The sequence below is a fragment of the Rhipicephalus microplus genome, unplaced genomic scaffold (assembly GCF_043290135.1).
Source record: "Rhipicephalus microplus isolate Deutch F79 unplaced genomic scaffold, USDA_Rmic scaffold_22, whole genome shotgun sequence".
In the NCBI taxonomy this organism is placed as follows: domain Eukaryota; kingdom Metazoa; phylum Arthropoda; class Arachnida; order Ixodida; family Ixodidae; genus Rhipicephalus; species Rhipicephalus microplus.
This window is the reverse complement of record NW_027464595.1, coordinates 2,696,947-2,769,035: the sequence shown is the minus strand read 5'-3', so window position 1 is coordinate 2,769,035 and position 72,089 is coordinate 2,696,947.

Genomic DNA, 72,089 nt, shown 5'->3' with positions numbered 1-72,089 from the left:
GTCAAACTCCTCCTCCTTCCCACCCAGAAAAAAGGGAAAGGGGCCCAGTTCGTTGCATGCCGAAGGAGAAACACACACAACACATTGCACAGCTAACACAGTGCGATTACTGAGAATCTAATGCGCAGAGATGACTAATCAAGGAGGCATCACTGCCGGGCAGGCCGCGGTGCGCGGGAAATGATGAGTGGAAAGGCCCTTGGATTGCGAGAAACGTCCCCGAAGTTGGTGCTCCAGCGCTCGGCTCATTGTCAAGTGAATTTCAACGACCAAAGCAACACAATGGTGACCACTCGTTCTAGGCAGCTTACACAGCAAAAGAGCTCCTTCAGGGTAATCTGCCGGTCGTTTGGTCCAAAGGGCTTTTGGTGAGGCGAGCCGAAGGCCTTGAAGAATTCGCATTATACTATACTGCTGTGTGGTCACTGATTCTGGACACCATAGGAAGTGCTGCAAAGCCGCAACCCTTGCACACGTCCAAGCGTGCCAAGACATGGGGGCCGATCATAACAGTATTAAGGACTGAAAAACACAACTGAAATAACATGAGTGACTACTCAGTACCACATTATACGAATATACAATTAGAAGAAACATGAAAAAGCGACGCTTAGTATTTGGCCCTTTTTGGCTATGCTTTTTTTTAACGATTCTTAGTACATCAGTCGCCGCAGTAACATGGCCTGTTGTTATAAATATACTGCTGTAGTTAAAGATGCAAGTAGTGGAGCTCGCATATCAGCTATGTGGATGGGTGAAGGTGTAAATGTTACGGCATTTAAAGGTACAGTACGGCCGTTTATCAATTTTCGTACAGTAAATGTTTTTGCTTGTTACAGAAAAAATACACCAAGCTAATTTCATACGGTTACATCGGTACCTTGCGCATATGTTATCGATTGTTTCCGCAACCAAAGGTCCACGTTGCGCTTCCTGACTCCTGCGCTCCGCTCAACGTTAGTGTTTTCCAAATGACCGAAACTATGACAAACTCTGCACCAAGCATATTGGACCGGCTGAGAACCGCATGGCGCGTGCACACTAGTCTAATTACGCGGATGGCTGTTTCTATCCCTCTGCGGCCACGAATGCGGCACGGACAGTCTAGTGTTAGTAATCAGCCGAAATATTGACCAGGCAAACTAAGAAGCCAGGGAACAAACGGCTTTCATGAAATTTCATGACCTGTTTCACAGCTTTGAATGACTCTGGCCCTTTGTAAAGCATTTCGTTCATCTTACAATTCTTTTTTTAGTGGCAACGAAAATAATGATCAAGATGATCGTCAATATAATCAAATCAGATGGCTGTGAACCATGACCTTTGAAAAGTAATTAAAAGCGTCATGTAGTGTATTTCATGATGCCACATTACATGAACAAACTCAGAATGAACAAATAAACGGCGAAATGAATTTTCAGGCACGTTTTGCACTCGGACGGCTACCATGAAGTTGTTATATTGCTTTCCTGCCGTTATATATATATCAGTCACTGATGAATGACAACAACTCGTGGAGCGGATTGTCTCCACGGGTTGTCATCATTGACCGTGGACGGCACCTTATCGCCGATGTGGTGCGACTCAGCGGCTTCTTTTATCGCCACTTCACTCCTTACCATCCGCAAACTAACGGTCTGACTGAGAGAACGAATCGAACCCTTACGAATATGCTATTGATGTACGTTGGTGCTGACCACAGGAACTGCGACGCCGTCTTACCGTTTGTCACTAACTCATATAACACCGCCAAGCATGAAGTTAGGCGACATTCGACCATTTTCTTGCTTTACGCACAAAACCCGCGGAGTATTCTGGATACACCATTACCATGCTCGCATCACGAAGATCTGTCCATCGCTAAGACGTCGTGTCGTGCTTAAGAAGTACGTCAACTAGCACGCCTTCGAACATTGTCTTCTCAAAAACAAAGCAAAAATTGTTACGATGCCAATCATATCCCCGTAGAGTTTTCTCCTGGCGACTACGTTTGGCTGTGGACTCCTGTTCGTAGAAAAGGATTGTACCGGAACTTTCTAGCAAACTATTCTGGCGCATTCGTGTTAGTCGCTCGTCTCAGTGACGTGAATTACGTTGTCACCCGAGTTACAGCCAATAACCGGCGTTCGTGCGTTACGCAAATTGTTCACGTATCATGCCCCAAACAGTGCCACCATAGGCATATATGACTCGCTCGGCGAGCTTCGTCTGCCCCCGGGGAAAATGCAAAGAAGATGCGTCAGCGTACGGGATGCGGAAGAAGAAGAGTAGTGGAGCTGGCCCTTAGACTGTGGGGATGGGTGAACCCAACGCCATTTCATCTCACCCTTTAGATAAGCACACTCACTCGTAAAAATGTATATATATATATATATATATATATATATATATATATATATATATATATATATATATATATATATATATATATATATATATATATATATATATATATATATATATATAAGGGAAAGAAGTGTATACCTAAGGGCTCGTTTTTCCGTGTTTTTAACACAATAATAATGAGATGTAACAGACAGTAATGCCAAGGAATGTACAGGGGAAGTTATTAACATTAATGGAATGTAAATAAGAAGAAAGAAAAGTGGATGAAAAAATTACCAACTGTAAGCTTACAGTTGGTAATTTTTTCATCCACTTTTCTTTCTTCTTATTTACATTCCATTAATGTTAATAACTTCCCCTGTACATTCCTTGGCATTACTGTCTGTTATATCTCACTATATATATATATATATATATATATATATATATATATATATATATATATATATATATATATATATATATATATATATATAACTGAGTAGTGGACGAACGGAAGTACCACATTATACGAATATGCAATTAGAAGAAACGTAAAAAAGTGATGCTCAGAATTTGGCTCTTTCTAGGTAATCTGTCGGTCATTCGGTCCAAAGGGCTTTTGGCGAGGCGAGCCGAAGGCCATGAAGAATCTGCATTATACTATTCTGCTGTGCAGTCACTGATTCTGTACACCATAGGAAGTGCTGCGAAGCCGGAACCCTTCCACACGTTTAAGCGCGCCAAGATATCGGGGCCAACCACACAGTGCCACTCAAGGTAACTCAGGGGACGAATTGCAACTCATGATTACGGAGTTAGACAAGGAGAGCAGAAAGGTGGGTCTTAAAATTAATCTTCAGAAAACGAAAGTAATGTACAACAACCTCGGAAAAGAGCAGCGCTTCGATATAGGTAATAGTGCCCTTCAAGTTGTAAAAGACTATGTCTACTTAGGGCAGATAATAACCGCGGAGCCAAACGACGAGATTGAAGTAACTAGAAGAATAAGAATGGGGTGGAGCACATTTGGCAAGCACTCTCAAATTATGACAGGTAGATTGCCACTATCCCTCAAGAGGAAGGTATATAACAGCTGTATCTTGCCGGTACTTAGCTACGGAGCAGAAACCTGGAGACTTAAAAAGCGGGTTCAGCTTAAATTGAGGACGACGCAGCGAGCAATGGAAAGAAAAATGGTAGGTGTAACCTTAGGAGACAAGAAGAGAGCAGAGTGGATAGGGAACAAACGGGGGTGGAGGATATCATAGCTGAAATCAAGAAGAGGAAATGGACATGGGCCGGGCATGTAGCGCGTAGACAGGATAACCGCTGGTCATTAAGGGTAACTGACTGGATTCCCAGAGTAGGCAAGTGGGTTAGGGGGAGACAGAAGGTTATGTGGGCAGATGATATTAAGAAGTTTGCGGGTATAAATTGGCAGCAGCAAGTACAGGACCGGGTTATCTGGAGGAACATGGGAGAGGCCTTTGTCATGCAGTGGATGTAGTCAGGCTGAATATATATATATATATATATATATATATATATATATATATATATATATATATATATATATATATATATATATATATATATATATAAACCCTGACGAAGACCGGTCCACCGGTGGAAACCGTTGGTAATAAAATTAAGACAACTGCTAAGTTGTGTTTCTTCTCTCTCTCTCTCTCTCTCTCTATATATATATATATATATATATATATATATATTTATTTATATATATATATATATATATATATATATATATATATATATATATAAATATATATATATATATATATATATATATATATATATATATATATATATATATATAATGGCGTGCCGCGCCCGAAACAAAGAACGAAGACGATGTGCGCGCCAACAGCTCGCGAAAAGGGGGACTGAAGAAGACGACGTGCTTTTGTTTTGCTCGCCTGCTCTTGGCTCCTGCATAAAAACACACGCCGTTGGTTTTCGGACTCAACATCTCGGTGCACTGCTTACGTTGAACCGCGACACTGGTGGAGGTGCTGGGTAGCAAGCCTGCCGATGTTCAACACCCCATCGGGAAGCCGTTCATCAAGTCCCGACACGCAGCCACCTGTTACGACACCAGTGCACCGCTTCAGTCGGCGGTTGCTAGGCCTATCTCCTGAGCTGACCTCCTTCGACGAACATTCTACAAGGCATTACGTACCTCTACCAATAGCCTCCGCTAGCCAGCCACAGTTGGTCTAAGGGATACAAGGCAGCCTCGTTTCCAATCAAGCCCAGGTAACACTTCTTCAGCCGCTTGTGCCTGATCGCTTCAGTGGTGCCCCACATGAAGATGTTGAAGATTGGCTTGAGCATTGTGAACGCGTTGCCGACATCAACCAGTGGAATGCTCAACAGAAGCTCGCCCGCACGTACTTCACTCTCGATGACGGCGCTCACACGTGGCTTGAGAATCGAGAAGGCCGTATATCCACATGGGATGAGTCTCGTCAGCAGCTGATTGACACCTTTGCTAGCGTCGACCGTCGAGAGCGGGCTCAGCAGTTCCTCGAGTTAAGGCTTCAAAAACCTAACGAAACTGCGGCAATGTTTGCCGAAGACGTGACGCGCCTCTGTCGTCGGGCTGATCCCAACATGTCCGAGGAGAAGAAGTTGCGCTACCTTATGCGCGGCGTGAAAGAACAACTGTTCGCTGGACTTGTGCGCAAGGCCCCAACTACCGTGGTCGATTTTATAAGAGAAGCCACTGCCATTGAGCGTGCTCTGCACCAAAGATCGAGGCAATATGATCGCTCGTCCACTACCACCCCAATCAACGCCGCTTCAGTGACTCTGGACAATCAGGGCTCCCTACGTGACCTGATCAGAGATATTGTCCGAGAAGAAATTCAGAAGCTTTGGACCCCTCCAGTGGATACACCAGTGACCGCCGTTGCCGCAGTCGTTCGTGACGAACTTAGACACGCTTTTTCAGCAGCTGATCTCGGCCGCGATCAGCGTCAACTGAGTTACGCCGACGTTGTCTGCCGTCCACCACCCGTCCCACCTATTACATCATACTACCAGCCACCTACAGCCGCACCTTCGTCGCAACCATTGCAGGAGGCTTTCAGACGTCGGCCCATGTCTCCGATGTCTCCACGCCACCTGCCACCACTTTCCGCGCCTTACTCACCACCACGAGAGGACATAAGACGCCCACATTTTCGTAAAACGGACGCTTGGCGCACCGTCGATCGGCGCCCTCTCTGCTTGAACTGTGGTGGTGCCGGCCATATAGCTCGCTATTGTTGGCACCGCGACACATCGCTTTGCCCGTCTCGGCCAGGGTACGGCGGTCGCCGTGCCAACGACGACTACATTGTTCGCCATGACGACACTGGTTTTCGAGGACCTTCAACAACGTGGTCTCTCTATCACGAGTCGCCTCCTAATCGCCAGCCCAATTCCGCCCACAGGTCACGCTCTCCATCCCCTGCTCAGACATCGTCACCGAACCAACGTACTTTTGCTGACCTTCGGGGAACAAGGTCGCCCAGCCCTTACCGGGGAAACTAAAGGCGGTGACCTCTCGGGGTAAGGTCGCAGCCCAACCACAAGACGATAAAAAGTCCCCAGTACTGCCGCTACAGAACGACTCGACGCCGACGAATATTAACAACGACGAAATTGTGAGCACCGACCTCAATGTAATTATTGATGGAGAGCAAGTGACGGCCTTAGTGGATACGGGCGCTGATTTTTCCGTAATAAGTCACAAGCTGGCTGATCATCTTAGAAAAGTAAAAACACCATGGACAGGACCACATATAAGAACAGCGGGTGGTCAATTGCTGCTCCCCACTGAAAGATGCACAGCAAGAATCAGCATAGGAGATTCTTCTTTCGTTGCGACTTTTATTGTTCTCCGAGAGTGCTGCAAAGATTTAATTATAGGAATGGACTTTCTCAGGGAGCATGACGCAATAATCAACATGCCGGACCGCGTGGTTTCATTTTACGAGAGTGCTCGTCTGACTGATCCTACATCACCAGAGCACAAATCCTTTCGTCTCAAAGACCACAATATAGTCGTGCCGCCTTGATCATGTATCCTCGTTTCAGTAGCATGTGACGTACCGTTCGACGGTGAAGGAGTCACTGACCAACTAACCTCGCTGCTTTTCACACACGGGATTTCCGTAGCAAGAGGAATAGTGAATGTCACCGTCGGCCGAACGAACTTGCTGTTGACCAATTTCACCTCCGGGCGACGGCACCTTCTAAAAGGCTGAACGTTGGCACATTTCGACGAGATCGCAGATGTTTGTGACTGCTTTTCAGCACTCGAAGCAACACTTGCGCAAGAACCACGTGACCTAGCAGCTAACCTTGACGTCAGCCCTACTTTAACTCAGCAACAGCGGGAATGCCTGCTTGTGCTGGTAGACGAGTTTCACGACTGTTTTGCGTCGACCTCGAAAATTGGCCGGACGTCCTTGACCAAGCACCGAATCATCACAGAGGACATGGCTAGACCAATCCATCAAAATCCGTACCGTGTGGCTTCCAAAGAACGAGAAGCGATAGAACAGCAGATAACCAAAATGCTTGAAGACGACGTCATTCAACCGTCGAAAAGCCCCTGGGCATCACCTGTTGTTCTAGTGAAAAGGAAGGACGGCATCCTGCGTTTCTGTGTGGACTATCGAAAGCTAAATCAGGTTACAAAAAAGGACGTGTACCCGCTTCCCCGCATAGATGATTCGATTGACAGGCCCCGAAACGCACGTTACTTCTCTTCCATGGACTTAAAGAGCGGATATTGGCAAATTGAAGTGGACCCCAGGGATCGTGAAAAAACCGCTTTCGTGACGCCAGACGGACTGTACGAATTAAAGGTTCTACCATTGGGCTTGTGCTCTGCGCCTGCTACTTTCCAGCGTCTCATGGATAGCGTTCTTTCTGGGCTTAAATGGAGAACCTGCCTAGTATATCTTGACGACGTCATTGTGTTTTCTACAACGTTTGACGAACACCTTGAACGATTGCAAATGCTCTTGCTGGCCATACGAGCCTCAGGCCTGACGCTCAAGCCGGAGAAATGTCACTTCTGCTTTGAGGAACTACAGTTTCTTGGCCATGTCTTCAGTTACGCAGGAGTTCATCCAGACCCCGAAAAAGTTGCCGCCGTCGCACAGTTTCAACACCATCAGATAAAAAGGCAGTGAGGCGTTTTCTGTGTCTCTGTGCATATTATCGGTGGTTCATTCCAGATTTTGCACGCATAGCGTCAACTTTAACTCGTCTCACGAGGGATGACGTTGCATTTGTTTGGGGCGACGAACAGGAAGATGCTTTCAATGACTTGCGGCAGCGTCTACAGACGACCCCCGTGCTTGCCCATTTTGATGACACAGCCCCTACAGTGCTCCATGCTGACGCCAGCAATGTTGGCCTCGGAGCTGTGCTTCTGCAGCGCCAGGACGACGAGAAAAGAGTGATCGCTTACGCAACCAGAACTTTTTCATGCACAGAAGCAAATTACTTGACCACTGAAAAGGAATGCCTCGCCGTGGTGTGGGCAGTTATGAAATTTCGCCCATACCTGTACGGCCGCCCATTCGAGGTTATCAGTGACCACCATTCGTTGTGTTGGTTGACAAGTCTGAAAGATCCTTCCAGGCGATTGGCACGCTGGAGCCTTAGACTACAGGAGTTTGATATAACAATGGTGTATAAGTCGGGAAAACGACACACGGACGCCGACTGCCTATCTCGATCACCAATAGAGTCGGATGCTGCTTTTGATGAAGAGACAGCGTTCTTCGGAATCCTCGACATGTCAACCATCGCAGATCACCAGCATGACGATCCTGAGCTACTTGGCTTGATTAATTATTTAGAAGGACGAAGCCCCCAAAGCCTTTACAAGAGGACTATCGTCGTTCTGTCTGCGAAACAATGTCCTTTACAAAATGAACTTCTCGTCAGACGGGTCCACCTACCTGCTTGTCGTCCCTACCACTCTTCGTTCTGAGGTGTTGCAAGCGTGCCACAACGAGGTAACATCTGGACATTTAGGCTACACGCGCACACTGAGCAGAGTTCGAGGGAGATATTACTGGCCTAGACTCACCACTGCCGTGAAGCATCATGTTCGGACCTGCCTCGATTGCCAGCGGCGCAAGTCACCTCCAACGAAACGAGCCGGTTTGCTACACCCTGTCCAGATCCCGACAACGCTATTTGACCAGATCGAAATGGACCTTTTGGGCCCACTTCTCACCTCTACTGTTGGTAACCGCTGGGTTATAGTTGCGACCGACTACCCTACTCGCTACGCCGAGACAAAAGCCATCCAGAGAGGCACAGCAGAGGAGGTAGCCCGGTTCTTCATAGAGAACATTGTGCTGAGACACGGTGCACCATCGATCGTTATAATAGATCGCGGAACCGCATTCACGGCCGCGCTTTTAGATCATGTGTTGGTGCTCAGTGGTACTATTCATCACAAGTCGACAGCTTACCACCCACTAACCAACGGGTTGACCGAGCGACTTAACAAAACTCTGGAAGACATGTTTTCAATGTATGTGGACATCGAACACAAAAACTGGGACGAGATTCTCCCTTACATAACGTTCGCATACAATACTGCGAAACAAAAAACCACTCGGATGACCACATTCAGCCTTGTTCACGGACGAGAAGTAAGAACGATGTTAGACGCGATGCTGCCGCACGAATGCGATGACAACGAAACGACTGCTGACGCGTTTACTCAACGCGCAGAGGAAGCCAGGCAGCTCGCACGTCTGCGAATATACCAACAGCAAGAGTGCGACGCAGGCCGCTATAACCAACGTCATACACCTGTAACGTACGAAACCGGCGACAGGGTATGGATGTGGACGCCTGTACGAAGACGGGGACTATCCGGAAAATTGCTCAGAAGGTAGTTCGGACCTTATCGAGTGCTGCAACGACTAAGTGACGTTACCTATGAAGTCGTCCCGGATAGCCCAAACTGTTCAGGGCGTCGCCAGCACTGACCTGAGCTTGTGCACGTAATGCGCATTAAGCCATACGTTAGCGAGTGACTCTGCGAGGCTCCATCGCTTCTACAAAGTGACTTCATGCGCGAATTACTGTCTCAGCTATAGCATCGGGGCGATGCTCTTTTAAGGAGAGGCAAATGCTGCGCTCGAAAAAAAGAACGAAGACGATGTGCGCGCCAACAGCTCGTGAAAAGGGGGACTGAAGAGGATGACAGGCTTTTGTTTTGCTCGCCTGCTCTTGGCTCCTGCATAAAAACACACGCCGTTGGTTCGGGACTCAACGTCTCGGTGCACTGCTTACGTTGAACCGCGACAATATATATATATATATATATATATATATATATATATATATATATATATATATATATATATATATATATATATATATATCTGTGTGTGTGTGTAATTTAAGATATTGCTTTCGTTAATTTTTTTAAATGGCTACCGCTCAGCTATCACTTCAGCCTTTACGTTACAGTATTTGGACAGTGACAATGTCAGCTTGCTTATAAGGGAGGATTTCCGGTCAGCCATCTAATCGGTGTAGTGACTACAGTGAAGGTACCTGAAAGTTGTGAGTTCGATTACGGCTTCAGCGATCGAACTTCGGCGCCACCCCCTCCCCTTCCAGAAAAATGTTCTGGAGCAGACTGTTGCACTGCTTATGCCCACTTTTACAAAACGCTGACCTCGTTATAAGCATGCTTGCTGCAGCCGAACTCTGCTCAATAGAGCTGGCGGAGAAAAAGTGAATGCAGTGGCACACATGGCGCCCATCAATGGCGTCAGAGATGTCATACATCCGGAAGCTCGTTATCCAACCGCCCAAAGAGACGGTTGGAGGGAGATCTTGTGGAAGTGGGAAGTAGGGTGAACGGGGAAGCACTGTATCGACACGGCACGCATGCAAAGCCACCTGTGGCTTACCATCCGCCCTCGTTAGTGAGTGCAGCTTTATCCACAATGGAGCTCTCGGAAAAGCGCGCGGGCCTTTCAGCAGTCGCCCTAATTAGGTGGGGCTCACGCAGCATAACGTGGCAGCACTTTGGCAATGCCGATGCATGGTGAAGCACGACGCTATTCGCACCGTTGAAGGACATTTGCGTGTTTCGAGGGCTGCACCTTCGTGGCTCCTTCGCCACTGTCAGCGTGGTGTCGCAAGCAAAATGGTTACATCAGGAACATTCTTGCGTAGATATACAGAAAACATTCAACATGAGTTATCTCTTCAAGGAATCGCGCGAATTCATCTGCCGGAACATAGCAGGTCATGCGGTTGTCATCCCATTTTTGGGAGAACCACCATCATCTTCAAGCATCCTAACCAGCTAACAAGAGAAATCGCTGAGGCATATCATATAAAGATTAGGGGGGGGGGGGCAAGTGCGTTAGTGAACCATCCGTCACACTGCATGAAAAAGAGTCAAGTTATTTAGGCCAATCTTGTTTATTGCCATGAGTGTGATAACGCTACCTCGGTGCACCTCGTATTCTGCGCATGTTGCAATGTAGCCTGCCAGTACCTATATATACACTTTTTCACCCCGTTTTTTTTCCAATAAACAACAGTTGTGAGTCAGCGCCGTCTTTTCTTTCTCTTTCACTCCTTCCCTGTCCTGTATTTTTTCTGGTGTTGCGCTGTAAGTAAGTTCACGATGCATTCAACCACTTCTGTAAGGACATGACGTGCTTTCGTGTTTTACCGATATTTCTGATGAAGGTATCGCTCAGGTTTTACTAGCTTGCTTTTTTTGCGGCTCTCATCCCTCCTGCCGCGTACGGTACTTCTAATCGCTCTCCCTTAAGGCGCAAATGCGTCCATCATTGCTTTCAAGAGGGCGCACTAGATGGCGCGCCGCTGCTCAGGCAACACATCTCAGGGACATGGAACAACCTCCTAACAATGTAGACTACGCGTGGGAATATTGTAATAGAACAGAAGGCAGCAAAAAGGGGGGCGGTATTGGGGCATTCATTCATAAAAGTACAGAGTGGCAAAGGGTCAAGCAGGAGTGCAAGGAACATTTATGACTAAAAGGGAAAGTGGCAGGGCAAATGACACTCCTTGGTTTCGCGTACTTGTGGACGGGAGCAAAGGCCAGAGAGGAAAACCAGGCGATGGTAGAGTGTATATCAAAGGACATTCAGGAGTTAGGATGAGAGTGCGAGATAATTATACTAGGAGATATGAATGCACACATATAAGATATAGAAGGGTATACCGACTCAACAGGCAAAATGATCATGGATATGTGTTAAAGGCTTGATTTGATCATTTGCAACAGTACCGAGAAGTGTGAAGGGCAAATAACATGGGCAGTAGGAAGGCTGCAGTCGACGATATATTACGCACTGATGTCACATAGTATGTATGATAAGCTCAGGAGAATGCACATAGATGAAGGTGGCTCCAGAAGTCTGGGTAGTGACCACAAACGTATCAAGCTAAGTTTCGGAAGAACAGTGAAAGTGGGAAGAAGACAAGATGAGCAACTACAGGAAAAATTTTATTCAGAAAGGCAAATTGAAATAGCCACTAAGCAAAGTGAGAAAGTAATCACTGAGGATAATAAAACAGTGTGGACACACACAAATCTAATTAAATCGTTTGAGCTAGAGCTTGCTAAGGCACGTGACAAGTCACCTCGGAAAAGAAGACACAAACACAAAAGTTTGTCGGATAAGGAAGTTAAGAGAGCCATAGCAAAACGTCAGGAAGCCTTTAGGGAACACAGACATTCTAAGCAGCGGGGTGAACCGACAGATGATGTTTATAAAGACGGGAAATCTTTCGAAGCTGTAGAAGGGAAGCATCCCTTCTGATCAATAAAAAGATTAGAAGAAAGGGGGCTCAGTAGCTGGCAGAAGTACACAAAAAGGATAGAAAGGCAGCTGCAAAATATTGGAACCATATAAACTGCCTAAGAAATGAGACAAGCCTAGAGCAGAGGTTTATATCTACAGCTTAAGGTGCTAGGCTAGAAGGGGACGAAGCTATTGAATATATAAGAACAAGGGTGACAGAAAAATTTCAACAAAGAAGTGCTTTATGCACCACAACAAACAAAGATGAATCAAGTGGCGCAATGGCTCCATTTTCACAACAAGAGTGGAAAAGGGCTGAGAAAAGGGTTCCTAGTAGTACATCAACAGGCCCAGATGGCATTCCAATTATGCTGATAAAGACATTAGGTCCGAAGTCTAAGCAGGCTTTGAGAGAGGCATTGAGCAAAATAATAATCGATGGAGAAGTTCCTAATGGATGGATACTTAGCAGCATGAGCATGATCTATAAAGGAAAGGGGGACAAAGCTGACATAAACAACTACCGCCCTATAACACTGACATCAGTGGTCTACAGGCTGGCGATGCAGATTATAAAAGAAAGACTGCAGGCATGAATAGAGGATGAGGGGGTGCTGGGGGAACTGCAGAATGGGTTTCGGAAACACAAGTGGTTGGAAGACAATCTGTTCTTACTGACGCAGTGCATCGAAATAGCAGAAAAGGAACACAGGCCCCTGTGGCTAGCATGTTTGGATATCAAGGGAGCGTACGATAGCGTGGTTCAAGAGGAATTGTGGAGAATACTGGACACACTAGGCGTGGAAGATGTAGTCACTAATCTTTTAAAGGATGTCTGTAAAGGTAAGAAGGTATTTATAAAGTATGAAAAACAGGTATCCAAGCCTACAGAGGTAAAACGGGGGCTTAGGCAGGGGTGTCTCCTGTCATCCTTATTATTCATGATTTACCTACAAGAATTAGAGGCCAAATTAGAGGGAAGTGGACTGGGCTTCAACCTCTCTTTCGTCAAACAAGGAAAACTTATTGATCAGGCACTACCTGCATTGATGTACGCAGATGATATAGTGCTAACGGCCGACAACAAGGAAGATTTGCAGAGATTGGTGGACATCTGCGTTAATGAGGGAGATAGGTTAGATTTCAGATTCAGTAAGGAAAAAATCAGCAGTTATAATTTTTAATGACAGTGAAGGTAGTGAGCTTAGAATACAGGACGTCACGCTAGAGATAACAGATAAATACAAATATCTGGGCGTATACATAAGCAACGGGGCTGAGTACCTAAGGGAACACGAAATAAACGTGTCGACTAAAGGTAACAGGAATACAGCGGTAATGAAAAACAGGGTGCTGTGGAATTACAATAGGTATGATGTTGTGAGGGGAATATGGAAAGGGGTCATGGTTCCAGGTCTGACGTTTTGCAGTGCGCTCTTGTGCATGAGATCAGAAGTTCAAGCAAGATTAGAAATCAAGCAACGTTGAATAGCTGGGCTTGCCTTAGGAGCTCACGGGAATACACGAAATCAGGGAGTACAAGGTGATATGGGATGGACGTCATTTGAGGGCAGAGGAGCTAGCAGCAAGATAAAATTTGAGAAGCGATTGAGAGAAATTGGGGAGGAGCGTTGGGCTAGGAAGGTATTCAACTACTTGTACATGAAGAATGTCGATACAAAATGGTGGAAGCGAACCAGAAAATTGACTGGTAAATACTTGGGAAACAGCAGGGGGTCAAACCAAAAGGAATTATCAGTTAAGAAGAAGGTGAAGGAAGCGGAGACCAATATGTGGAGAATTGGCATGATTAATAAGTCCGGACTAGAGATCTATCAAACTTTGAAGCAGGAAATTGCCAAGGAAAGAATCTATGAGAATACTCGGGGAAGTTCTCTACTGTTTGAGGCCAGGACGGGAGTATTGCGAACCAAGATATATCGGGCCAAATACGAAGGGGTAGACATGGTATGCAGTGCGTGTGGAGAGGAAGAAGAAACTGCGGAACACTTGATAATGTTCTGTAAAGGGCTTCACCCTATATATAGTTCAAGCAGATTGCCCAGAATTTTTCATAACACTGGGGCTTAGGGACAGTGAGGGCAAAATAGACTTTAAGCGGGTAGAATTAACTAGAAGGAGGTTATCTGATTGGTGGCTAAAGCCAAGGCACGAGTGAAAATTAAACCCTTCCCTGCAAAGTACGAATTCTCAACCTCACTATTTAAGGGAAAAAAAATAAATCTAGTTATTTGTTCATTAAGTATTATGGCTTGGTGGCGCTAGCGGCCGCCCGATCTAAAGGGTAGAGGCATATACATCCACCCATCCCATCCATCCAGCGGACTTTTTTCAGGCCGTGCTATAGTTTGATAAGTGACCACTAGAGGGTCGTGCCTATATAACGCCCTCACTCTTGACGCCTTATCAGTCCGTGAGTCGGTCCGCAGTCTGCTTCCATGAACGCCTAAGGGCTCGCTATGCGGCTGCAGCGTGGGATCGCTGTGAGGACGCCGCCGAGAGAGCTGGTGAGACCGAAGTGAGACACCAGCGCCGGTAGCAAGCCCAAGCCGGCACCAGCACCGAAGGAATGACAGTGGCGACGGCTCGCGCAGCCGAAGCAGCACGGGCTCTTCGACCCGTGTAACGTCTTTGTACGATGTTCGAGCGCATGTACGGAGGATTTAGAATTTACCGGATAGAACCTCGGGAGCAGGCTCCTTCATCATCATTCAATTTATGGATATTCCATGATCGTTAAGGGGCTAAGCTTTGAGGGTGAGTCTTGTTGTCCGCCATGCTCAATAAAAGCGAAAGCAGAAGTGAATGCCTGCGCAACAAAAAACGAAAACATCTGGGCAAAAAACTGATTTTATATATACACCAAGCAAGTACATGACAGCACAATATATACGCGATCATCTGCGCCGTCCATTTGTGCATTCGTTTATAGGCCCATCCGCCATTGAGCGCATTTCTCCGTCCATCCGTCCGTGAATTTGTCCATCCCTCTGTCCATACGCGCACACGTCCTTCCTTTCATCCTTTACATTAGTCGGCGACTTCAACGTAGACGTTATGGACCTATAGCTTTGCCCAATCATCATCATTCATTTCGTGGAGATGTGTAAATTTATTTTTCCTCTTTCGAAACCAGATTGAAGAACTATCTCCAAGGACATGTTAGTAAATCAGATGGTAGACATCATCATCATCATCATCATCACCATCACCATCATCATCATCATAATCATCATCGTCGTCATCGTCGTGAGCATCATCATCAGCCTGACTACGTCCACTGCAGGACAAAGGCTTCTCGCATGTTCCGCCAGTCAACTCGGTCCTGTGATTACTGCTGCCAATTCATACCCGGAAACTTCTTAATCTCACCTGTCCACCTAACCTTCTGCCTCCTCCTAACCCTATTTAGGTTGTTTAAAAAATAATAAACTTGTCTAGTACTACCCCCTAATCCGCTTACCTTCTCTAGAAATTCAGTTTGTTACCCTTAATGATCAGTGGTTATCCTGTCTACATGCTACATGCCCAGTCCATGTCCATTTCCTCTTCTTGATTTGAACTATGATATCTTTAGCCTCGGTTTGTTACCTAATCCACCCTGCTCTATTCCTGTCTCTTAAGGTTACACCTACCATTTTCCTTTCCATTGCTCGCTGCGTCATCCCCATTTAGGCTGAAGCCTCTTTGTAAGTCTCGAGGTTTCTACTCCATAGCTAAGTACCGGCAAAATACAGATGTTATATACCTTCCTCTTGAGGGATAGTGGCAATCTACCTGTCATAATTTGAGAGTGCTTGTCAAATGTGTTTCACCCCATTCTTATTCTTTTACTTACTTTAGTCTCGTGGTTCGGCTGCGCGGTTATTACCTGTCCTAAGTAGACACAGTCTTTTACAACTTCCAGTGCATTATTGCCTATCTAGAAGCGCTGTTATTTTCCGAGGTTGTTGTAGATTATTTTCGTTTTTGCAGGATAATTTTAGGACCTACTTTTCTGCTCTTCTTGTCTAACTACGTAATCATGAGTTGCGATTCGTTCCCTGAGTTACTCAGCAATGCAACGTCATCAATGAAGCGCCGGTTAATGAGGCACTCTCCATGAACTCTTATGCCTAACTTTTTTTTCAGATGTCTAGAATGGGAGCAGTTAGGCAGATGGCAGATGTGACTACTCAAAAAAGAAAGTTGGTGGGTTGATCGCGGGTTTGTATCACATGACTCGAAATATTTCTGTTTTGTCAATGGGCAGGTTATTTTTTCTTCCGAAAAACTGGCATGAATTTTTTTGTGGTTTCGGGCAAAAAAAAAAAGAGAATGGTATATTTTGTGTCTCTTCTGATGACATAACGAGCGAAAAACAAAAAAAGTTGAAAAGACAAATCTGTTGACTTTGTGTTTGAATTCCCAGAGAGCAGTGGCCGGCCTAAATTGTTTTAAACAGGATTTCCGTTCAGTACACTGGCAGCGGATTATACGGGAATGTTGTTTGATAATTGTATCGTGTCTGCGATTGACTAGTAATGCCGCACAAGTTGTTATCGCTTAATTAGTTAACAATAGTGAATAATTTTATATAAAACAAAAAAATATAGCATACTTTCATAGATGGTGTTTGCCGATAATGTTTGCCGCATGCCAGAGACAGCGAGTAAGGATAAAAAACATGCCAGAATTTTGTACGAAACTGCAAACATGTTCGCTATTGTCGTTTTTATGCCCGTTATGAGTGCTGCAAAGCTGGCTATCTATTCAGCCACGTGTTTGATACTTTTAGTTGTTTTCTCATCGTAGTGACCACGCTTAACCTGCATGCGCTATAGTTGCGGTAAACTTTTAGAGTAATGTTTGGAGCAACCGGCCTTTTGAGGCTCGTCCGGCTACGAAAGCTAGCACGGTACAAGCCATTCGCTAAAAACAGCACTGTAGAGTTTCACAGAATTTCTCTTTGTTTGCAGCTTTTTTATTGCTTTTTATTGCTTTTTTTTCGTTTCTGCGAGGAACTGAACTGAAGAACGAAATGTTGTCTCTGTACGTGACCGTGTAGCCTTGCCCGACAACGACACTGTTTTTATGTTTTTTTTACTCGCTATCATTCCCTTCAAATCGTTTTTTGCTCCTATGGAAACGGTGCACCCACTTTCAGTAATTGATGTCCCGCTTCTCGAAATAATCTGAAGGTGTCCGAAACTTTTAAAGAAGGCAATGTTATTGAATCAGCATCACCTGCGTCAATAGGTTGCGCGTGTGGAGCTGTGCGCGGTCGGCTAGAATTTTCAACGCGGCTTTGAAACCCTGGGCGCTCGCCCGGTTGAGCGTTACCTGGACGCGTGCAAATCGTCGTGTGGAGGCGCACTCACTTCGAGCTGAAGCCAGCAAGCTACACGAGAAGGCGTGTTGGAACCACGGAGGCTACAATGACGAACTTGACGCCACGTTGCCTGATGTTACGATCATCGCAAAGACGGTGTGCGTCACTCCTGTTGCCGAGAATTCGGTAGAGTGCAAGTGAACTTCCTTGAGTACTAGGACAGAGACATTAATGTAACAGGACGCACACTTTTATGTCGACTTTCTATTACTTTAACGACGCATCATCCAGATGTTCTCTTGTATCTTCGTCCTTCATAAGTGTCTTGCAGTTTATGAGGCTGTCTGAAGTTCGTCCTATCACCTGGGCCCGTTGAGTAAGCCCCTCACACATCACAGAAACGTAGTTTTCTGCCAACATTTGTTGGTGCGATTATTGCTTTTTACACTGTGTCGCATGTTGACGATTTCGCCTGGGGAACCTTACCTGAGACGGAAGTGGTTTTCTTCTCGAAGCACCGATGACCACCTGCATCTACTAGCTGAAGTATGGGACAGGTTATGCCATGCCCACGAATCATACCAGAAATTTTTGAATTGCGCAGTTTTTTAGGGGAGGGGGGAGGCTGATCTTAATACAAAAATGTGCTCAGTGATGACGATATATCTGAAAGTGTTTGCAATGAATAACGGTGTCGACGAGAGTGACGCAAATAACAAAAAATGCATGAAAAACTCATAAGTTCACGTGATGTTTTCCATGCCTTTGAGTTTGAGTTTGAGCTTGTTCAACCACGTGACAAGTATACGAAAAATACATTGTATACGTGGTTTGGTGCGAAGGGAAAAAAAGCTGCGTTTCACAGCTTGACTGGCCCCTTCACGCAGAAAAAATCTAAACTATAAATTTACAAAAATTACATCATTAGCACTTTGACATCATTAGCACTTTCCACAGCACCCTCGACGATGATAAAGAAATGTAAACCTTATGAAGCTGTGAGGCTCGAGCCATAAAGCTTATTCAAAGCAACGTGAAACAGAGCATTATATTAAGCGTCTTCTTCAATAAGGGAAATATGATGTTGTGTCACCTTATGCGGTGAGAAAGAGTAATATGCAAAGCACAAAGTTTGTTCGCTGAAGTTTAAAAAAAGGAGAACCATACTTCTACCCAGAGGGGCTTTGTGGTCGGTGCGGTGGTTTCCTCTTCCCTGGCACTTTTAATAAATGTCTCATGGCAAAAAACAGGACACAGGCTAGTCGAAAAATAGGAAAAAATACAGTAAGGAATGTTCATGGAGAACATCTCAAGACTGGGCGATCCAGTAAATTTTTTTGAGTGGAGAAAGCCATGCTGGCTGTTGCCTTAGCACGCGAAATCGTGAGTGGCTTCATCCACGTCTGAGACATGATGAACGAGCTCCGCCAAAGAAGCGGAAGTTGAGCAAGTGGATAGTCATCATTCTTGTACCTTGTGCAGAATGTTGTCTTCACTTTGCGGAAAGAAAAATGTAAAGTGAAGTGCGAAGCGACATAGTATTGTAAAGAAAACAGCTGAAACGGAAAAATAGAGAAACAAACAGAATACCCCAGTGAAACTTTCAACCAAACATTTCGGTGCATTTTTCTTCATCAAAGAACGTTTCTCACGTCGCTTCCATTTCGCCAAGCATGATGAGAAGCTTTACAACAAAACCGTATGCTATTCTAGGAACAATGTTGAAATAAATTTGTTTTGGTGGCCGGCACCATCATGTCAGGTTTTACTCATACAAACCAGAAAATATTTTACCTTGTATATTTGAAGGTTATAATCAATATAAAGAATAAGCTTCTAAGTTTAGTCTGTGGTTTTCGAGAGAAGAGATTTGAAGTCCTACTTCCTGCCTCATCCACTTATCCCCTAACTCCCTTCCCTCTTAAAAACAAACAAACAAAAAAACAGATGAATGCCCATAGCGAAATTCAAATTTCTACACGGGCATATTCAAAAAGTCTATGTTGCAGTTTCATACTCATTAATGATATGCTAAGCTTTCTTAATGAGAACTAACATACAGTAATACCATGGACAGTATAGGTGATGGTATTAGAGGTATTTGTATTGCAAATGTCCAGAAAGAAAAATGGACGAAAAAGTAACTTCCCGCCAGAAAGATCCGAAGCTGCAACCTTCGAATAGCGCGTCGGATGCTCTAATACCTAGCTGCGGTGGCGCTCAACCCCTCGTCCACTTTATATGTTATTTATTTGCATTTAAATAGGATCACGTATCGTCTGACGTCAAACAGGGAACAAAGAGTGTTCCACACTTGCCATAGTGGCAACAGATGACGATTACTGACGCTTCTACACCTAAATGCACATACATGGTGTATAAAGACAACGGTAGGGATTACCGCCACCGTAGCTCAGTGGTAGAGCATGGACGCGTTATTCGAGGTAAAAAATTCACATCCTTTAGGTGGCAAGTTATCTTGTGCAGTTTTATTTCTCCACATTTACATTACAATCACCTCTATCAAAACCCGCGATACTTTCTCTGGTATTATTGTATGTTAATTCTCGTTAGAGTTGTGCCTATTGTAGAAAGACGAAACCCTAAATTAACACCATACTTAGATTTGGGTCAGTCACAGTGCCTGCTCCTGTTTTTAAGGTTTATTTTTGTTATTGCAATAACACTCGCTTTCATCAAGCAGAAAAACGTGGTTTATTTGTCAGATGTCGCGTCATAAGGCTGCTGACACCCACATCCTACTAGCCCAATTCACTTTCTCTGGCCAGGGTTTCATGAAGTCTTCCTCAAGAAGGAAGCATTCTCACTGCGCCTCTGTTTTGCTGATGTCTTGTTTACAGCTCCACTATTTTTTTTGCGTCATGCTTTATTTAAAGGGAGATTGTCCGTTTTATTATTGCGCATTGTGTTTTTCGGATGCTGTTTCAGTGGTGTTAATTCTGATCCATTTCTGATCCCATTCAACTGCCCAGGAACGCCTTATCGAGATCCCAAAGGAAGACGTTCATTTCGGCTTGTATATGTAGAACTAATTTTCAATCTTATATACGACCGCCACGTGACTCCTCTGCCCGTGCGTTCATTAGGTATCCACTTGGCTTGCCATGGCAGTAGTGTCTCGTGATGTCTACTGCTGACATTTTCCGAGGATTGCTAATGCGTACTAGTGAATGTGTTACAACGCCCAACAAACAAGGACACAGTACTATTTTCTAATTGCCACGCTTGTTAAAACAATAATTTCTGCATCGATTTCATCCGAAAACTCAACAACGTTCAAGTATTTATGTAATGCGGTGATGATGCCCTTAAATAAAAACATATCGCCAAACCAAAACAGGAGAGAGAAGAAAATAAGGCAGCATAGTCCTAGGGTTGCCAAACTTAAAGAAAGTGTGCAGCTGGGAAGACTTTTTTATTCCTAATTGGTTTTCTCTTCATTTCCTCCTCTCTCTCTTGTCTTTTACGCTTTTTTTTGCGGAGCTCTGCCATTATTTATTTCTAGTTGTCTTTCTCTCTCACTTTAGTCGCTTGCTTCATATAGTTTTTATTTTTGGCTTGTGTTGTCCCTACCCATGGTGTTATTGACCGCACCTAATGTACTTGTCAAGACACTCGAAAGACAAGAGGAAGAAGACTTCTCTTTGGCGCGAGCACACGCTGAATCTGCTTCAGCCAACTATGGTGCATATGGTTTCGCCTGCGTTACGCCAAGCGACTATAGCAGCGTACAACAGCACATGACAGCCCGGCATCAAAAAGTGTCCCGCAAGTCAAAAGACGATGAACCTTGCTGCGTGTCACGAGTGTTATTGTTTTGAGAACATCCAGCTGGTGCCTTTTTTCTTCGACATTCTATTTCACGGTTTTGTTCACATTATATTTTACTTTGCAATGCACTATCTGGCATTCATGTTTTAAAGATCCTTAAAGCAGAGTTATTTCTTGTCCCCTTCCCCTAATCCCCTAGTGTACACTGGCCAACCGGATGTATTTCTGGTTAAGCTTCCTGCCTTCTTTTGTTGCTTCCTTCCCCCCTCCTTATTTATTGAACGCATTTTCAGCAGCTCCAATAAAAAAATCCAGTTAGGAACATGTTTTTCAAGGACCCCTTAGTATGTTTGCGCTAAAAAGTTGTATACTCGGTAGGAGAGAGCTTTCAGTAACATGCAGACCAACCACGGTAGTCTAGCGACTAACCCCCGTATTCACAAACGCTCCCGGACTCAACTTTCACCCTTCACTTAACAGAGTTGAGCACTGCGCCACAGCTCGGCTCAAAAATGACGTTGTGCTACTCAAGAATCGCAGCAGATTATCGCTTGCATGCAGTGACTTGCCGTGCCAAGAAAAGGCGCTCCCATAGGCTTTCTCAAGTGAAAGTGAAGCGTTGAGCGAAGGGACGTTCTAGAATACGGGGGCAAGGCACTCGGCTGCTGAACTGCAGGTTGCCGGATAAAATCCCGACTGGCCGCATTTACAATGGAGGCGAAAGTGCTTCAGGCCCCTGTGCTTAGATTTACCTGCACGCTAACTATAGCCCCAGGTGGTCAACATTTCTAGAGTCCTAAAATACAGCGTCTCCTATCATCATATGGTCGTTTCGGCGCGCTAAACTTCAACAATTATTATCATAAACGTAACATCTCCTCTCTTTAGTTAACACTTTAGGATGGGAAGATCAGTTAGTCCCTGTTTGCTTTTTAGTTACGCTGAAGCGTCGCAAAGCATTCGTCTGCTCACCCTGTTACCATCTGTTGTCTGTATACATATTTATAAGGAAGGGTGATCATAAGCTTCGAAACGTAATTCTTGTGTATTGCTTTATTATAAGACTTGATCGTCCCCATACATTCTTGATATTTTAGCTGCTACTGCTCCAGCAATGCTGTTTGCAAATGTTATCACTGTCAAGTGCTAGAAACAACATAACACATATTTTTGTCCCTGGTTTGAGAATGCGCGAAACTGTATTGTTTTTATAATAAATCATTCCTTAACAAGGCCTTATCTGATGAGCCTGTGTTAGGTCCTTTGCTTGACTCCAATAGTGCAGCAGTGGGTGTAAAGCGGTTTTAACCTTTCTAAAAGCTACTGAACGGAACGCATTGCTTCAGCCCTTGGCAGGCCTGCATACTCATTTTCATAGTTTACGATCATCATTCATAACTCTTTGAACACATTCCCCTTACCCTTATAAAAATGACTGTTGATTTACGTTGTCGGACTGTGATCGAATAATTGACTCCATTGATCATCAATGGCTCCTCAATACTCATTGACTTGCTTCAATACTTTGTCGACAATATTTCCGTTGAGGATTTGCAATAAAAATGTTATTGACTCATTTTTGTTGAAATACTATTGAGGAAGTAATTTCGTAAACAATATTTCTGTTGAGCATATTGTAATAAAAATTTTCTTGTCTCATTTATATAAAAAAACCATTGGCGAAATTTTTCGTGAACAATATTTCTGTTGAGCACTTTGCAATAAAATTTTTATTTTCTCATTTCTATAAAAAACCATGGACGAAATATTTCGTAAGCTATGTTTCATAAGAAAAATTGAGCCGTGCCCCCATTCATGTTCTCCAGCGCGCGCACGTGAACGGGGGAAGGGGGGGGCGAAGAAAAAGAAAACAGAGGCGAGAACCACGGAAGCTCAGAAGTTTCGTGTTCGCGGTGCGGCCGCTCGATAGTGCATGCTTGACAGTACTGAAACACTGGCCTATATGTTGATGCTCGCATTCTACAAAACAAATTGAACTCATGATTTTAGGAAAGCATGGCAAGAAAGAAACAAACGGAAGGCAGCGAGACAGAGAAAGATCAAAATGGAAAATTGGTTGGTTGATGTTCGATTAGTGGTTGCGTAATTTTATGATGAACTTCAACATGAAGTATACAGAAGTCAGGTGCAGAAGTCAGCAAGAGAGCGCATGCCACCAACATTTGCTCACTCCTTTGAATATTAAGTACAGTTCTCATATTCCAGCATGGATTTGTAACAAAGAACTACGACCAAGTCAGCCAATGTACTGCGGTGGAGATAGAGTACTAGCTGTAAAAATCCTAATTTTCTAAATAAGTAGTGTATGCAGTAACAATAAAGAATTTGAGGTTCGTTCTGCACCATTTCTTGACCCCAACTGCACGCGGACGTTCGCGAAGAGATGCGAAGAAGCATTATTTATTTGGAGGGATACCGACCTGTCCGTCGCTAATTTGTGTACGTCATACTTGACCTTGGCGCGCGTTTCGGCATTCACTTGAACAGCGGTGTAATGCTGTATAAAGATAAGAGTAGCCGCTCCCCATAAATAAGATCAGTTAAAAGACCTAAAATGAGTAAAACCATTTTATATCGCGAAATAACGCACATAAATTTTATTTGCAGAAAAGAGTAATCGTCAAAATCTTAAAAAGGTGCTGCTGCCCCAGCGTGCAGCTCACGGCAGTTCGCACGTATGAAATGTAAATGTTAGAGTAGGCACGCTAAAATGTCCATGCAACGTATACGTGCGAAAGCGCATTGTATTCAAACAGCTGAGAATAGGCCGCTGGCACTGACACGCGTATACCTCGTGACACGCGGCACAAATAAGCGAAATTGCTTACAGCACACGTACGTGCGAAAAAAAAACATACGTAGGTTTCAGCAACCGAATACAGCGTCATCGCACTGGTATCCGCGAATTTCGGTGAGCGAAACACCATTGATTCACGGGGAAGCACTAAAACGACGCAGGAACACACGTTAATCGTTCTTGCAAAACGGTGCACCACGAACCTCAGTCGTAGCCGAAAGCGCTCACCGTTGTTGTCTCGAGTTCATGAAGCCCTACAAACTATTCGCTGATCAAATGCATGCGCAAACAAATGCGTATGGCACAAATAATGGTCTAAATTTCACCGACGATTTGCAAAAAGCCGTTTGGTAGATATATGCCCCGCAAAAAGACTCACCGTCACGCGGTGGCGCTATGGTGCAATCAATAAGACATCTGCTTCCCGTGCATGCGGTCCAAAGTTTGATTCCAGTATTGGGGTGGTGTAAAGATGCAGGTGATTGTAATAGCAATGGTTTTCTAATTAGCTATAGTCATAATGTCTACCGCGTTATTGGCCAAAAGGCGCTGTCAAGTGCGCAAATTAATTGTTCTGTTTTCGCAATAATGAATCATTGATGGCTTTCAATTGAACGTCATTGACCAATTTTCAATGCTTGTTAAGCATTGTAATATTTCAATTGATCCACAGCGTAATCTTCATCGCCATTTAATTTTCTCTCAATAATAAATCGATATCGAGTTCATTGACGGCTTTCAATTGAAAGTCATGGGCTATTTTTGAATACTGGTCAACAAAATCCTCAACGGTATTTCAATTGAACAGGCATGTATTTTCAGTCCCCTCTGTTGTCATTGCTCAATAACTTCTTTTTGTTTTTTTCAATAAGAATTTTTGTAAGGGTAGTCTATGTACAGTGGCAGATCAGAGTACACCATCGCCCAGGCTGATAACTCATCCTTTTGGTAAATAAACATCTCTTTCTCGGTTTGTATCTCTAGGCATGGTCAGACTTCGAAACGTTTATGTGTTCTTATTGAGGGGAAGGCCCTGTCTAAACGAAGCCACAAGTACGATTCGAGACCCACAAGTACGAAGACTAGGCAAATTCATGTACTGCCCATAATTCACATGAAAACTGAACAATTGCAGCCCCAGAGTCCCCTCTAGTTATTATGAAGAAACTCTGTGCCCAAAGCAATGTCTTGTGAGTCTCAATGAGCGCAAGCTGAAGCTTGGTTAACGGTAACGTCATCAGTGAAACGTATATTCGACTGCAAATAAAGCGCTTGTTCGTAATCTATGCCTGCCTTGTCTTGTGCCAGCTTAGTTCTTGCTTTGAATAAAACATTTGTGAACTCGGGGTACATTTTTTATAGAAAACTGCCTAATAGCACACGAGAGCCTTTGGGCGCAATCACAGTGCAAGTTGTATAGGGTCTCGCCTAGAGGGCCACTAATACTTTGGCAAGTAGACATACTCTGACACTGACGAAACAATTCATATCTCAAATAAAGAAGCAAATGAATGTGAAAATAAGAGCTTTGATGGTGTGTTTGTGAAATAATCATTAGCGAGAAATGATACCGCCTAACGAGATCAGTGTTATATCAGTATCGTTTACAGCTTATAAAATATGAGTTGTCACTTCCTAACAGCTGGTACACGATGCGTTCGATTCGTGAGGCTGGTGATGAAAAATGCATTTCAAGAACGACAACAATTATGTTTGCGGAAATTAAGCATCACCCTCTTCTTTTAACATGTGATTTAAAATTTGAAACGGCTTAAATAGTGACTGAGAGATAGAGCAGATGTTAATTTTTTGTTGTTGCTAGGGCGCTCATATAGCGGCGATTGCCGAGACGACAAAGATGCAAAGTAATAATTGTGAAGAAGTTCTAAAGGACGTCCAACGCTGTCGGTTCAGAAAAAAATTTCTGAGCGCTTCATAAATATTGTTTGTCCTTCTAGTACACTTAATGAACAATGATGTTTCGCGGTCGTAACTTATTGCATATATATTTTTAATTTTTAGGGGTGAGGCTCCTAAAGGCATGGGTCTGTCCATATATGACAGTGACCGGTTTGTAACTTCCTAGTTGTATGACTCACTTAGTAAGAGGCGCTAGTGTGAGTGACAGACAGACAGACAGACAGACAGACAGACAGACAGACAGACAGACAGACAGACAGACAGACAGACAGACCATGGGTCTGTCCATGTATGTCTGTGACCGGTTTGTAACTACCTAGTTGTATGACTCACTCAGCAAGAGGCAAAAGTGTGAGTGACAGACAGACAGACAGACAGACAGACAGACAGACAGACAGACAGACAGACAGACAGACAGATAGATAGATAGATAGATAGATAGATAGATAGATAGATAGATAGATAGATAGATAGATAGATAGATAGATAGACGGATGGACGGATGGACAGACAGACAGACAGACAGATGTATGAACTAATACATGGACGCATGGACAGACGCACAGAAAGACGGACGGACTTATGGACATACTAACGCACGAACGGATGCATGGACTTCATTGCCAATGACTGCATCGTGCAGCACATGCTTTCCAATTACGCACTCCTATGCATCCATATGCAAGCTACCACAATCAGAGGGGCATGCATTGACTTGGTGTTTGCAAACTTACTACTGCAGCCGGTAAAAGTACCTCTCTCGCTTCACTTCACAGACCATAAAGCCGTAATAATAAAGAGAACTCGCAATCCACCCACCATGACAAGAAACAAATGAAAAGAACAAACAAAGAAACGAAACAATAAACGAACAATAGCAAAATAAAAGTCGATTTGTATATATAGAGAGAGAACCCAAGGAGACAGGCAGGGAGGTTAACCAGGGCTGAGCCCAGGTAGGCCACCCTGCACTGGGGAAGAAAGAGGGGAAGGAAAGTTAAAGAGGAGGAGAGAAAAGGTCACCGACTGGGCTGACGCGTAAAAGTTTCACCATAACAAACGATGAAACAGGCTGGCGTCTTTGAGAAAATGCAACAGTGTTATCGTTGCCTTTCGGGAATTGGATGGGCAGTGCCATGGTGCCAATACTTTCTCGACAGTGAAATCACTTCTGTCCAGTTAATTTAAAACACTGCTCAGATGAAGCCTCTCGTTTGTGTATGCCGGGCAATCACATAAGATTTGTTCAATAGTCTCATCGACGGCGCAGTCGTTGAATATTTACGCACAGTCTTACGTCTTTCTAATAATGTAATGGGCTAACTTTTCACGGCAGAGCTACTGTTTACCGATGATCCCCCCCCCCCCCGGTCGCGCTTCTTCGACTCATCATTCAGTCTTGGATATGGCAATACCTTTTTATAAATAATGTATTTTTTCTTTGTCTCCACATTCCACACTATGTGGGCTTATATAACGACACGCTGTATCTTTATATTATCTCAGTTCCATACACAGGTGAGTGTCATTTGTGGTAGCTATTATAAACTTCGTTGATTGATTGATTGATATGTGAAGTTTAACGTCCCAAAACTGCCATATGATTATGAGAGACGCCGTAGTCGAGGCCTCCCGAAATTTGAGTACCTGAGGTTCTTTAACGTGCACCCAAATCTGAGCTTACGGGCCTACAGTTACGCCTCCATCGGAAATGCAGCCACCGCAGCCGAGATTTGATCGCGCGGTCTGCGGGTCAGCAGCCGAGTACCTTAGCCACTAGACCACCGCGGCGGGGCTAAATTTGGTTGGTGTGATAAATAAAGCTCTGTTGAAGTCCCAAGTCCGTTCTAAAGAAATCTGGGTAAAGCGAAATGGGTGAAAAAAGTGGGGCCTCTGTACGGCCATGACCAATAACTTCCGCGAATTAGCAATACTAAGACACAATAAAAACAAGGAATGTATGAGGGATATTATTTTTACTCATTAACCTAGATTAGTAATAATGATGGAAATGTAAAGTTATTTGCATCATAATTACTTGAGTGTAGTTAAAGACCACAAATAATGCCTGGTAAATGTTTCTTGGGTTCACTGTCTTTTCCTTTTCTCAAGATGTGAATTTTACAAAATGATCCCTTTATTTTCTTTCGTTTGTGCATGTAATTGGCATGTCGCGGTAGCCTTCATGATTTAACCTAGTTATGCAAAAATTAATTTGTCAGCTGACAGCCCACAAAAAACTCGCGTACGACGTGAGGCGAGCCGGCAAGAACAAGTGGCTGCGGCTTTTCTCGGCCAAGCACGTTTATGCAAATGAAAACTCGTTGCACTTGGTAATGTTTATTTACCGTTGCAGCTGAAGTACAACTTTCCAACTACTACTACTACTAGTACTACTACTAGTACTATTACTACTACTACTACTACTACTGCTAATAATAATAATAATAATTATAATGATGATAATATATTCCTTATGATTCATCAAGCATAGGATGAGGGAGACAGGGAGAAAAAGCCGACGAGCAGCTTGACTAGCTCTGACTCCCCCAAAAATGTACTTCGGCGCATTTACAGCAGACTGTGGTGTTAATCGAACTTACTGTACCTCGAGAACAGTAGCATTGTTCTATAGTGAAAGCTGTTATAGATCACAACTCGGGTCACGTGCAGTTGTCCGCCGCATTCTACACCAGTGTCCGTAACCACATCCCCCGAAATTAGAAAAAAAAAAAACATCTAGCACCAATGCCACAGTGGGGCTCCAACCCGGGCCTACTGGGTACCAGCCCAGTAATCTACCATTGAGCCACACCGGTGCTTCGGACTTGTCGGCAAACTTGCCTTAGGCAGGCTTGATGTAGTGAAAGCAATCGCGTTAATACGACCTATAAAGCGTTTTAAAGGGCCCCTAAACCATCCAGCGGTTGAAATTTAGTTTAGGTGAGGAAGTTGTGCTCGAGTTCACAAAGAACACGTAGCCGTGAGAATTTTTCGAAACAGTGCCGAAATAGCGGAGTTACACGCGTTTGATGATCAAAACGCGGTGATCGCTTCTTTTCCTCTTTCTTCGCTACCCTCTCCCAAAACCGCTGCGCCCCTCCTCGCTGAGTCAGCTCAGTGCCCCTCCTCATCTCGCGTGGCATACGTTACCGCTGGTGGCTGTTCGAGACAGCATCTACTTCCGGTTGCCGCGATCCGCCACTCCGGTGACCATGGAGGAAGGAAAGGTAGGAGAGGCCCTGACGTCACTCGTTATAATGCCGCGATGAAGCCGGAAGTCGGCCATATTGACTGGACAAAATCTTCTCTCTTATTTACATCCGAATGTAAAGCAGAAGGCATGACTCTCTCTCTGGCTCGGAAAGCACTTGAGCTGCGCAGCGTGTGAGTCGTGACAATCCTAAACTAATGGAAAGGGGCTTAACACTCTGGGCCAGTGCGACGCCTTCGGTGAAATTATTTTTTGTCCGAGTAATAACAGCGAGTGAAAGCTCATGGACAATGAAGCAAGTACAAGAGAACGCGCGCTAGATGCACTGGCAACGGCGAGTGTTTTCACGTCTATAATTCAGCAACTGTACAGACAACACGATCGGTCATGCGCCTTCGACGGTTGCATTCCGCCGCGAGGCCGACGCAGCATCCGGCCACTGTGTCCGCGTTCCGCGCGAAACTCAACCGGCGTCAGCATTCTGCGACCATGGTGACTTTGAGCACGGTGCAAGCGACACTTGAACGCGGTTGCTGTTACGTTGAGATTAATCGAATGCTGGGGGATAGTATACGAAGCGGAACAGAAAAGGTGTTTTAATACGCACATGCAAGTTGTTACTGTACACACACAACACGAAACTACGTATGTGCACATGATCCTCATTGCGTCTTACTGGGCTCAACAGCATCGTCCGTTGACACAAGCAGGAGCACTACCTAACCGTCACAGACCTGCAAGGCTTTCGTCGTCGTTCCGCTTCGTCATGGGGCCGAACGCTATTTCGCTGAACAATAATTGCTTCATCCGCGTCATCCGCCCCACGACACATGGATGAGCACTCGTTCTACGCAGTGTTGAAACCCCGTGGTGAACAAAAGGATTTGTAAACGTTGCTAAGAGTACAATAACTGCCAGGAGAACACTAAGTAATCAATAACGCGGCGCAGAGTACAGACGGCTCAGCACGAGACCTGGAGAGGCACACATGCCGCCGCCAGCCACGGCTCCTCACTGCTAGACCAGCCCCACTGCGCAACACGTAACCATAGTAACGCCGCCATTGTGCCCAGTGAATATGGCCGCCTAATGTCATTTCCTCCACACTTTTCACGTAGCGCGCCGGCTGGGCATGCCCTCTCCTATCTTTCTTTCCTCCGTGCCAGCGACCCAGCTCGCCGTCAACTGTGTTCTGTGTGTCATCTCGGTGCACTGATCGTTGCCTAACCGTTGTTGCTGTCGTGACGGTGCGTGCCCCTACGAATCGTGCTGGTATGGACACTGTGTTTGTTTTGCGGGCCACTGATGTCGATTCGCATGCGGCAACACTACCAAAAACAGCAAAGTGCGCGTGAACAGATGTATGCAGAGTGACCGGAAGTCGTCGATTGTCGTTCGGCCAATCGCAATCATCGAAAGTGGTAACGTCATCGAGTTTCACTGGTGATGTCACACGTGTCAGTGGCGAGAATGGCGGAGACCGGAAAGGAGAAGCTATTCTTTTTTCAAAATTGTGGCGCGCACGCTACCTGTAGCACTGCGGCATGTGGCATCGTTGATCGTGACGGCATTCTGCACGCGATGAGTTTGTTTACTTGAAATGCTTGGGAAAATATCGGATGGGGGTTTAGGAGCACTTTAAAGCAGCGAAAGAACAACCAGTCGTCGCACAATGCGAACAGCAAAACTATTGGGCCGTCCAATGCTCCTATCCTTTACAAAAGCTTGTTCTTCTTTCCCTATTAACTGTGGCGCATACCCACTTCAACCATAATTCTTCATCGTCGTCAATCGTTGCACGAACTATTGGCACAAAATTATCTGCAAGTGTTTAGCGGATACCACGCTTCTCAGAGAATGACGAAAAATACCATAGCGAATGCCGGCTTACTACCCGAAAAATTTCATTAATGCCCTATAGTGGGTGTCAAGCAAGTGTACTTGCAGTTGTTACCCAATGAGCGTTTAGAAAAGGCTCTGGAAGGCCGCACTTCTAGATTTTGCTGTGACTGTGCTGCGCCTTCTACGCAGGCGTGGTGTTTTTACCACTTTCCGAAGCTATCGCCGAAGTCGAACGCGAGGTGTTCATCACAGGCTCTAATGTCCATCACTGTCATATTTTCAATCCTTCGTTCGACGTTTACCTCGCCGAACTTCTCGTTCATAACTCGTTTTAGCCTGCCACTCTGCGTGCTGGTGTTATGTTGTCGTTTCACTCATTGACTAAGCGAGCGACATACGCAGAATGGTTCCACGCAGGTTGCCACTGTCGCCGCTGGGTCCACGGAAACGCCTTTTGCACATATAAAGTAGTGTGCTCGTTTCCTTCTTCCGTAGCGCGACCATGGCACATTGGTTGGCAACGCGGAACAACTCACCCGTGGACCAGACCTGGCACAGAGAGCGGCGAGCGCCCTGATTAATCACGTGGATGCAGCTGCCGAGGCAATGTTTGTCATCCTAGCTTCCATGTCCTAACAGCGGTTGAAACAGTCATATATTTTTCTATAAATACATAAGAGAAAACTCTGGCGCTCGTGTCTATGGAAGCCGCCATGCTCGGTGCTTCAGCGAGCATGAGACATGAAATTCTGTAATCTTTGCTCTGTCGGCTACATTTGTCTTCGTTGCTTCGGAGTGGCTTTGTCACGAGATGACCATCAGCAAACTTTTAGCACTTACGCTTCAACACCGTGACGTTTTAGGCTCACCAATACAACACGAGTCACGAAGTTCAAAAGGGTTTGTTCTTTTACTCCAAACAAAACCAAAACACTGCAGTAAACAAAGCCACAAGTAGGCTGAAGGCGCGCGACCACGAAGACCAGCCAAATACATGCACTACCCATCACTCTCACGGTCAGTGACTACACCTTTATTCCTAAACTTTTAATGCCTTTTCACACCCATCCCCTGTGAGCTACTGTTGAGGTGTCGCACCTTGATGCAGACAGTTACGGGGCTCACTTTTCTCTTCTTTTCCCTCTCTTAGAATCACTTCAGTGAGAATCGCCGCGCCAGAGTATCCTGCAGTTAACTTTACGAAACCATATGCGGGGGCAGCGGCGGCAGCGGGCGTGCCTACTCACGCGGTATGCGTTCATCGCTTCAAGGCCGATCGGAGATAGACGGGAAAGCACTTTCGTCTAGGCCAGTGAAGCTTTCGATTGAAAGAGTGTTCCACATAACCATCAGTGCTACAAAGGGGGCTTTTTCGCAGTCCCAGCTTTACATGCACTGAAATACATATTAAAAGAGGACGGAAGGACGAGAGCCGCGTAAATTGGTAGACAATCGGGTGCGTTAACATTAAAGTTGTAGGCTTGGTTAAACATATCGGAAGCTACCCATTTGTCAAGTTTTATTTATTCATAATTATATCAACCTTATTATGCAATATATAAAATACACCAAAAAATGACTGCTATGTATACCTCCATTGACTTCACTGCTTTGTGGCATAGTTAGGTAGTCTCTAACAAGGAAAACAAGCTCCTGGCCTATACAGTTTCGTTTTTTGCTCATTTCGCGAGTTCCACCCGCAAAAATTACACTATAAATTGAAGGTAGGAATCAGTCGGTGAATTTCGTAATAATTTCGATCCCCTGGAGTACTTGCACCAGGCCAACTGTAAAGGAAGAAACTGGCAGGAAGATAAGTTTGTTGTTTTGCTGAATGAATTTGGCAGCCTGATGCCTAAAATGTTACTCTCTTATAATTGGTGCTGATCTCTCGAACAGAATCGACGATACTTCTTCATGACAAATTCCTTTCTCCTTTAAAATAAATTTTATACCATTGTGAGGAGGCAAAAATATCTCGAATTCGATGGCTAAGGCATTTAGCCTAAGTATTCCATCGATAGAAAAAACTTGTGCCAGCGGTCTATTTATTGCTGATTACACAGGAGTCCACAAACCGAAACGCAAAAAAAAACCAAGTGAGAACACCCAAGGATGGACATCAATGGGACCAGGCGTCGTTAGTCCGATTCGCTCGCTGGATTCCGTGCTGACCGGTTGTGCCCTCGCGATCTCCGACGACAGTGCAGCTCTGGTCGACTGGGCTGGTTCTAGCCACCTCCTGACGCCGCTCCCCGACGACGACGATGACAGCGTAGCTCTGGCCGACTAGATTAGCCCTACGCCATCTCTTGACGTCGACAAGAGCTCTCGCTAGTGGTGCCCTGTCCTCGGACTCCTGCAACCGTGTCCATCTTTCCTGTCTTCTCCTTACTTCCGTCGTTCGCTGTCCCTGCGCCTCGCTCTCTCCTTCCTCTCTCTCTATCTATTTACCTTTTAATCCTATCCTTTTAATCCCTTCTCTACCTCCAACCCTCGTGAGCTACTGTTGGGTGTCCTCCCCCTGAGAGACAAATACGGGGCTCACTTTTCTTCTTGTTTGAAATCACGTCCCCCTCCTCCCTCGTTAGTCCCTCCCGGTCAAATAATTTTTTTCCGGAATATCACTGCGAGTAAATTCAGCAAGACGCGAGAGAAAGCATCTTTTGGACGGGAAATATGGGCAACGAACGTTACCGTTATCTATACGTCTGTTATTACGTGTACAAGCCTTTCGCTTCCATGTGGGCGAGCAATTACAGCCGCTGCCGTTTCCAGCTGAGCGAAGCAATAACGGGAAGCGATTACTCCATTGCGTTCGGTAATAAGTGGCGCGATCGACCCTCGTCACTGAGCCACAAGGCTCTTGGTAAAGAAGATACGGCAGAAATATTATCGTGCCGTAAACTCAGAGCATGGGCAAATCGAAGAAAAAAAAAGACAAGCAGGAGCTCTTTATACACCAGGACAAAAATTGTGTGGGTGACCATGCGAAAGAACACGCGCGGATGAGTTTCGGTGGTTACACGAAGACGCCGCCCAAAAGGACGCTGCTGTGTTATACCATTGAAGTGCCCCTAGCTAAAGCACTGGCGAAAATTCAGGTGTAATGATGTAAATTTGTCACCATGTGAAGTGTATCGTACCATGAGTGTAAGTTTTAAAATACTCCAAAAGGAAGAATACTACAAAAACCCTACAATCACTTAGTCTAGATGGTAAACAAGCAAAGATGAAAACTTCAACGCAGTGTTTACCACTGCCTTAGTTTTGAAGGTTCATTGCAGTATTCTTTAATAATGAAATAATGTCTGCACATATGTCTCGCCTGGCGTCTGCCGCCCTTGTGTTTCCCTCATTTAGGTAATCGAGTACAGTAAAAATTTTTACACCCAGAAGGGTGTAAATGAGCTTGTCCCGTGGACTACACCCAAAGGGTGTTAATTCAGCACCTTCCTAAAAGGGTGCTTTACCATGCACCCTTAGAATAGGTTGTACATGTAAAAAAACTGTAGGTATTACAAAAACACCCATAAGAAAGGGTGCCTTCGATGTCCTTCCCTTTTTTAGCACCCTCTGAGGAGGGTGCGAGAAGGGTGCACAAGGGTGTTGAGTGCCCATGGCAGAGTGCCAGTATTCTTTTAGACTGCACTAACAGATATCAGCATGCACTGATTACACACTACTTGAAGATAGTGGTCCTGATTATCGATGGTGCGCCACCTGTCGAGCTCCATTAATTGCGTGTGGGCAAAAATATAAACACGTACATTCGTGTATGAACTTGTGCTGGATCTAAATATACGTCACAGTATATGCATAATGCGCGTTACAGAAAATGAAGCCTTGCTGCCCTTGCATATTGCACTTATTTAAAAGGCAAATAAACCAAACTTTTCTTCTGCCACACAACTTTTTCACCATATATACGTTCACATATACGTACACTACACATGCAAAATCTCAAATGTTTATTATATTTTTTCAGTTTCACTTTATTGACAATTCTTTGCAACATACAATTATACTGGTTTCAATTTAGTATACTGCTTCAAGTACATAGAAACTACAAATGAAATACGCGCTAATATATCCCTATAATTCTTTCAAGTATCTACGATTCCAGTGGTTTCCAGTTTGATACTCCTTCATGTACACAATCGGTTAATAGGAATGAAATACAGGCAAATATATATTATGATTCTTTCAAATATATACAATCACCATGATTTCACTATATACGCCTTCATGTACACAATCGTTCCCAAGCAGTGATGCACACAAAAATATATATGGATAGTGTTTTCAAATGTATACAATCACAGTGGTTTACGGTTTGTATTCCTGGATGTATAACAATTGGTTATGAGAAATGATGTACATGCAAACATATACGGGTTTTCGCACATATAACTTTAGCGAATACTTAAGAAACCAATATAATGATCAGAAACACAATAAGCTAAAAACGAACACAAAACTTAGTCAGGATACACAAAAAACAAAAGAGGTAATGCATAATTATGGCTAATGAGACAGCTGGGTCACTTTATGCCAAATGTCCCAGCCATTTTGGCAACCATCTCAAATGTATTCGAAAAACTCGTGCTGCATTGAAAATAGTGAACTTCTGGAATATTTAGGAGAGGAAAAATATTTGGTCACGTGGCTGCCTTCTGAACTTCCAGGAATGCCGTCTAGGTGTTGAATGTGAAAAATTTTATTTTAAAAGCACCGCTCCTTCTTTCTATACGAAACTCTGTCTACGTGTTACGTAACAAGAGCCTAATTTGGGCGAGTTGGTTCATTGTGGTTGTGTGCTAGTCACAGCGCGACAACTTTAGGAAGAGACAGAAAGGACAGGAAAGAGCACCGACTGTCAACTGAATTTAATGAATGTGCTACGAGCGCTTTTATACGGAGTACAAGAACCGTGTTCATGCGCGACGACATGTGTGAGCACTACAAAATAATCTTGACTGTGAAAAGAATACTCCCTCTCGGAAAGGATAAGTGAACGTGTAGTGATGCACTGATCATTGGCTTACCTGATAAAAATACTTCTACAAACGTTAAATTGGCATTAAGTAAACCTATTCTCGTGACGAATAGGGCAAGATTGACTATTCCTGTTGCTGTTTAGTACACACACTTTTGAAAGCTTGCAAGGGGTCGAAAACGACATGTTAATATCATATCTGCTGGCTATTTTTTTAATTGTGAGACACGTGATGTGGTATACCATGTAAAGGTTTTGGTCATTGTTTTTTGTTGGTCCTGTCTTCTTTAACTTTACTTTCTGCAGGAGGGTTTTAGAAACGGGTGTGATGATTTTGTTGGGATATCCTGCATCTTTTAGTCTTTTAATCTGGTTTTTAAGCCTGACCTCACCCTTGTGCTAACATGACTTCTGAAGGGTGGCCTGAATACATGTGGTATCAATTCCTCTTTCTACTAATTTTGAATGCCCCCTATCAAAAGGCAGAACATTCTTAGCACTCCTGGGCTGATAGCACTAGCCAATACCCCAACAGCATCCTCACACTTGTTTGCTAAACCCTCCTGCAGAAAGTAAAGTTAAAGGAAACAGGACCAAAAGAAAAAGAGAATGACCAATGACCTTTGCATGTTACACGGTACTACGTACATAAGGTGTCTCACAATTTTAGGAAAAGAGCCAGCAGATATGACATTGTTGTTTTGCACCCCTTGCAAGCTTTCAAAAGTGCATGTACTTACAGCAACAGGAATAGTCAATCTTGCACCATTCGTCAGTAGAATAGGTTTACTGAATGCCAATGTAATGTGTATGAGATACCGCTAACATGTGGAAAAGTAAACAAAGGACAAACTGGGCGATGCTTCAATGATCAAGCAAGACAGCATGCTTTAAATGTTAAGAAGGCCTATAGTAGTCTCATGGCCAGACACCGTAAAGAATGTAAGTGTAGTCCTAGGTTTCATAAAAAACGGTTTTTGAAAAAAAAAGCAAGCAGGAAAAATGAGAGATTTTAGAACTCCTAATAAGGAAGGCCAATGATCAATTCATCAGTACACCTTCACTTATCTTTTCCGAAAAAGAGTATTCTTTTCTCGGTTAAAATTATTTTGTCATGGTCACACATGTGTTGTTGCAGATGAGCCCTGTTCTTGTGCTCAGTATTAAAACGCTCGTAGCACCATCAATAAAATTCAGTTGACAGTGCTCTTTCCTGTCCTTTTTGCGATAAGATTTTTATTATAGAAAGAATTTCATTTTCTTGCAATTTAGGTATAATGATGAGTTTTTATTGTATCACAACATTGATCAAATTGCATCTCAATACAAAAATCACAATTTTGTGAAATTCGTGATATTTTCTCGTATACTTCAGCAGCTTCAGAGGTCTAAAGTTATTTTTTTCTAAAAATATACCGTCTGTGGAGTAAGTATTCACTGCTCAGATATTCGTACAACGAGCAATATTGCAATAAAAATGCAAACATAACACATTTTGGCTTTATTCTTGGAAGCAAATGTGGCAAAAAAATTGCACTAATATTATTGAGCTTCAAATACCTTACAGAAGCACATTTACTTACCAGGTAGACCGAATTTGTTTTAGAAAAAATAAGCGGTAGTTTTAAAATGAAATTTTCCACAAACGGCACACAGACGGCATTATGCGAGTAAATTATAAGCCAGCCACATGAACAAAACTTTTTTTCCCGCTGAAATATTCTAGAAGTTCACTGTTTTCAACGCAGTAAGTCAGCATATTTTTTTCAAATACAATTCAGATGGTCGCCAAAGTGGCTGGGATGTTTGGCATGGAATAGTCCAGCTATATTTAAGCAAAATGACTTGCACAAATAACAATATTTGTTCATCTACCATGACCACACTAGAAAAAGTTGTCCAGGCATTGTGACACTAACATTTTCAGCGTCGTACTGCCTGAACAACTTCTTTGATAAACTCCAAACTCACGCCGAGAAAAAGCCGCTCAATCACGGTGTTTGTTAAAGGCCTTGCCACCGTAGACAATGTTGAAAATAAAAAAAAATCAACTCATCAGTGCTGTCACTCCTTCTTCGTCATTACTGACACGGAAGATTTTTCGGTTATCCATGTGGAGGTTCAGGAACTAGGTTTGCTCTAGGCTGGGGCCGGGGTAGACTACGCAGGACGTCAGCGGCGCCCTCTCATCCTGTAATAAGAGCAAGTATGACTTCTCATAAAAGGATGTTCGTGCTGTTCTGGCAGCACCAGATATAAAGAATGTGTAGTGTGTATCCTTCGAAATGGCGTGTAATTGACATTACACTGAACTCGAAACATACAACCCATACATTCCAATAATTTCGTATGGGAAAGATAAGAGTTTTCCAGCATACAGCAAATTCCTAAAATGAGGTGAAGTGTAAGACTACAGCTCAAAAATGGCACTTACGAAAGCCTGAACTCACATAAGAATCAAATTCCTTCTAGGGTAGTGAGCCAGTGTGAAAAACAATTCTTAAAGTACAACGTTCAGAACATGTATCATTAATCAATATGCACAAGAAACTTACCTCTTCATGTAAAAACAGTGAAGACATCTCTGCTTTCTCTTTTACATGAGAGCAAATGATCTTGGGCGTGGCACTAGCGAAGAGGTCTGAAAAAAAAAGTAAAAGATTTACTGACTTTAATCATGCCTCTAACAATCTGAGGTATTGTTACAATTCAGCAATCAGTGCAATTCTGACTGTCTCTATAAGGGCATCAAAAATGAACAATTTTCTCGTTCTTTCTACCCTCACAAGACGCTCCGTCAATGGAATCTACTACAAATTTGACGCTGTGCTTCCTATTTGCCTGCTTTCTAGACGTAGGGCTGCGAACATGTATTTTGTGCACCTAATCTAGCACAGAAAGCCGTCATCTATAATTCAATCATCTTAATTGATTGTAATTTGATAAAAGATGTGATAGAGCGTCTAGTTTTTAAAGAGTTGCGGGCCTGCACTAGGCACTGCCTAGCACGTATAAAAGTATTTCTTTAAAAGTTCTTCAAAGCTTGCTTTCAGAAAAAGCGTCTGGCATATTTCGACAACCAAGCCCATCCTCTGATGGCAATCAGGGGCACGCTATTAGCGATTAGTGACCACGGGATTTACAAACGTAACCCGTGCCTAAATACCCAGTTAAACACAATCAAGCAAGAAGGAGCGCTCGAACGACACCAACGCGAACGGACGCCGTCTACGTTGCAGCAGCATGGCTTGTGCTAGAGCTACCGCACATAGCTCCCACAGTCACGTATACTCTCTCGATTCTGTTATAACGCCGAACGTTATCACAGATGAAAGCAAAGCACGAAAACAGCAAAGAGAAACGAGGGAAAACAACGCACGGCGATGGCCACAACAACGCGCCTTTGGAAGTCTGCTAGATCTTTCCCTGTTGCTGGTGACACTTGTACTAACTAGCTTAAAAGACCGAGGCGCACGTGCTGGGAGCATCGCGGCATATCAGCACCTCCAACTATACCGTGTTTAAGCAAAAAAAAAGCCATTTCGTACAAGAAATAAATATTTCATTTTCTTTCTTTTTTTACGCTTACACCTACAGAAGCACGTTGCACATTTGAGTATCAATAGAAATGTTATTACGATGTAGCCTAAAGCACATCTTAAAACAATATCAATCACTTTCAGTGTGTAGAGACAATGTGTGATCAGCAACTAATCCCGCCCTTGTTAAGTGATCACATCACTCACTGTATGAGTGATGCAGACACTTACACAACATCGCGCATAGCAGTGTGAACTCGTTGTGTCACACGTTTAATCGGGCATCTGCAACAGGCCCGCGAACGCATGCTGTTGTAAATGGCTGGCAGCCTACTTTGGCAGAGCTGCTGCAGGCGCCCAGCTAGCGCTGTATGATTACTACCTACGAAAACAGTACACTCACCGTTAACAGGCCCACGTTGTCCGTGTCCGCCGCTCCATGAATATTCCTTAATCCGAGCGTCACTTCTAACACAATGTCATGCGTGACCACCATTGAAGATGTGCCTGTTCGCTGGAACTCGCACAGCGACCAAGACCCCAGACCAACGCAACGCATTTGAAATACCGATGAGACAGAGGGAGCAACGTTGAGAGAGAGAAGGAGGAGGCACTGGCGGCGGCGCCGCAGCTGTCGATGCAGGTGTTCGGTGACGCAACTATTCGCTTATCTACGCCGCCGTTGTGGGGGCAACTCTGGCCGGGGTGAGCGGGGGGGGGAGAGCAGGGAAACCCGCTAAGACGGCGCCGAAAGGCAAACGCTATGGCGCATACGGCGGACGGCGGTTCGACGCGGAAGGCAATCGAATTGCGCTTCAAGAATGACTCCTTGTAAATGGCATCCAGCCAGCCACACAGCGACGCTGGTTATCTACCAGCCTCGGGTTCTTTGAGTATTTTGACGGAATGCGATTGCAGTGGGCGAAAAATAGTGAAGCAAAACTTGCGGAAAACAAAGTGCACCATGGAATGGCCAGAAACAATAATTATTTCGTCCTCGGTGGCATTAGCGGGAGTGCATCGCTGCACCTTTTCCCAGAGCAATTTCTTTTCGCATTGTCTGTGTCTGGCGATTCCGCGTATGGTGCCGCAAACACTGAATGCGTAGTCGAAGCTGGAACAAATGAATCCACAGTCGCGGAAGTTTAGAAGGCTTGTCACGCACCACGAAACGTGCCGAGGTTGTTTAACAAACTTTTTGCTGACCACATGATCAGCACATAATTCCATGTGGTTGCCCAATGAGCTAGCTAAGCACCTGTAGCAAAGACAGGGCACGTTCTTGTTAAACGTTGTTAATATAAACGATGGTTGTGCATAAGTGCAGTGACAGCTTTCCGTGTGAATTCGTCATAACCCACGTTTTCGAGCGTAGAAGGGCCTCAGCGGACCTAATAAGCTACCACAGCAAGTTCATAAGCAATGATGAGGTACGAAAATGTGCAGCTGAATAGACTGAGAAGACAGAGCGCTTCTCGCTCTGTCTTCTCAGTCTATTCTTTCCTGTGTTCGTTTTTTCGCCTCGCGCTACATAAATTTCTTTCAAATGTTTTCCATGTACCGAATAGTCCGTGTACAGTGCGTTGACCACCGCCATTTCTTAAGCCACCTCCCATATAGACTCCCAGTCTGAACAGGTGTGGGACCTTAAACACTAAAAAGCAGTGCCCCCCCCCCCCCGCACGCACAAACACACACGAAATTCGAGGGCGCACGGGCTGATACACACGCATAATTATTCACAGGCGCACACACATACACGTATACACACAAACGGCAACACACACACGCGACCGTAAACGCACGCATGCATGGGCGTACACATGTGCACAGGCACGCTTAATACAAGCACGGACTCGCACATACACGTGCACACACACATGCACGGGTGTACACACAATCGCGCTTACACGCGAACACATGCGCAGGCTCACGCACACACACCCATACTCGGGGGAACATTATGTTCCTGTATATAATTCATAGCAAACATGTAGCTTATAACCAACGCTAAGGTGAGCTTTCGTAACGTGGACTGCAGTTAATTGCCATAATAGATGAAACGCGATTTGCTTTTGCTGGCATTCTGCTGTATTCGGAGAGCACCTTCACACATTCTAAGTCTAGGCCATCATTTATTGCAAGGTCCACATATTCGTGCAGTAGCTACGCTGCTCGGCCGCCAATCCGAAGGTCACGAGTTGGATGCCGGCCGTGGCAGTCGAATTAAGATGGAGGCGAAAAAGTAGAAGCCTGTGCACTGTGCGATATCAGCGCCCATGAAAGAACGCCAAATGGTCAAAATCTCTAGAGCTTTCCACTACGACGACCCTCATAATGATGTCGAGGTTTTTGAGACGTAAAATCCCAAACATTATAATTATGTGTTCTTCTTATGCTGCATATTCCATCTGATGAATCGTAACCTACACCCTTCTCAGGCACAAGAGCACCCTTAGAGCCTATTTTAGGGTGCTTTCGAGGCAAGCACCCAAACAAAGGGAGGCTTTTTTTTCAATCAACCATTTATGGGTGTTAAAGGGTTTTGAAAAGGGTGCTTTCTTGTAAAAGCACCCTTTTACACCCTTTTGGGTGTAATTTTTTTTACTGTGATATAAGGAGTAGAGCTTTACCAACCTTTCTAGTACATAAGCTCCCAGAGTTCTTCTCATTCATTCTATTTGGATGGAAGAGAAAGCCGAGATAATGGAATTACTTCTCACATTGGTGAGGGTCTACACCCGGTCATTTCGAACACCAACGAGCTTACCTATATTAAAGTACGTGAACTGTGCCACACTAGCCAGACTTAAGCCAATCCGAGGTGAATCAGACATGCGGCACACAGATCTATTCCTTACCTTCAATGAAATTTGCGGGCACTACCAACCATAGGTCAGCAAAACAAATGGAACGCACTCAGAGTCACTCAATGAACTTGTTTTTCGCATAGGCTCACTCAGATTCAGACCCATCATAATTGTCCTGAAGCAAAATCCTTTGGACTCAGATTCACAAAATATTGCTCCAACCAAACTCATTCGGACTGAAACTCACCGATCTTTTCGTCAGCCGGACCCACTTGGACTCATACTCACCAAAAATGTTTCTTAAGCGGACTCACCCGGACTCGGAATTGGTAAAATAAAAATTAACCAGACTCACATATTCACACTGACAAACACTGACAAGCTATTGGTCAGGCAGGCTCACTCAGACTCATGAAAAAGTAACTAAACTATTACTAAGCCGCACTAATACTCGCCAAACGTTTTTTCAAACACACGTGCTTGAACTAAAAATAAGGAATATTTGATTTGGCCCGGCTTATACAATAAACGTCGAAAAAGCGTCATACCAGAATGCTTATGTATAATAACACGCGTTAAAGAGCTAAAAGTGAAATGAAACTTTGAAAAAATGTATATAATAGCTTTCAACAAACGAAACCAAGTCATTTCTCGTGCATCCCAATATCTATGGTCAAAAAGAATGTGGTATTACGCTTAACTTTTACAACAGGCACATGTGAACTTACACCATTAAATACAGGGAATTCGCTGCTAAGAATATTGATGCTATTCTGAAATTCGCTGGCACCATGCTCGGTAGTGCATTTACTTACGCTTGTCATTCTATCGTTATATGAAATGCTGTTGTGCACATTTTTTTATTTTAGCAAAAAAAAAAGCTGTAGACCACGTTATCATGACACGAGGTCGCTTTCTTTAAAAAAAGAAGTCGATTGCGTGTCCCGAGTTTCAAATCAGGTAAGGGTCATTGATGGGTGATAGGCTAAGGTGTCTTGTAATTTTTCACGAGATATACTGCTCTTCACTTAATTCACTGGTGTGAGTGCGCACGTGCCTGTTATTCTACATTAGCCGGGTCTTTTGACAATAAATGACCATTTGCACTAAAGCACGTGTTTGCGTCATTTTATATGGTAGTCACTGAGTTGCTTGCTGCGCTACATGATTGTTCAAGAAAAAGTAAGTCATCAGCTACTTGTTGCAACACAGAAACAAAAAAGATGCAACACCTTTTGTTGGGTCCGTGCTCCTTTACTTGGTCCCCCCCTTTCCACAGAGCTATGAGCGTGCAAGAAAGATCCATTTTCGCAATGTATTGGGGTGGGGGGTGAGGGTTTAATGTACGACTGGAAGCGGGGATTGTGGTAAAAAAAAAGGTTGCCGCAACGACATTAGCAGCGCTCCATCACGCGAAGGATTCTCCGTTTTCATCTTGCTGTGCTATCTCCGTGCCTTCTCTTGACTCTAGGCTAAGATTCCTTTTTTTTGGGGGGGGGGGGGGGGCGGCGCTCGGCAGCTCTGCGTGAGGTATTTCAGCGAACCCCATCAGCTTTCCAATCAGTTAGTGCAACCTTCCCCTAAATGCAACCACGTACGTTCATATCCATAGCCATTCCCACGAAAAAAAATGCTCAAAATCGCCTTGTTTGGGAACTAAAACAGAAAATTTGAGAATAAACAAAAGTACAAACAAAATAACTGATCGTTCATCCGTCAATCATCACCGCAGTGGCGTAGGGAAGGGGATATAGAATCCGTGATCTCAGCACCAACGGCTATACAAAGGGGTTTATTCGCAGGGCTCCGTGTAAGAGAAAAATTGGCAGATCCACGTACAATGGGAATCGCCGATATGCGAATCATGAATGAGAAATGTTGACATGTCACTTTAGAGAGAGAGAGAGAGAGAGAGAGAGAGAGAGAGAGAGAGAGAGATAAAGATGCAAGGAAAGGCAGGGAGTTTAACCAGACGCACATCCGGTTTGAAATCAGCACAACGTTATGAGGTGAAAGTAAATGATGCCGTACATGACTTGCGTGTCATGATAATTATGTTTGAATGTGTCGTTTACCTTCATGCTCTATTCACGACACGTTATACCAAAATTAGTATATGTGGAGCTAGCGAAACGCCCACGAGCACGCTATGAGCGTGCGTCGTATGTTGTCATGTTCTTGGATGACACGCTTGTCGGGATTATCATGTTTGCACCAGTCCTATACTTTCGTCATCTATTGACGTCACGTAACACCTAATTTCGTATATTCGGACCTATCAAAATGGCTGCGAGCGCATCATGAAGGGCCCAATATACTCCAATGTAGCGTTGACGTGTGCGCACGCTGGGCACAGCGACGCTAAGTTAGCAAAACGCGAGCACTCTACGCGAGCACTCGCTACGTTAGCAAACGCGGCAGCCTCCCTCGGTGCGGCCCGACGGCAGCCGGCGCGAAATGCGACTTGCTTCATTTCGCGCCGATGCGTTACCCAGGCAACACTGCATCTCCCTCTTTTCGTGACGGAGGGACGCCGGACACGCTGTAACGCGCATGCGTCAAAGCAACGCAGCATGGTGTACGCCCGCGAGTATATGGCTCGACTGGCGTCGGGTTGGCAACGCCGGCGTGACGCGTCAAAATGAACGCAGGCGAGCACGCGCACCGCGTCACGTCGAATTGTATTGGCGCCTTTGTGGCCTGTAGTCATGTTCTCACATCACACGCATCTCAAGATTATCATGTTTTCACCAGTCACATACCTTCGTCATCCGTTGACGTCCCGTAATACCAATTTTGACATATGTGAAGCTAGCGAAATGGCCGCAAGCGCATCATGAGTGTGGCATGTAGTCAAGTTGTTACATGACACGCATCTGATGTTTATCATTTTTGCACCAGTATGATACCTTCGTCATCTATTCACGTCCCGTAATACCAAATTTTGTATAAGTGAAGCTAGCGAAACATCCGCGAGTGCATCATGAGCGTGGTATGTAATCATGTTGTCACATGACACGCATATCATAATTTTCATTTGGGGTTTGTCGCTCGCGTTCGCCATGTATTCATATCATAACATACCAGTTTTGCAACATGCCATGTCAAGGAAATCACCGCAAGAGCTACAAAACTGTGAAATTTATGACACGCATTTCATGATTTTCATTTTGTTACAAGTCAAATAAGTTCTTCATACAGTCATGTTATGCCATACACAGTTTGGTATCAATATCATTATCAAAACGGTCAGGAGAGCCAAAAGTTGTAGGCGGCTAGATAGATAGATATAAAAGCAAATAGATAGATAGATAAATCAGTAGATAGAGAGATAGATAGATGGATAGATAGATAAGTAGATAGATAGATAGATAGATAGATAGATATTTAGATAAGTAGATAGAGAAATCGAGAGTTGGATAGATAGATAGATAGATGGATAGATAGATAGATAGATAGATACGCTCAAAGTCGCCGCAGTTCACTAAGAAATGCTTCGAATTAAAAAAAAAAAAAACGGGGGAACGTGGCAACAACAGAGCCGCAAGGACGCCGTGACATTTTTCACAGGCCATCCACCACCATCTGAAGTTTTTTTCTTCGGCTCAAAGCCTACGCACCTGCGAAAAAAGCGCCGAGCGTACCCATGCGCCGACTGTCCCACTTCGTAAGTTGGGAGAACCAAGAAATTTCATGAAAGGATGCGGAAGCGTAGCGCAATGGCAGAACACAGCGAGCAGTTTGACAACCATACTGTCCAGACGGCGCGGTGTCGAGCTGGTTGCTTTGTTTTGCATGCTTTCCGCGATTGGTTAGTATGCACAAACAGCGCGAAGATAGGTAGGAGAGTCTGATAAACAGGTACGAGTCTGATGAGCACACGCGCAGGAGAGACCACGCTCCGTGGGGGCGGCACTTCGTGGAGACCACGACCTTCTGAGCGCGTCGAACGCGAGCCCGTCCCGCCATCTCGGCACTCATGACGTAAACGCCCTAAATTATGGAAGCTCTGAGGAGCGACAGATCGTGTGTGCTGTATAAAAATGGCTTGTCGTTAGTATCCTAGGCAATGTTCGTGTTTTGACACAGTGGTTAGCGCGGTCAGCTGAGGCTAGATAGATTACTGGTTCAATTCCGCACGACAGAGCATTGCCTTCTAGCATTTTTTTTGCAATCTCTTAGCATATGTTTTTTAATGTTAGTTCCATGAATGAAATATGTCATTGGAGCCATGGTAAAACCTGGCATAAAGCCCTTTCGTGTTGAAAAGTTCAAGTAGTATAGTAGTAGTACAAAACTTTATTATACACATAATCCAGACAGGCTTGAACACCAGGGCCTCGAAGAATATACGGGGTGGAGAGCGAAGTCTGTCCGGCAGGGTGGTGCGCCTATTCCAGGGCCCCACTGGCGTGAGCCATCCGTTCAGCTCTTTGGATCAGTCGCAGCTGATCCACTAGGGCTGGGCTAAAAAGCAGCGCCTCCCATTCCTCCCACGTGCCAGTGGTGTCGTGCACTTCGTCGTGCTCTGCACAGTCCCACGCGATGTGAAAGAGTGTTGGGGTGGCTCCACACCACGGGCACATATCTCTGTACGCCGTGGGGTAGATCAGGTGAAGAGTGTGCAGATTTATGTAAGTTTTAGTCTGTATTTTTCTTAGCGCTGTTGCCTCTGCAGCGCTGAGCTTGGTGTGAGGACGTGGATACAGCTGCGTGTTTTCTCTGTAGACCTTTAAAATTGTTGCGAAGCAAGGGTCCAGTGGTGTAGGGTCATCACTTGCATCGGCATGAGTGGCTGGGTGATTTGTGAAGCCTCGAGCCGCCTCGTCCGCGCGCAGGTTCCCTGTCACAGCCTCGTGCCCCGGAGCCCAAGTCACAGCCTGTACGTATTTCACTGTGGGGTCCCATCCTGTCCCAACCAATATACGGAGCGCTTGTGCTCCAATTTTGCCCTTTAGATAGTTTCTGCAAGCCTTTTGCGAATCTGTAATGATTGTTAATGGAGCGTTTCGCGTCCATCCCTCTTTTATTGCGAGTGCTATCGCAACTTCTTTTGCTTGTGTTGTCGACGCCTGATCTATTGAAGCGCAGGCTGTAATTTTCTCTCTATGGTCGGTGGCTACACACACATATCTCTTTGCATCGGTCTGATAAGGCGCGGCGTCAGTGAATCTGGCCGTGTTCAAAAATCTTGTCTTTTTGTCTTTTGAAAAGTTCAAATGACGTGTTTTTTTTTCGTATAGTTCAAATTCGCGTGCGGAAATTATACGATTACCACGAATCCACTCTGCAGGCGTAATGTGCACCTTATACGTCTACATGCAGAATCAGAAAAAAAACACACACACACCCACGATGCGATTTATATAGGAACTCGATTTCCCGATTCTAACATCAAGTAGGCTCGCAAACGTTAGAGTGACGCAAACGGCGATGTTTGTTAAAAAGACAAAAGCAAACGAAAATACATTTTCACCAAATGCCATTGCCCTAACGATGTAAAGTGTAGAAGTACGTGGTAGAAAAGTCACTAGAGCTTCAATGCGCTGCTGTATAGCATCCTAAGTGCCTACAAATTCAATGCGATCTGCCATCCACGCGTGACAGGGCTTCCGAGAGCTTTACGCAGATAGACTGCCAAGAAAAGAAGAAACCTATTTCAGTGGTAGTGCACTTATAGCTATGGTGCAGAACGGAGACGTTTCCGTCTGAACTTTACAACTTTTTTTTGTCTTTGCAACGCGTGCGGTGAACTATCGAATGCTGAGACACCGTTCCCGAGGGCCCTAAAGCACGCAGCCAATCGTGCCGCGCTAGCTTTACCACATTTTTCGCTATACAAGTACGCCATTCTTACGGCACATCCGGAGCGCATACGTCCAAAACAACAGCAATGTGTGTTGCAGTCAGATAAAGCTGAAGAAATTCTCAAAGACCCACACGACTGAAGCGCGACAGCCAAACTGATTTACTACTGAGAAAAAAAAAAAAACATAGCTCAGTATCGTTCTACGAAGAAGGGGTCACCATCCGTCCGGCTAGTGAAGGCAGTCTGACGTGGGCGCTTATTGGTGCGTTTGAAGATAAAATGGCGCGGGCTGCTAAAGGTATATGTGCATAAAGTCACCTCGAGCTCTTACTCCACCTCTCGCTATCCCACTGAATTAACCAACCCGGAAGTGTCGTCTCTCTGGGACATAAAAAGTAGCTCTGCGGAGCACTAACAGACACTGACTAACAGACATTGACGCTTTATACTTCAGCGTTCTACCGATAGCTAAACTCGCTTTATTTAGAGTCGGTTAGAGATTCATTGGAATGAAACGGGAGTTACGAAGCGGTCACATCATTCAGAAAGCACTCAGTTATATTATCGTAGTTGCTAATCAACTTGTACGATGTATGGTACAGAGGGAACATTCGCCTTAATATAATCCAATGTCAAGCTGTGGACACACAAACCTTAGTAAAAAATATCTGTGGAAATTCAGCCCAAATTTACCAATTGCAAATGTATTTCAGACGTGCGAAAGCTACGTCATTTTTGTTTCACATAAGGGAATATTTTTTAGCCATATACACCGCGAATACGCTCTGAGGCTGTGTAGTAAATGTCCTTAAACGATACTAGGAGGAGAAGGGGCGCAAAGCAAATTGTAAAGTCGAAATGACAAACATTAAATGAACAGAGAATAATAAATGGTCGTTAGAGGTCTTATTGGGAGGCTCTACGTTTTGGAACAGCAAGGACGAGCTCTTCCACAATGGGTATTCAAAAGCTCTCGACTCTTTGGCTGAATCAAATCATCGATATATCAAACCGCGGCTGCTATGCTAAGTGTAGGTCCCTACATAAGTCCAAAGGCTGTTACCGACATGCTACTTTTCCACAAACGTCACAGAGTGGGCTTTCCCTTCGTAGTTTGGTACATTCTTGCGCTCGGAGGTTCATTACATTACTAAAAATTTACACGCGTTCAAGTACCATTCTCTTCGCGTTCCCCTTTTTAAAGATATTCCGTGTCATTCAACTTTTCGGATGGATGGATGGTTGAAAAACTTTCATTGGGGTCCTGAAGGATTCCACCCCCGTTTTATAGGGGTAGGATCGCGGGCCGCTCCCACGTTGGGACGGGGAGGCCCAGCCTCACAGCCGCATCGTGGGCCTTCTGGACAGCCTTGAGTTGTTGTATGAGAAACGGACTCGCGAGCATTGAATGAAAGGAGTTCTCAGAAAATTCTTCATTTTTTCTTCGTAAAGAGGGGCACCTCCAGAACATGTGGTTAAAATCACTGCGATTCTGGCAGTCCGGACAAAGTTCTGAAATATCGGAGTAATGGCTATAGGTTACGAGGCTAGGGTATCTTCCCGTCTGAAGCATGCGAAGAGAGATTGCCTGTGGCCTAGACAACTTTTCGTGTGGCAATGGAAAGGACCTACTGCCTAATTGATAATGCTTCGTGATCTCGTTGAAGGTAGTCAAAATGTCCCTAAAACGAAGGCTGGGGGCTAACTACTTTTCGGAGTTAAAAAAATTTACCGGACTTTCGGTCAACTGGTTAGTCTCCATGTACAGGTGCAAGTTCAAAGATGTAAATTACAACATTAGTGCTTGGTATTGTCATGAAATACCACGGAATAAAAGCAGCACAATCGAAGAACGAAAAATTCGGCAGATCCCAACTACCGTGAAAACCGATGTTATGCTAAGCATGCAGAGGGAAAGTGACCGTGTTGTAATTTTTTTATTAAGCTACAGGGCACGAAATGACACTAAATGTATTTATAAATGTTTCACGCACAGACATATGATGAAGAATTGTAGATATTTATATAAGCAGTTGTTTGCACTGGCCCAACAATGCCAACAAGAACTCGAGTATTAGCGACACCGGAAGCGATAATCTGATATGAAGTGCTGGTGCTCGCGAGGATGGTAGCCCTGGACGATTACATAAATCAACTACAGCGCACTGCGCCCAACTACAATTGACGTTAACCCGACATGACCGCTCTATCAAAAGTGTACCTATGTAAGCTTTATAAAATCAGATAGTCAGCACTGTAACCACAACTAATGTGTCACGAACATTGGTCAACGCATTGGTCTACGAGAACCAGTTCCGAGGCCTGGCCTTACTCTATGATAGATTATTTTATTTTCTCGTGGAATTCTTGGGTTCGATTCTTTGTGAGACCCTGACATTATTTCCTTGCATTCGTCTGGTCAACGCTGTTAATGGCAGGTTTTTCGTAACGATCAAGCGTTAAAATTGCGCATGTGCGTTTTCGTCATTCCTGAGTAGATACCGATCACCTGTGGCACATACCCGCCCGTGGGTATGCGCCACTGTCTGGCGGAAAGTGTTTGACGACGTACGCGACGGGATTGTGACATTCATGTCTTGACGAGCATGTCATATTCGTCCAGCCATCTTACCCTCCCATGCTAATTTTGGTTCACGCCAAGTTAAAAGGGTTACCACGAGAGCACCCATATGTAAGCAGCTATATATATATATATATATATATATATATATATATATATATATATATATATATATATATATATATATATATATATATATATATATATATATAGATAAATAGATAGATAGATAGATAGATAGACGCCGTGAGTGCTTACAGTTCACAAAGAAGTCCTTCGCCAATATGGCTGATATGGCGAGTTGGTGATACATGACTGCTTTGAAATGAAAGCGCACTACTTAGACGCGGATAGAAACACAGGGACAAGCGCTTACTACCAACTGAAACTTTATTAGGAAAACTATGGAATATGTACTGACAGATGAAACAGTGTCATGGCACATACGATAAGACCAAATCACGGGCCAAAATAACAGAACGTATAAAAGATATATATACGTGTGCTCCACCTTACCAACGCCTACAGTGCCTTAGAATGATTACTCAACTCCTATGGCATCTGCTATGGTATAAAAATGCTAGCTTCTTATTGGACAGAGCTATCAATGGTTTGCTGACGCAAGTCAGGTGCTCACGCGCTATGTATGCTGCCTCAATTATTAGCCTTGTGCGCTCTTCTTTGTGTTTGTTAAATGCGACTGTGTTATCAAACTGTACTTCACAGCCACATCTTCACAGACACAAGAAACAGCTGTGCAAAACAAAGCACAGAAGCCGTTTTGTAATTGCATTAGCAACGTTGTTTACATGATCATACTTTCGTGTGGTGTCTGTTATACTGCGCAAACTGGAAGATGCCTCAACGACAGATTGCGTGAGCACGCGTGCAATGTTCGCCGCGGCAACGATGGTTTTCTGGCCCAGCATGTTACTAGATGTGGCTGTGAAGTACAGTTTGATAACACAGTCGTACTTAACAAACACAAAGAAGAGCGCACAAGGCTTTTAATTGAGGCAGCATACATAGTGCGTGAACACCTGACTTGCGTTAGCAAACCATTGATAGCTCTGTCCAATAAGGAGCTAGCATTTTTATACCATAGCAGATGCCATAGGAGTTGAGTAATCACTCTAAGGCACTGTAGGCGTTGGTAAGGTGGGGCAGACGTATATATATCTTTTATAGGTTCTGTTATTTTGGTCTATGATTTGGTCTTATCGTATGCGCCATGACACTGTTTCATCTGTCAGTACATATTCATATAGTTTTCCTAATAAAGTTTCAGTTGATAGTAAGCGCTTGTTCCTGTGTTTCTGTCCGCGTCGAAGTAGTGTGCTCTCATTTCAAAGAATTGATTGATTGATGTGGAGGGTTTAACGACACAAAATCAGCATATGATTATGAGAGACGCCGTAGTGGAGGGCTCCGGAAATTTTGGCAACCTGGGGTTCTCTTGAACCTGCACCCAGATCTGAGAACATGGGCCTACAACATTTCCGCCTCTATCGGAAATGCAGCCGCCGCAGCTGGGATTCGATCCCGCAACCTGCGGGTCAGCAGCCGAGTACCTTAGCCACTATACCACCATGGCGTGGTCTCTCATTTCAAGGAAGTGCTTCGCATTTAATCATGAACTGTGCAAATGCTCACCCTGTCTTCAGTGTCCTTTCCCCGGTGCTGAATATGTACTACCAAGTATATGACATTATGAACCAACTAGCCTAACAACACATTTTGTTTAGTTGTTGTGAGACTGCTTCTGTATTGGCGGTTTCTATAACTCTCTAGATACCGATGCATTGCGACGCCTTCATACTGAGCTCACGCTGCGGCGCAAGGGCGAAATGGACTTCGCGGGAAAATGAAAGTTCTTTTATATATACGACATTATTAAAGTAGTGTGCTTAAGGGGTATGTGGACGTATGTTGGGGCATTGTTCTCTAAATAGAGCAGTTCACCTTGCACATAAAACACACACCATACGTACTGGAGCAGTACGTGTGATGTATCTCGAATAGCTCACTGCACGAAAATCGAAAGATACATGACTAGATATTCACATAAAGCAGGAACAACACCACAAGCCCCTTATGTGAATCTGATACGAGTGCGTACTAAAGATTACAAACAGTCAGGATGCATCGCTTTCGCACCGAGAAATTCCCACGAATACGCAATAACGGGTGTCCCCACTTTTTACAAAGGAAGCTGTTATGAGATCCCAACAAGGGTCGCGTGGACCGTAGTTGTCCACCACCGCTGTCGCCGCCGCTGGTGTCTATAACCACTATCACGCTAGGCTAGAAAAAGAACTTCAGTATATAGCGAACACTAAGGACACAACGGGATTCAAACCTGGGTCCTCTGCGTGCCAGCCCAGTATTTGACTACTAAGCCACGCCAGCGCTTGCAACTCCGTTACAAACCGGCTGGCCTTAGGTGAGCTTGATGTCGGGAAGGAACCGTGGTAGCATGAGTAACAAAGCGTTTTCGAACAGAGAAGAAACAGCCAGGCGTGACACACTACAAATTGCGTAACGAATGGGTTGTTTAACGCTTCAAACCATTACAAAAGCTCCAGGCCTAATTTTTCGTCATCATCAACCACTGCAGCGAAAATTTGCAGAATATTCTTTGCAAGTGCGTAGCGGGTAGCACGCTTCTCCAAAAAAAAAAAATACGAAGGTCGGCATATCGAATTCCTCGCTACAACACAAAAATTACAAGAATAATGGGGTAGTGAGCACTTTGCAAATCTGCTTGTGACAGTTACCCAAAGAGTGTTAGGCTCTTAAAGGCTATTCTTCCAGCTTTCGATGTGACTATGCTGCGCGTTCCGCACATGCCTAGCAGTTTTCTATGTAGAGAATGTTATTACTTGCTAGCAGCACGAATGTAGGCATTGTCTCATATATAGCGCCCACTGCGCTCTTCTCCACGTGATATGTCCATCTCATGCACGCCCAGGCTGCATGCTATTATTGTGCTTGCAAGTGTCTCTGTTGAAAGCGTGTTTCCTTCAAGCATGCCATGCTCAAGCTGATAAGTGCGTGCTTTCTATTTATATGTTGATTCTCTCTTTCTGTGTCAAGAGAAGGTGCGTTTGTTTGTTTTGTGCTTGCTGTTTCCGGTCAACGTACGGTGTTTGCTTATGTATATGCATGCGACGCGTTATTAAAGACGAGAGTTTTTCTTGGGGACCTTCAATGGAAAAATTTTGATCTCTCTGTCTGTCTGTCTGTCTGTCTGTACAATTGTCTGTTTGTCCACCCTTAACGATACTTCAAACGGCACCAAACGGCCAACCCCATCAGCAGCGCTCACCAATATTGCTCAAGGTTTAGCGTTCATAGTTGTGCGATTGTCAATGAAAAAGCAAATATCGCGCATATGTGAGGCGCCCTAAGAACACGTCTATGTTTTGTATGTCTGCCTTTATACTAGAAAAGGCACGCACAGGTAACGCTAAGGACTGTAGCTTCCATAGCGTTTCGCTGACAGTACAACGCGATGCTCAAAAAGGTAAGTGTTTCCAACGCTTTGCTACGACGCACGGTGGTGGCACCTGCCCATCGCTTTGCGTTCACTTTATCACCTCCGAGACTGGCGCGCACCTTTCTCCGCAGGCGCGCACACTTCTGTTTTCGAAGATAACTGCCAGATGGCGTTCGTGTCTAACGTGCATTGATGCTCTTGTTCGCCTCCACTACAAGCTCGAGGCACTCTAACACAGCGCCTCCAGAGTACCATTCACCAATTTTCTTGCGCAGAATATCAAATAAACGTTTTGTTCACTCTCTCCACACGCAAGACTATCGTCTTTCGACGACATTTTTTACGCTAGCTTGCTTTCGACCAATTTTGACGCAGACAATTTCACCTATAATATAAAATATTATCAAATACTCTAAAACACAGTAGGTGGCCATAAGAATAACAGAAATATACTCACATTTCCAACAAGTATGCGCTATTTTCCTAGTTTTTATGGGTGTAAGAGAAATATTCAAGATGTATAATATTGTACTATACACACTGCAGATGTGTGTCAGTTACTGTTTCACTAAAGTCCAGTAACTGGACCATAAACACAGGTCTAGTGTTAACATAGAGTAAGCACCACAGTTTTTTTTAACTTTATCCATTCATAATTTTTCAACACAGCGAAGGAGTTAAGAATGGCAGCTGTACTCCAATCAAATTTGTGTGATGAGTGGCGTGCAACACTTGAAGTAAGTGTAATGAAACATTATCAACTATAACAACAACGTGTTTTTCGAAGAAGCAGTGGTGTTTTTGTTTCTTTTTACGAGTGTGGAGTTGAGAGCATTGCCGACGATGTATTGTAAGCTGGACGAGAAAGGCCCCAGGGGACTCGCTCTCTGTATTTCGTGCCAACCAGTTGTGCCCCCGCGATCTCCGACGACAGCGAATCTCTGGCCGACTGGCTCACCCTTCGCCATCTTCTGCCGCCGACAAGTCCTCTCGCTGAGTGGTGCCCCGTCCTCGGACTCCTGCGCCCGCGTCCATCTTAGCTATCTTCTCTTTACTTCCGTATGTTGCTGTCCCTGCGCCACGCTCTCTCCTTCGTGCTCTCTCTATCTCTGTGATCTTTTAATCTCTTTTTACCCCCTCCCTCGTGACCAACTGTTGAGGTGTCGCACTCTGTGTCAGACAGTCACGGGGCTCACTTTTCTCTTGTTTTCTTAAAGAATCACATAGGGCTAATCGAGAAATAAATAGTAAGATTCACAGCAGTTTATAACGCCGAAGCTTGTATGTTGTTATGTGTAGTTACATGCTTTTTTGCACAATCTGCTTCTGAGTGCTTGTGTATAAGCTGTGCTTACGGCGGCAAATAAAGTAGCAGCATAAAACGTGTTTAGAATATCCCTGTTTCATGGTCTTATATTCTTAACATCTCCCATTTGCTACCTGACACTGTCGCTTCAGTATTTATTTATTTTTATTTATTTGATTTGCATACACAGATACACAAGGACACAGAGGAAAGATGGAAGAGAGCAAGCTGGACCTGCCACCTGGAAGGGCACAACGCCTGCTCACTCTTTCAGCAGGCGGGAAGAAACAGAGGAAAGAAGATGAGGAATGAAAAAAAAATAACGAAGACTGCGACGAGTATGAGTAAAACACATAAATAAAAATAAGAAAAAAAACGTCTCTAAACGGGTGGCCAGGTCCATTTGGTTCATAAATGTAACGAGAACTCGGTGGGTCTGGTCGCGTAGGGAAACACAACCACTCGGAGAAAGAGAGAAAACACAAGGAGAAAGGCGGGGAGGTTAACCAGGGCTGAGCCCCGGTAGGTTACCCATCACTGGGGAAGGGGAGAGGGGAAGGAAAGTTATAGAGGAGGAGAGTAAAGGTCACTGGCTGGGCCGATGCGTAACAGTTTCACAATCACAAAGGATGAAATAGGCTGGTGTCTTGAGAAAACGCAACAGTGCCTTCGTTGCCTTTCGAAAATCGGATGGGCAGTGCCATGGTCACAATACTTTTTCGACAGTGAAATCACTTCTGTCCAGTCGATTTAAAACACTGCACAGGTGAAGCCTCTCGTTTGTGTATGCCGGGCAGTAACATCAGATGTGTTCAATAATCTCATCGACAGCACCGACGTTGCACTCCGCGCGTTCAGCCATCCCTATCTTAAATGAGTAGGCATTGGTGAAGGCTACGCCCAGATGCAGACGGCACAACACTGTACCTTCCTCCCTAGAGAGACCAGAGGGTAGCCGCAGTCGTAAAAATGGATCGAGAGAACATAGTCGATGATGTGCGAACTGTGACGACTGCCACTTCTGAAGTGTCATGTCCTGCGACAGCTTACTTAGGTATATATCCGAGTCAATCCTAGATAAAGGTATCTACACAGGGTTTGCTTGTACGTGTGAATTTCTGGCTGCTTCATCGGCGATGTCATTGCCAGAGATACCGCAATGACTTGGTATCCACTGGAACACAACGTTGTGTCCTTGTTTGGTCGCGTAGTGCAGCATTTCTCTGATTTCTCACACCAGTTGTTCGTACGACCCACGACGAAGTGCCGACAAAAGACATTGTAGAGCCACCTTAGAGTCACAGAATACTGCTCATCGATTAGCCGGTTGTTGCTTGATATATTCGATTGCACCTAGCAGGGCAACAATTTCCCAACCAGTCGATTTGCTCACGTGACAAAGTTTGTAAGTGATGTTGGTGTGTCACGATGGAATAACGGTGGCACCGGTGGTGCTGAGTCACTTGCGTCAAGGCTAAGGCAGAAATGACTTTTATATTTCTGATTCCTGGGACGGAAAGGTGCACGTTGGGTTGTCGTAGGCTTCACAATGCGGATGATGAACGCGCCAAGGGTATAAAACCAGATGGTAGCAAAGCGCCGTGGGAGCTGACGACCTTAGAGAACGACGCCTGCGGTCGTTCTTCTGGCAGAAATGTCAAATGGCTCGATACCATTCGTGAAGAGTGCCGAATATGTGCTCTCAGCACGTCGGTTGTGACGTAGGTCATAACCGGATGATCCCGAGCCAATATAACTGTTCCAGCGGTTGAGGTAGTTTGTGGCAGGCCGAGACAAACACGTAGTGCCTGTGCTTGCACGCTCTGAAGTGCTCGAAAGTTTGTCTTGCAAGTTTTAGTTAGCAGAGGCGAACAGTAGCGCAGTACACCAATAAAAAGTGCTTGCTAAAGCTGTAGCATGGAACTCAATGACAGGCCCCATCTTTTTCCAGCGATGACTTTCAGGACGTGAGCTATAGATACGAGTTTCTCTTTCATGCTAGTCACGTGAGGGCTCCAGGAGAAGTCGCGGTCAACAATGACACCTAGAAAACGATGGCTACGCTTGTAAGAGGTGGGCTGGCCAATAATGCTTATCGGGTAACTTGTCATCGCTTTGCGCGTGAAGGCCACCAGTGCACATTTTTCTGTTGAGATTGTTAAGCCTTGCGTGCGAAGATAGTCAGATGCTTGCGACGCTGCCCTCTGTATCCTTGCTCGAACTTGTAGGCGCGTCAATGCAGATGCCCAAACACAGATGCCATAAGCGTATATTGAAACACTGACTGTATCCGGGAGAGCTTTCGCCAGGCCAAACAAAGCGAGATTGAAAACAACGGGGCTTAAAACGCCACCTTGCGGGCCGCCACGGCACGTGTAGTGGTCTGTGATCGGTTCCATCTTCAGTATATACAAAAAAGGATCTGCGTGTCAGGTAGCTTCGGATCCACAGGAACGTTCGCCCTCCCAGTTCAATTAACAGCAGTGTGTCTAGTACAGCTTGGTCGGAAACGTTGTCATATGCACCTTTCACATCAAGATAGAGCGCAAGTGCTAGTCGTTTCCTAAATTACTGCAGTTCTACTGATGACACCAAATCGATGACGTTGTCAATTGATGAACGGCCTTGTCAAAATTTCGCCATGGAGTCGGGGTAAATGTTGTGCCGTTCAAGGAACCATTCCAGGTGCGTGGCAATCATGGGTGCCATGAGTTTCCAACACAGCTGGCGAGAGCTACAGACTGGTATGATGCCAGCACCAGAGGATATTTCTTTGCTTTTAGAAGTGGCACAAGAAGGCTCCGTTTCTTTTCTTGAGGTACGATGCCATCTTCCCAACACTGATTAAATAAATCTAGCAGTTTTCTAGCTGCTTGGCCTGAGTGACGCAGAGCCCCACCGTGGTGGTCTAGTGGCTAAGGTACTCGGCTGCTGGCCCGCAGGTCACGGGATTAAATCCCGGCTGCGGCGGCTGCAATTCCGATCGAGGCGGAAATGTTGTAGGCCCGTGTGCTCAGATTTGGGCGCACGTTAAAGAACCCCAGGTGGTCGAAATTTCCGGAGCCCTCCACTACGGCTTCTCTCATAATCATATAGTGGTTTTGGGACGTTAAACCCCACATATCAATCAATCATCAATCGAGTGACGCAGATTCGTATACGTTACCTCATCCGGCCCTGGTGAAGAAGAACGTCTACACAGTGTTAGTGCAGCTTCAAGCTCTTCCATAGAAAATTGAGCATCCATACATATACTTCATGGACCGGGGACATCGCATAAAACACATCGGAGAATGGGACTGTCCTGCGCGTGATGTTCGCGCAAAAATTCTCTGCAACGTCAATTTGACACGAAGTGCGAGAGCCTGAAGGGATGAGAGCATTGAAGGTTGAGACAAAGTGCGAGAGCCTTGAAGGAATGGCGTTGCATGGCGCCTGAGCGAAGACCCAGTAGAGTTCTCTATACATGAGACAATGGCTTGCGTGGGTGTAATTATTCACAAAAACTTTTCTATCTTTGGTCCTGCAGCTTGTCCATTCGGCGTTGTATTTTTTTTCCTGTATGCGCCTTGCTTCCCTGAGATCAAGAATCGACTTAGTACGCCTGTACCTTCTCTCAGCACGTCTACGTAACTCCCGAAGCCTTTCTAATTCGATGTGAAGCTCCGCGCGCTTCTGTGAGCACGTGAAGCGGCGCGTACAAATTTTTATTGCACCTGCAATAGCTTCTTCTAACCCACACGAGGAATCATTTCCGCACGTGTCCTCGACTTGATCTTCATAAAGTGTCCAGTCTATATACCGATTCACCGGCGAGGATGAACTTTCTTGACTATCAATGCTGACTTAAGTCGGAATGCGGTTGCACCATGGGTTTCGATACCTGTAAACCACCGAGCTTTTGAACTTAGGCAATACGACACCCGTGTCAGGTGGAGGCAGCTGCTGTGCGTCGTTCCTCGCAGGTATGTCAGGCAACCATCACTCAGAATGCGCAGGTTGTGGTCTGACACAAACGATATCAGTGAGTGCCCCTTCGAGTTTGTCCTCAAGCTTCCCTATATCGGATGATGTGCATTGAAATCACCTGTTATAATGCAAGGGCCTGGAATAGCAGCCATAATGCATGTTAATCTCCTACAATCAAATGGACTTTCGGGGGATATATATGTGCCAATAAGTGTAAAAGACAACCACTCTTTTTCATAGTAATGCACACGTACTGGTTCTCGTCACCTGGTGGTATAGCATGGGCGAAATATGTAAGGTTCTTGCGAATGCGAACAATAACTTTGCTGCTACTTCCATTCATGGTTGTAGCGAAAGTTTTGTATCCTGATATTCTTATAGTCAATGAGTTCAGCTTACTGATTACCATTATCGGGAAGTAGTTTTGAAAGACGAACTGCTGGAAATCCAATATCCGGGACCTCAGGCCTCTCACATAGCATTGAAATATGAAGGCATTTCGAATATCATCTACAAAAGATAGCTGTTTCAGTTGATAAGCCATGGTTCTGTTGGTAATCTTCTAAGCAATCGACTTCTGAAGGCTTGCTAGAACCGGGCTGATATTATCCAGCAGCTGCAATGCGCTTCGTGCTATTGGTGTTTGCACCCACTCCACGAACACACGAATGATACTCACGAGAGAGCTGACCGTGGTGACTGTTTCTTTATCCTCCTTTGTTGGTTTAGAGAATTCGGACGAGGAGTGCTTCACTGCTGAAGTCTTATGATCCTCTTTAGTGTCGTGTAGTCGACAGAGTTTCGGCCAGGCGTCAGATGTGTCGCTGTTGGCGGCTTATTTAATCTTGGAGCTGACTGCGCTTGTTCTGGTAGACAGAAGTGGAAGCGACTTTGAGCGCGCTTCATGAGACAACGGTGTCTTCGATGTCTTGGAGCGCCGTCGATGACGCAATCGTCGTCGTCTAATAGATGCGGCTGCTTCCCGGTGAGACGAGTGATCCCGAACCATTTTCTTCAGCACTGCCATATCCCTTCGAATAATCGGTCAGTCCTTCGAAGATGCATCGTGAGGCCCGTCACAATTCGAAAATTTCCGAGTATTGGATCGACATGTGCTATTGGCGTGAGGTTCAGTGCATCGGGCACTAATGGTGGTCTTGTTGCACACGCTGCTCACGTGACCCAACTTCGTACATTTTCCGCACTGAAGTGGCCTCGGTACGAAGGGACGAACAGCGTGCCAAAAGTGTCCCACCTTCACGTGTGACGGGGGGTTTCACCCTTGAATATGCTTTTCACGCAACGTGACGTGCCGAGACCAAAAACACCTGTTATGATGGTGCCTCTGTAGTGGGCTTGATCACGATTGGCAAGTCTGTGTTGACAATGGTCTCGTCAACATCATAAGTTACTCCAGCGACGAGTTCTTTGCCGAGTGGTATGTGAGAGCGGACTGCCATGCCATTGAGCTCTGTGACCTTTCACAATATGTCCAGCGCAGCCACGTGGTTAACGTCAATTGCTAGAACATTCTTGCGCGTGTTCACTCTGATGTCTTTGATTTTGTTTGGCACCAGTGCCTCTAATTGTGCACACACGGCTTTCCTGTTGAGGCACCTTATATTGTCCGTGGCGAGAACTGGCATGAACAGGTTAGTGAATGCCTCGATACTACGCGGAGGTCTTATGGTGGACGCACTTAAATCTCATGGCGTGCTCAGAAACCGTCTCTTCGCCTTGTGGCTCCTCACCAGCTCGAAGGTGTCGTCACCGGACTCTGCACTGCTGACATAATAGTTCATGGTATCGTCACTGTCAGTGTTGCTCTCGGTGCCGTTGCACTTCCTGGAGGCGGCTTCTGCGGGATGCGTAGGGTCTCAAATAAGTTTTCAAATAAGTGGGAATGGGCTAATTGGTATTGTTCCGCAAAGGGTTGCTCACAATTTTCGCGTATTCCTGGAATTGACAGATGGGTAAGGAAGGCACATGGCCTGTGCTCGGTCGATGTTGGCAACTCAATAGTTCCGCCCGAATTGTCAGTAATGTCATCGAAAAAAGCCGTCATTTTGCCCATCCGAGAATGTGGGTGCTGTAACAGCCCGTTTAGAAGCGTCTTGCCATGTTGGGCTTGGTTCAGACGCCGAATACGACGTAGCGCTCTCTGGTCAGCTTGCAGCCTTAGCGGCAACTGGTGTGCTTCAGTCAGTAGTGAGATGAATTGCGTTTCACGAGGTAATCCAAACAGTACTCGGAGGGCAACACGATGACTCTGTTCCAGCTTAGACATTAAAGCAGCGGTAAATTTAAGATTGGCAAGGCATACATCACGCAAGAGAGTAAGCTGATTGGTAAACCTGTAGTACCGTCTTCTGAATAATGCCATCACCCCCCGCAGTCAAGGCGGCTACATACTTGAACAGAGACAGCGATTTTCACCTCAGATTTTTAACAGCAGGGCACCAAGAAAGGCGATCATCGATGACTACACCTAGGTAGCGCTGTTGGTGTACCCACTGTATCGGTGTGTCTCCGAGGTAAACCCTGCGAAGGCTTTGACAAGCGCATTGCCTTGGATGATACGCGATCGCAGCTGACTTCGAAGGTGAGTTCTGCAGGCCATATTCCACCAAGTATTCTGAAGTTGCACTCAGAGCTCGCTTAATATACCATGAAGACGTGGACTATGGTGCGACGGACCATTGACCCAGAGTGTGATGTCATCAGCATCAATCACTATGCCTATAGTAAAGTCACACTCTTGTGGTAATCGGCTTGGAAGTCCAGCAAGTACGCTCTTAAAGAGGAGCGGTGACAAGACGCTGCCTTGCGGGACGCCACAATTAACAGCGCGAGGTTGACTCTGTACTTCTCCAATGCGCACTTTCATTCTGCGCTCAGATAGAAAATCACGGAGAAAGTGCAACAAACGACCTGATATTCCCTCATTCATCAGCGCACAAACAATCGTATTATGTGGCACCTAGTCAAACGCTTTCTGTATGTCAAGAAATAGAACATTCGCTGTATGTCTGTTTGCTCGAGCAGATTCAAGCGATGAAGCAAGATCTGCTATGCTGTCGAGGGCTGAACGGTAGCGACGAAATCCGCTCATGACATCAGGGAAGAAAGTGAGCTCCTGTAATCTGGCGTCCAGACGAAACAGCACTATACGTTCCATCAGCTTCATAACATTAGAAATTAGTTATATGCTGATATGACTTCAAGAGTTGTGCAAAATGACCCGGCTTTAAAATGGCTTCACTACAAACGATTGTCGTTCAGCAGGAATCAGACTCGTTTGCTATTTTTTGTTGTATTCTTCCAGGATACATTGATACATTGATGAAAGACCTCATCAATGTTTCGCAAGGCCTGGTACGTAACACCATCGTCGCCTAGGTCAGTGCGACGACAACAGAGACTAAGTGCATGACGGAGCTCGGCCAGGGTAAATTCTGCCTTATCCATCTCGCATGGAGGTCCATGTAAAATTGGTACGGAACAATGACTGGCGCTGTCTTTTGACATAGGGCAGGTGAAAATATTGGCAAAATATTCCGCAAGAATTTTCGGAGACCATCCAGTCATGATGTACAATGCTGTAGTTGGGTTATTGCAGACCTCTGGTGTTCAGAGAGCCTTCAATATGCACCATACACTCCCAAAACCGCTCGCCACATGCAACGAGCTACACAATGCGTCCTAGCTTCTTCGACGAAGTTGTTTTGTGTGCCGCCTAATGGCTGCATCTAAGCGGTAATAAAGTGTCAAATCAGACCTTCTTTTGGAACGCTGGGCCCTCTTGTAAGCACGTCGTCGACAAGCACGTAGTCTCAAGAGCTTTAGGTCAAGGATTGGCTTGTCTATGCTTCGCAGTCGTCGTACTGTAGCTTGCTGCAGTTAGAACAGCAACCAGTTTAAACAGGTTATCGTGTAATGGCGCCCCCACAATCAGGTCACAGAAATTGTCCCAATTTGTCATTGTGTAGGCAGCACTCTGGCTGCTAGGAGAATTCTCTGAAACCAGCCAAATGGGCAGATGAGCTGAGCCGCATGGGTCAGCTTCGCTTGACCAAGTAAGACGCAGATCTCTCATTGATATGGCAAGATAAATGGTGGATTATTCCTTTCCTCTGTCGACAAATGTGAATGAGCCGTCTATAAGGGTCTGCAGATCATGTTTAATAATGAGCTCATTGATTTCCACTCCACGATTGTCTTGTTGGCGACACCACCAACGAAAATGATGGGCATTGAAATCTCCACACAGGAGAAATGACGAGCCACACCGGGATAGCAGGCACTCCAGCAATGTGATGTCTGAAGATCGCGTTGGCTGAAAACATACGCTTGCCGCCGTCGTAGTTGTGTTCCTGAGAATAATAACAACTGCTACATATTCAATGTCGGCGTCGCAGATGTCACTTGCGTTGATAACTGCGAAATGAACATCAGATTGTATGTACAATGACGCTTTCCAAGCATTTCATAAATGCGTGGTGTCGGTGGATTGGAAAGATGCACACGCCATTACCATGCACCGGGTATTGCGGTGAACGCCCACGCAACCCGGAAGTATGAGCTCGTCATTTCTCACATTGGTTTCTTAGAGAGCTATACCATCCAATGGAGTCTTCATTGCAAGGAGCCTAAGAACGAGATGAGAATGACATGGTCATGGAGACCTGACATTCCATTGCAGCACATACGGACGAGGCTTGCAACGGGTGTTCATGTTGCTTTTAGTGAAGACTGTCGAGAACTGGAGCGAGAGCCTCCAAGAGCTGTTGTACGGCTAATGCTGCTGGCGTTTGACGACCAGCTAAGAGAGATCTGAAGACGTTAACAAGCATCTTAAGCATGGTTACAAGTAGGGCATCATCGTTGGCTAGAGCCGTTTCTGGTGCCCTGTTTACAGTATTTTCTACTGCAGACATGGCCATGGCGAATGCTGGTTCCGAAATTTTATGAGGAATGGCATTCGAGGAAGTTGTGTCCGACGAATTTGATGGAAGCGCCGGCCACGATGTTGCCGAAAGGCTGGAATTGCGTCTCCCTTTGTCGCTTCGATTAGCTCTGACTGTACTATACTTCGGACGTAAAGGTACATCTTCAATTGTGCCGTTACTAGCTACTTGATGGGTGGTATTTCTAGGCGTCTTTTCTCCTATTTTTTTAGCTTTCTCTTTCGAGACCTTCCATTTTTTTGTTTGTTTGGGACATTCTTTATCCGTTGTCAAGTGTTCACCGTTACAGTTAGGGCGTCGAGATGTCACTCTGTTACAAAGTGTTACGTTGTGATTTGCGCCAAATTTAGCACAGACCAAAACACTTTTGCAGAAACCCTGTACATGTCAAAGTTTGAGACACTTGGGGCATTTTAGAGGCTTTGGTATGAAAGATCGGACCGGGTCCGCACTAGTCCAGCCTTTATGTGACTAGGTAGCTTTTCGCACCCGAAAAAAATCTTCACACACTTCGAAGAGCCAAGCCTTCGAGCGCTGGTGACTCTGCATGTTGGCGTACAAACTATCATACTTTTCAACACGTCGTCTGAAAGTTCCAAGTCAACATCCGATATAACCCCAGCTGTTACATTAGTGCCCTGTGGAACAAAAGCCCGCATGTTGACGTTGGATAGCTGAGACAGACCTAGCAGAGTTTGCACCATCTTCTCATCTGTTGTGTCTACGGCAATGATATTTTTCCTTGGATTTACTCGAACTTCTGGAATCAGACGAGGGCAAGTTAGAAAACAAAGTCTTGAAGCTTCTGTTTGGAGATGGCGTTCAGGCTTACCGTGACGTCAACGGGCACATAAGCAACTGTCGTAGTCACAATGCTGTTGTATATTTTGGTCTCTTCAATTGAAGACGATGACACCGACTTCCTTCTTGGCCGTTGATGCTTAGTTAGTAGAAATGTATCGGAGTGATCCGACGTAGCATCAGACTCAGAATCGACAGCTTGTGATGCCACTGAAGAGCTGAGTCACTTTCTCGGAGTGGCAGAAATATCCATGCCGCTGCAGGTCCACCACCATTTCCTCCATAGCGAGACTTGCAGGGAAGGTCCCGCAAAAAGAGCAGAGATCTTGAGGACTAGTACAGGCCATGCTGGGTGCCAAAGAAGCCCGACGACAGACATAAATTGGGAAAAATTTCACCAGCCAAGAAAACTGACAACCAAGCGACAAAACTTCGTTGTCATCTTTTCTCGCTTCAGTAAATAAATAGAATGTAGTTTATCAGCGGTATTTTATGTGGTACTTTAGTACAGTATACTTTGTACAATAGTAGGACGCATGTACACATCATCAAAATAACCGAAAATTTAGATATATCTGTTTTGATTATTTAGGTTGTACTTGTACACCTCAACTAATTAATATTTTTTGTGCGATCTTCTTACACCTGCCAAGTTTCTCGCAAAGACAGCCATTTTTAGTATGTTTCATTGAGCCATATTTTGAACTGCAGAAGTTCTGTAGCTTCATCATATTGTGTTATATGTTCAGCTCTGACCTTCTCCTTCGGTGTACAATTTCTCCAACAATAGGTTTATTTTTTTAAAGTGGTGGGGGAGGGCTTCCTGTTGTGAATCCGGGTCTATGGGGTCTCAATGTGGCAGCTGGCCCTCTCGTTGGATTCATGGTTCAACAATTCAGACAAGGTGCTCGTAAGAATGACAAAGATTTATTCACATGGTTAAGAAGCATAAGTCGACATAAGATGATCAAGGGATCAAGTAAGTAAGGGCCCATTAAAAACTAAAGTTATACAGGTCTTCCGTGTATATAGCGCCGTGTTGCTGACCCTGGCGCATTGTCGGCATCTTCAGTCAATTCGGCAACTGATGGTCTCGGTTCTCCACCCACGAAGGCGGGGAAAGACGCCACGCAATGCACGTGGAAAAGGAAGAGTCTAAAAGATACCCAAAGAGGGTAACGAACACACCACACCAAGGTTTCGCAGATGACAACCAAGACCCTAGCTGAACAGGGTTCCAAAAGACATCCTGACAAAGGGGCGATGTTCAAAATGACCGGATTCCGGTGCACCTGCCAAACCTCTCTGCGTTCAAGTAGAACAATGTGGTGGCTTGATAAGTTTATCGTGAAACATGTCACTTTCTTTAGCTGATGTTATGTAGAGAAATAAGATGAAGAGTCGTCAACTAATATCTCGTCCTTTGCTAAGAATCGCCAAATAACAACTTCAAATTTCCGGGACTTAGCTCTTCTCGGAAGATTAAGCTGCAGCCGGTTTAGTTTTAGCTGCACCCCAAACAGCAAATACCACGGTGGCTTCGAAAATGGCCCCGTCGCATCCTCGTTTGCCTGGAAAGCCTTTATACCTTGGATGCAGCTAATGAAACGATGACCTTTCCTTTCTCATGCATTTTCATAGCGTTTAACTGGTCCAAGGACAACCTTGTTGACGCTTGACAGAGAGGAAATCAACCCGTCTCAACTCCGCACCCTCGTTTGGAATGCGTGTAGAACTTTCCGTCGGGTTCAAAGCCGCCGAAGTAATTTCAATGCTGATGACTGCCATAAGAAACCTTACATAGTTTCTTTGTTTTGGTAGTGTGTATCAAGCGGTACGCTGTTCGAGCATTTCTTGCCATGTTGGCGCCATAACATGTGCTCCTCGTGAACTCTGCTGCTGCTTCCATCTGCTACGTACAAGGACCAGTTCGGATATCTACCAGCTCCTCCAGAATTTGCGACGGCCACGTCCAAGAAGCGCACAGAACGCGACCGTGACAGCGAGGACACTGATGCCTACTCACCGAAAGGTGAGGGGCGAGAGGGATGTACAAGGACAAGTTCGGATATCTACCAGGTCCTCCGGCGTCCGTGATGGCAGTGTCGAGAAAGCGGATGAGACCCGACTGCGACAGCAAAGACACTGATGTCTACTCACTGACAGGTGAAAGGCCATCAGCGATGTACAAGAACCCGTTCGGATATCGACCAGGTCCTCCAGCATCTACGACGGCCACAACCAGGAAGTGGATGGGACCTTACTGCGACAGCAAGGACACTGATCACACTCACTCACTCACTCACTCACTCACTCACTCACTCACTCACTCACTCACTTACAAGTGAGAGGCATTCTGACGACGACTTCGAACTCGTACCACGCCGAAAAACGAAGAGACGTAACACCCGGGCCTCTCTATCCTTTAACACACCGAATGAACGAGCTCCGCAAAGGCCAGATGCCAATAATATCGTTTTTGCTCCTACTGAGCCCAACGGCAACATGAAGCGTCTCAACAAGCAATTTGTTTGGGCACAGCTCAAGCGACTGGTGCCAGATGAAACCATCGACATCAGAGTGAATCCGCGTAAGAATGTCATGGCGATGGATGTTTCGCATGCTGCTGCACTGAACGTTCTAACCAACGTCACAGAGGTGGGTGGTGTCAACGTACACTCATACATACTAATGAGCTCGAACATCGTCACCGGGTGTGATCTACGACATTTACGGTGCCATTCCCAACTCGGACCTAAGTGGCCCTACCAAGCCAGCTAATGAAGCAATTGTAATTGTCAAAGTTGTTCGTTTGGGTACCTCACGCTGCGTGAGAATAGATTTTAGAGGCAACTCTCTACCTTCGCACGCAAAGGTTGGCCACTTTTCGACACTATAATACCGTTTGTGCTGAAGCCACAGCAATGTATCAACTGCATGAAGCTCGGTCACGTGAGAAGCGTATGAGAAGGCAAGCGACTGTGTTCTCACTGTGCTGAAATTCATTCTGCAGCCACTTGTAAAGCCACTGTTCTCAGGTGTTCAAATTTTAATGAACCTCATGAAGCTTCCTCAAAAGATTGCCCAAAAACAAAAAAGGTAGCTGTATTGAGGCAAATGATGAGATTTCATACATCACATCGCGAGGCTACCGCAACCACCAGAAAGCGGCGCCATTGGCGCCAAAGTTTGTCAGAAAAGTTCAATGTATCTGCATTAGCAGCAGCCACCCGACGCCCTTCTTCACCATCTCTTTCTCCAACCGGATTATACTCAGCTGATATGAAGCAGAACACCGTGAAAAGCGTGGTGTCTGTGGACCCCACTTGTCCTACATTGCCAAAGCCACAGTCACATGGATTAGTGATGGTCGATACCAACAAGACCACCATGAACACAACTGACACAGTTTGGTCTTCGTTGCGGAAGTCACAGCGTCATGCTGATTCACAGCACGCCTCATCATTGCCAGAAGACAAACCTATCCTAATTGTTCTTCAATCACTACTCGACGCCCTTCAAGTGTTCATAGGCAGGCTGAAATCACCACACACTGAGGTCGTACAACAGGTACTGGACGTTCTACGTCCGGTGCTTGCAAGCCTTCAGTAGACATCATGAACCAACGACGTACGGTGGAACGTGACACGCCTGAAGTCCTGCGCCCACTACTATAGAATGCAGCAGTGTAGTTTATTCTCACCTGTTTTTTTGTTTCCTTCTTTCTCTCTCTCTCTCTCTCTCTTTGCATCTCTCAATCCCCTTCCGCGGTGTAGGATAGCAAACTGGACGCTCGACTGGTTGATCTTCCTGCCTTTCCTCCTCCCCCTCTTCTTCTTCTTCTTCTTCTTCTTCTTCTTCTTCTTCTTCTTCTTCTTCTTCTTCTTCTTCTTCTTCTTCTTCTTCTTCTTGTTCCTCTCTTCTTCTTCTTCTTCTTCTTCTTCTTCTTCTATTTTTTGTTTTGCTTAGTCAACTCCTACAGTTTACGAGAGTGTTGAGTGCTCTGAAGCACGCAAGTGCGAAAGTAAAGCGTAGAAAGTAACACAATTTGAATTGTGTCACTATCAAAAGTTATCTCGCATACGAGCATTGCTGTAAGGCTAAAAATGAAACACACACACACACACAAACACACACGCACACACACGCACACACACACACACACGCGCACACGCACACACATACACGCGCGCACGCACGCACGCGCACACACACACAATCACGCACACATATACACACACGCGCACACACACCACAAAAGGCCATTGTTATTATCAACTAGAACGGACCTACAGAGAATATTTATGGTAATAACCTTCGCCCTCCGAGAGCAACGGTAGAACCAGAGAGCCCCGTGATTCGAGACAGCTTGAGGAACGCTGGAAACCTTAATCAGGCATCGTGTCATAACATTCTCGAGTATAGCTTACCGCTATAAGTTTGCAATTATTTCACGCTATTTACTTTCTGAGATAGGAAGAATTTTTCTGGGTTTCCACTGTTAGGTACTGCAATAATGATTTTGTACAATGTCTATGTGCTAAGCTCTTTAAAGCCTCAGTGGTCCCTTGGAAATCATTCCGTAGTATATAGCAAGCTGAAGAGTCGCGCTACATATAGTGGGGCTACGGTAGCTGCATCTGAATGGAGCGGAGTGCAAAAAAAAGTTTGTTATTTTTTTGTCCCAGCAATCAAATTGGAAATAATAGACAATTATATCGGGCCAGTTGGTATGAATTGATATTCGGAGGAAGCGCAGCAACTTATACAAGGAACACAAGACACAAGCGCTTAATTTTAACTAAACGTTAAGTGCAAACGTCTGACTATAAAAGGGTGTGAAAGAAAAAAAAATTTAAAAGCAGAACAACAAAAGCACACGCAAAGTGCCATTCATTATTCCTCCATTATTATGAATCACAGCAACCAAAACACAGTTCTTTCCTCGTGAGCGAGATAGATGGTGCACTGACACACTCATAATCATCACGTGCCATTTCTGCTGCTTCTACCATCAAATGCGTTAATAAATCTCTGTTCCTACAGAAAACGCAAGTGTTATCAAAATACGGTGCACCTCCGCACTCCTTACAATGAATCGCCAAGTAATCATCGGTACCGGTACCCTTTTGTACTTTATAATCATGCTATTCTAACCTCTCATATACGCATCTTTCAGAAGTTCCCACATCAGTAAGACCACTTGACAAGGGCCTCTGTAAACAACCGACAGGGCACACACAGCATATTTCTTGCGACGCCTAATTTGGCAACCTTTCATTTCTTTCTAAACAGGACAAGTTCTGCGACATAATTTTTTGACAGTTTCTTTGCAGCGGACATGACCACTCGGACACCCACCTTATTTCCAATCTTTTTGAAATTGTGTGCGACACCATGGATATAGGGGACAAGAGCCGTCTTACGCTGCTGCAGGGAAGTGTCAATACGTTGCTTGTTTTGTTTCTCGATAGGTCCCTATATAGTGATTTCGTGACGGCTATAACCAGTCGTTGCAGGTAACCTGCTGCCTGCAGTGAAAAAAACTGTTGCTCAAAGCTCTTCTTTATTAGGTGAAAACAGGACTTCTTTATGGAATTAAAAATGCACATTCGTGCGACAGACCTCTTGACTACTTTGGTATGTGCAAGGCAACAAGTTCTTTATGCTTTTGAGCTCATAAAGCGACAGACCTCTTGACTACTTTGGTACGTGAAAGGCGACAAGTTCTTTATGCTTTTGAGCTCATAAAGCCGGCAAACGTGGTAATCCTGAAATTGTAACGAAAAATCAAGGAACCTTAACGTGTTCCCACATGGCATTTCATGTGCAAGTTTTAGAGGCTGAGAAACCGTCTCTAATAAATACTCCATGTGTCAAAACAGCGCAGCTTTGAAACTCCTTAGCACCAAATTTCAAAAATATCAAATATTGGTCCACATACCTGAAGAATTTTAAAACCTTAGTTCCCGACAACTTCTTATCAATTATTCAATCTAAGTGGGTCATAAAAATATCACTAAGTACGGGTGCAACAGCCGACCCAATACAAATACCCTGTTTTGGGATATAGGTGTTCTTATTACAAATAACGAATGTTGACGTTAAGTATAAAACGAACAAATAAAAAAAAACCGCGCTGACATTTACTACAAACGTTCTGAAAGGTCACTGCACCATGTTCAAGTATACACTTTTTGACAAATTCTAGAGCCTATCATGAGGTAAAGCATCGTACAAATCTTTCACATCAATGGACAACGCCTTAACCACTACATTGGCATTCGTTACGAAAAAAAAAACCTCACATTCTGCTCAGAATTCTTGGTGTCAAACGGGTCATTATTTTGAAGGATATTGAGTTTTTCCTGTTAAAAAAGCACCACTCTTTTTTGCAAAGAACTGTTTTTCGAAATAATTACCCGGAACAGCATGCCAACCTTGTGCGTCTTCCAACTAAAGAAAAAATAACTAAGGCCAGTTTATCTGTTTTCTTTTTCTAATTAGCCAAGTCATGCAAGAGAAGCCTGTTGCACAAATTTTTTGCAGCCATTTGTACTGATTTGAGTGAAACGTTTGGCTTCATATCAAATATCGTCTCTAGCGCTACTTGCGCTTTTTGAAAAAAAAAACAAAAAAAAAACGCTCGGGAAAACACGAAACCCACCTTCATTGTCAGAAGGAATGACACGAAGTCCTGATTTTTTTGTGTATT